The sequence below is a fragment of the Lactuca serriola genome, chromosome 5, assembly GCF_051521515.1.
Source record: "Lactuca serriola cultivar US96UC23 chromosome 5, Lser_US96UC23_V15, whole genome shotgun sequence".
NCBI classification, from domain to species: Eukaryota; Viridiplantae; Streptophyta; class Magnoliopsida; order Asterales; family Asteraceae; genus Lactuca; species Lactuca serriola.
This window is the reverse complement of record NC_136412.1, coordinates 192,714,906-192,786,994: the sequence shown is the minus strand read 5'-3', so window position 1 is coordinate 192,786,994 and position 72,089 is coordinate 192,714,906. Positions and strand designations below refer to the sequence as shown.

The 72,089-nt window shown below is 41.1% G+C and overlaps 2 non-coding genes across 2 annotated transcripts; both read left to right on the top strand.

Moving 5' to 3' along the window:
- Positions 1-52,405: 52,405 nt before the first annotated feature.
- Positions 52,406-52,478, top strand: TRNAA-AGC (transfer RNA alanine (anticodon AGC)). The gene has a single exon. It is a non-coding gene; the product is annotated as a tRNA-Ala (tRNA).
- A 653-nt stretch (positions 52,479-53,131) lies between these two features.
- Positions 53,132-53,213, top strand: TRNAS-GCU (transfer RNA serine (anticodon GCU)). Its single transcript has one exon. It is a non-coding gene; the product is annotated as a tRNA-Ser (tRNA).
- The last annotated feature ends 18,876 nt before the right edge of the window (positions 53,214-72,089 follow it).

The window sequence follows — 72,089 nt, the reverse complement described above, 5'->3', positions numbered from 1 at the left end:
TTTGTTTCGTACGTTTCACTTCTCTATCCATAATTTCAACCAGTTCTTTAACGAATAGGAGATTTTCATTCACCTCAATCTCATCGAGTGGAACAAAGAGGGTTTCTTCTGATAGGCATTTATTCAGGTTTGACACGTGAGAGACATGGTGTACGTTGCTAAGCTCCGATGGTAGTTGTAGCTTGTAGGCCACCGGATCGGTCCTGGCAAGGATCTTGAATGGTCCGATGTATCGTGGATTTAACTTTCCTCACCATCTGAATCTTTTCATCCTTTTCAAGGGAGAGACTTTTAGCAGTATGGGATCTCCTACTTGAAATTCCAGAGGCTTTTCCCTTTGGTCTGCGTAGCTCTTTTGTCGGTCTCGAGATGCTTGGAGCCGTGCTTTAATCTGGACGATTTTCTTAGTTGTTTCCCGAATGATCTCGAGTCCTGTGAGAGTGCTGTTTGGTACCTGTCCCTTTGCCAGTTGGGTATCTCCTACCTCAGCCCAATAGAGAGGTGATCAGAATTTTCGTCCATAAAGGGCCTCAAAAGGAGCAACTTTGATACTTGTGTGATAGCTATTGTTGTATGAGAATTTCACCAGTTGCAAGTGGGAATCTCAAGCCTTGCCAAAATCTATCACACATGCCCTTAACATGTCCTCCAATGTTTGGATGGTCCTCTCACTCTGTCCATCGGTCTGCGGATGGTAGGCTGTGCTGATATCGAGCTGAGTTCCTAACGACTTCTGTAGCGACTGCCAAAATCGAGAGGTAAACCTAATATCTTTGTCAAAGATAATAGATATTGGTACTCCATGTAGTCTCACCACCTCCTTTATGTAGATCTGTGTCAGTCTCTTTCCTTTATTGGTAGGAAATGGGCGGATTTAGTCAACCGATCGACAATCACCCAAATGGCATCCAGTCCATCTGCCAACTTAGGCAATTTGGTTATAAAATCCATTGTTATTCGTTCTCATTTCCACTCGGGTATTATTGGCTGTTGTAATAAACCCAAGGGCTTTTGATATTATACCTTAACCTTAGCACAAGTCAGGCACTTGCTCACATAGATAGCAATCTTTGCTTTCATATTCGGCCACTAATAATGTTGTTTGATATCCAGGTACATTTTATCGGAAACTGGATGGACGGAGTATCGTGTCTTGTGTGCTTCATTCATGACTATGTCTCTGAACCCTCCGAATTTTAGGGTCCAAATCCGGTCTAAGAGATAGTATTGTCCATTGTCTTTGATTGTGAGATTCTTGTCCATTCCACGCAATGCTTCATTTGCGACGTTCCCCGACTTCAAGGATTCTAGTTGAGCCTCCTTTATTTGTGGAGACAAGTGGGAATGGATGGTCATTGTTAGCGTTCTTACTCGGCGACTCGAGTATTCTTTTCAGCTTAGGGCATCGGCCACCATGTTAGCCTTGCTCAGATGGTACCAGATCTCGCATTCGTAGTCGTTCAGCAGTTCGACCCATCACCGTTTCCTCATGTTTAGTTTTTTCTAGTTCAAGATATGTTGGAGGCTTTTGTGTTCTGTGAAAATGGTGCAATTTGTCCCGTAGAGGTAGTGTGTCCAAATTATTAAAGCGAAGACCACAACTCCCAGCTCGAGATCATGAGTGGTGTAGTTTACTTCATGGTTCTTCAGTTGTCTGAATGCGTAAGCTATCACCTTCCCGCGCTGCATAAGTACGCAGCATAACCCTTGATTCAAAGCGTCTCAATACACCACGAAGTCTTCTGTTCCCTCTAGCAAAGACAACACCAGGGCACTACAGAGGGCTTGCTTCAAGGTCTGAAAAGAAGCTTCTTGTTTCGCACTCCAGGTGAAAGGTACACCTTTCTGGGTTAGAGTGGTGAGGGGCTTGGCGATCTTGGAGAAATTCTGAATGAACCTCCTGTAATAACCAGCAAGGCCCAAGAATTGTCTGATTTTCGTTGGTGTTCTCGGGGTTGCCCGACCCTCAATAGCTTTGATCTTGGAAGGGTCTACATGTATCCCTTCTTCACTGACTAAGTGTCCGAAGAAATCCACCCTGCGAATCCAGAACTCGCATTTGGAGAATTTTGTGTATAGCTTTTCCCCCCTTAGGGTCTCCAGGACCTATCGTAGATGTTGGTTGTGTTCCTCCTGATGGGTTTTACACAAAATAACTTTCCTATGTGCACATGCAAACCCTAATACTTGGATCTAGGTTGCTCTATTGTACATGCAATTCATCCAAGATTTATAGACCTAGATCTAGCATACGTATTACAAAACTAATGTAACTAATGAGATCTAGATGATTACCTCTTCAAGAACTCTTGATCTATCTTCTTCCTTGAGCTTAGAGTCACAAGTGTAACTCCTCTAATGGCTTACAAACACCATCGAGCAAGATGGTAGTATTTGAGGGAGGGAGGAGGCACAAAAAATCGGCTCTAGGGTTCTTATAGAAGCAGTGGTTGATTTATGTAGCCTAGGGGGTCTATTTATACTGTGAGCAGCTAGGGTTTCAGTCAAAACCCTAATGGACAGCTTAAACATTAAGCAGCCTATGGAACCTTCTGGAATAAGGCCATGGACGAAAATATGATGGGCTCCCATCATAATTTCGTTCACTCCTTTGTCCCTTTGGGTTTCCCAGCCCAAAATCCAACTATCACACATTTGACAGTTTAAGTCCCCTTTATTCAATTAATCTCTTTTAGTCACCAAATTAATTCCTAATTAATTTATGACTAATATTAATTAAATAATATGATTTCTCTTTTAATATATTATTCTTATAATATATTAATAAACCATAATATCTTCTATCTCTCTCTCTCTCTCTCTCCATAAATCACCCTGTCAAGTTGCTATGGTGAAGGCAACCCAAAAGGACCATTCAAGTACTAACCAAATATAGTTACGGGCTTAGATACTAATCCAACAGTCTCCCACTTGGATAAGTCTAGTAACTACAAATGTAAGCATAATCCGATTAGCAATCGTAGCTCTCAAAGATGCTTTCAAACTCTGATCTTATCAGTAACTTGTCCTTTAGATAAAGGATCGTATAGTCCTCTATTCTAGATATCGTGCAGACAATTACATGGAACATAGTCATACTTATTGTCCAACATTTTGTTTCTCGATCTCTGATTCATTTGAAATAGAACTTAATTGAACACATCAATTCAATCCTGACCGGGCCCGACACATAAGTCAAACCAAATCATCGAGGGGCCCTGATATCGCTTTTACCCTCTTAGGATAAAAGAAACAAACAAACTTCAACCTATATGCATTTTCCATTCACTAATCAAACCATACACAACAATGCGTATTATAACATCAATTTACTGATGCGTTTATGCATTATCAATGCATAACCAATTAGCAAACAATAAACCATATATCTAGGTTTTAAGACCATATGATATTATCATCTTGCGATCACTCGTGATAAATTCCATGAAGTGATTCCATCAAGCATGGGTTTATTCCAATGCTCAAATTAAACTCATAGGCACTCATGAACGTTGTAACAAACTTTTGGTATGTCTAATACATTTTAGACAATCTACACACCAATTCATGACAATCTTCATTCATACCTACTTCCAACATATGAACGACTGTGGACGGTTCGAATAATTCTTATTATTCAAGAAGTCAAAACATGCAAAATGAAACAATAGGTAAACAATTAACATAAGACAATAACATTACTAATAAATAATACTCTTTTAGTTAATCATCAAATGTTAATTACAGTTTATCTATTACACGTTTCTAAACTATCTAATCTAAACTAATATCGTCCTTCAGCCCGATGCTCCTAGCGTGCTGCATGTGCTTAACCCTTCTCAGTCCCTTCATAAGCGGATCTGTTGGGTTATCTTCTGACGATACCCTCTTTACTACGAGGAGTTCTTCTTCCACCCGATGTTGAATAAAGTGATATTTTCTATCGATATGTCGAGATCTACTGTGATCCCTCGGTTCCTTGGTTAAGGCAACTGCTACTTCATTATCACAGAAAATTTCCATGGACTCCTTTATGGCTGGCACAACTCCAAGGTCTCCAATGAAGCTCTTCAACCATATTGCCTCTTTTGACGCTTTGCTTGCTACAATGTACTCTGATTCGCATGTTGAATCAGCTACGGTCTCTTGCTTGGAACTCCTCCAAGTCACTGCTCCTCCATTAAGGGTAAAGACTAATCCCGACTGCGAACGGTAGTTGTCCCTGTCGGTCTAAAAACTGGCGTCACTGTACCCTCGCACCTTTAAGTCATCACTCCCACCGAGGACTAGAAACCATTCCTTGGTCCTCCGAAGGTACTTAAGAATGTTCTTGACTGCGGTCCAATGCGCTTTGCCAGGGTTCCCTTGATATCTGTTGACCATGCTCAAAGCGAAGGCCACATCAGGGCGAGTACAAGTATTATCATACATAACCGAGCTAACTGCGAAAGCGTATGGTACTTGGCTCATTTCTGCTATCTCGACTTCGGTACTCGGACTTTGAGTCTTACTCAACTTGGCATTACTTTGGATCGGTATCTCCCCCTTCTTTGAATTCTCCATACAAAAACGTTTTAGTACCTTGTCCAAGTAAGTATTCGGACTAAGTCCTATTAGTCTCTTACTTCTGTCTCTCACTATCCTTATTCCCAAAATATAGGAAGCCTCTCCGAGATCCTTCATATCGAAGAACTTCCCGAGCCAGGACTTAACCTCTTGCAGTGTTGGGATGTCATTTCCTATGAGTAGTATGTCATCGACATACAATACGAGGAAGCTAACTATACTCCCACTGGCTTTGACATATACAGATGATTCATCCTCGCTTCGTAAGAAACCAAACTCTTTAACTTTCTCATTGAAACAAAGGTTCCATCCACAAGACACTTGCTTAAGTCCATAAATGGACTTTTCAAGCTTGCACACTGTATTGGGATGATTTGCATTGAAAAAAGCCTTTGGCTGAACCATGTAAACATCCTCAGCCAACATCCCATTAAGGAAAGCAGTTTTGACATCCATCTGCCAAATTTCATAATCATGAAATGCAGCAATGGCCAGCATCACCCTAATAGATTTTATCTTGGCAACCGGTGAGAAGGTTTCATCATAGTCAACTCCAGGAGTTTGAGTGAAACCCTTCGTGACCAATTACGCCTTATATGTGTGCACATTCCCATCCATGTCAGTCTTCTTCTTGAAGATCCAATTGCACCCGAACGTCTTACGTCTGGGCACATGATCAACCAAATTCCAAACTTGGTTGTCATACATGGACTGAATCTCGTTGTCCATCGCCTCTTTCCACTTTGCAGACTCCGGGCCTGCCATGGCTTCCTTATAGCTGTTAGGTTCATCCAGATTCACTTGTGTACTATCACTAATGAACGCATCCCCTTCAGTAGTAATATGAAAACCATAAAAATGGGGTTGAATCCTAACTCTATCGGAACGTCTAAGAGGTAAACACTCGTTAATTGGTTCAACCAGAGTTTCCTCCTCGGGTTGAGTGCAAGCGTTAGAGGTTCCTTCATCGCTCGACTCTTGAATCTCTTCAAGATCGATTTGCCTCCCACTGTCCCCTTGGCTTATGAGTTCTCACTCTCAGAAAACCCCTCTCCTCGCAGCGAAGACAACATTGTTACTCAGTATATAGAAGATATATCCAAAGGACTTATGCGGGTAGCCGATGAATATACACCGCTCGCTACAAGGTTCAAGCTTGCCGTGAGTCTCTCGTCTTACGAAAGTCTCGCAATCCCAAACCTTGATATGTGCCAACGAGGGAGCCTTCCCTGTCCACATCTCATGAGGTGTTTTGACAACCTTCTTTATAGGGACTAAGTTAAGGATATGAGCGGCAGTCTCTAAGGCATACCCCCATAATGAGATAGGTAGTGAAGCACGAATCATCATGGAACGAACCATGTCCAAGATGGTTCGATTACGCCTCTCAACCACACCGTTCAACTGCGGTGTCCTAGGCGGCGTCAATTGCGAAACGATTTTGCGTTCCTAAAGATAGTCGTGGAATTCAAGACTTAGGTACTCTTGAAACGACCCAAAATACGACCCAAAAACTTTTGTTTTAATATTCCTAAAAATCAATCATCGAGTATCATACATAATAAAAACCATGGAATGAGTAACTCAAATGTCATAGTAACTGTGTCAAAACAAGACTGTATCAATCATAACAAAATCCGAAACAAACTCCCAGGATAAACTAAAGTTGTGGTGTGTGCGATGCCATCATCCCGAGCTCTTCCCTTTAATAGCGGAAGTACTTGAAACCAAAATTGAAACTGTAAGCATGAAGCTCAATGAGCTCCCCCAAACTACCACATACCATACCATAACACCTAAACAACTATTGGGCCTTGCCCACTGCATCAGACCGAAGTGCGGAAACTGCATCGGACTGAAGTTCGGAAACTGCATCGGACCGAAGTCTGGAACTAACCAGGGCCTTGCCCTCTGCATCAGACCGAAGTCCGGAAACTGCATCGGACCAAAGTCCGGAACTGACTGGGACCTTGTCCCCTACATCGAACCGAAGTCCGGAACTAACTGCATCGTACCGAAATCTGAAACTGACTCTCTTCTTATCCACTATTCGTTACTACTCGTCGAGTTTGGCAAAGACTCGACAAGTTCTTCTCTGATAATGGCATCCAGTCGAACTTCATCCGACTTACTGAGTTGTATGAACAACTCGTCAAGTCCATCCTTATCTTATGAACACGTCTAGTCTGTGACTCGCCGAGTAGTATGAATAATTCGTCGAGTCTGTTCTTGAGGCAAGAAGATTGCCTTGGACTTGCCGAGTCAGGGCGTAGACTCGCCGAGTCCCTCCATTACTGATTTATTGTCCCATCTCACTGAGTCCACGTCCTACTCACTGATTCCACTTGTAACCTCTCAAAAGGGATAAATTTGGGGACTCACGACTCGACTCGTCGAGTCTGATGAACAACTCGTCGAGTCGCTTGCATGGTACAACTATATAATTGATTTTTATCGATTCCAAGGCTTTCAATTCATAGATATGGGTTCCTAGAGTGGGTTTTACACATAAAGTTTCCAACTTTACGTGCATGCATGATCAAATGAGGATTAAAAGCCCTAAATAAGCCAAAAGTGTAGATCTAGGGCTTGCATGCGAGTTTGGCCTGATAAAGCTGGTGAATCTGAGCTTTTAGAGCTCAAACATAACTAGATCTGATGTTTTTCTACCCTTACATGCCCCACTCACTAATAGCTCTAGAAATGGCCCAAAAGTGACAAGATTAAGCTTTTATGGAGATTTAACTGAAGGAACAACAAGGGTTCGAGTTTTAATACCTCTATATGCTCTGAGTTGACCCCCAAAAGCCTGGATCTTCTTCTTCTTCTTCTTTGGATCCTCCTTCCTTCTCCTTCAAAAACTTCAAAAAGCACAAAACACTCAAAGTTGCTTAAAGAATTGTTAGGGTTTCATAAAGGACGCTCTAAGGGTGATGGAGGCAGGTTTGGAGCGCATACATGTGTTTAAATAGGGTGCAAACCCTTAAAGTTAGGGCTTCATCCAGATAGGCAAACTCGTTGAGTCCCAGCATATGGACTCGTCGAGTAGCCAACTTAAACTGCGTGATTATCCCGTCTCTACTTGACGAGTCGGGCTATAGACTCGTCGAATACCCCTTAAGAAAAGAAAATACTTTATTTAAATTACATACCAGAAATGGGGTGTTACAAGTCTCCCCCACTTATCTTAGACTTCGTCCTCGACGTCTGCTGCTGCTGAATCTAAAAAAAACTCTGGATAATGCTCCCTCATATCTCCCTCAGTCTCCCACGTCCAATATGAACCCTTTCGGTGTTGCCACTGCACTTTCACTAACTGAACCACCTTGTTCCTTAAGGTCTTCGTCTTCTGATCTAAGATTGCAACTGGTCTCTCGATATAATTCAGGCTGCTATCAACCTGAATATCCTCCAAGGGTACAACTGCTGACTCATCCACCAAACACTTCCTCAACTGAGAAACATGGAAAGTGTTGTGGATCTGGCTAAGCTTTGCCGGAAGATCCAATCGATAAGCGACCCGAACCAACCGGGCCAAAACCCTAAAAGGACCAATGAACCTGGGGCTTAGCTTGCCCCTCTTCCGAAACCTGATAACACCCTTCCAGGGTGATACTTTCAGGAGGACCATATCGCCCACCTGAAACTCCAAGTCCGAACGCCTCCTGTCGGCGTAAATCTTCTGCCTACTCTGCGCAGTCTGCAGTCTGCAACTAACCTGTTGGATCAACTTTGTGCTCTTGAGCACCACCTCGGTGCTCCCGATGACTCGCTGACCGACCTCGCCCCAAAAAATCGGGGTACTTCACTTCTTTCCGTAGAGCATCTCGAAAGGAGGGCGGTTAATACTAGCGTGGTAACTGTTGTTATATGAAAATTCTGCTAGTGGAAGATACATATCCCAACTACCACTAAAGTCTAGAACACATGCCCGAAGCATGTCCTCGAGAGTTTGAATCGTCCTCTCGCTCTGCCCGTCCGTCTGAGGGTGGAAAGCGGTGCTAAAATGAAGACGAGTCCCCATCTCGTCATGAAACCGCTTCCAAAACCTGGAAGTGAATCGGACGTCTCGATCTGATACTACAGATACAGGTACTCCATGCCGTGTTACTACCTCACGCTCATAAATATCAGCTAGCTTTTCAACCGATATACTCTCCTGGATCGGTATGAAATGCGCGCTCTTTGTTAGCCGATCCACTATGACCCAAATCGAATCAACTCCCCGTGCGGTCCTGGGAAGCTTAGTGATGAAATCCATGGTGATATCTCCCATTTCCATACAAAAATGTCTAACAACTGCATCTTGCCGTGGGGTCTCTGGTGCTCCGCCTTGACCTTCCTACAGGTCAGGCACCTCTCTACGTACATGTCACACCCCAAAACCGAGAACAGCGGAAACATTCTGGGGCGGAGGATGTCATGTAAAGTATCACAAAACAGTATAATAGCAAACGAGTAAACAACATCATCCGTTGCATTAAATATATAATTTTAATACAAGTGTGTTCTGTACAGTTATAGACACCAAAAATGTAAATCAAAATATACGATGAGTCTTGAATGCACTCCATCTTCTCAAAAGATGGCCTCGGTACTTGTCTACTGATGACCTGAGAATACAAGTTATTTTGAAAGAGTTTATCAGCCTTAAAGCTGGTGAGTTCATAAGTATTTAGTGTCGGTGTTTGTATCAAAACGTTTGAACGTGGTTTGAAGTACGAGTTTGTAAACGTTTGTAATAAAGGTATATGAATGTTTGTAAGTGTTTGTAACTCTTAGAAAATCCTATATTTCCTACTAAAAGTAGCCTTCTACCAAGGCACAACTGTTTTGTATGTTTGTTTCTTGTAAAGATGTGTAATTTTTCCAAGTGTAACTATCATTATCAAAATATAGTTTGTACATTAATGTGTAAGTGAAATGATCACTAAATATATGTAACGGGTAAATTAATGTAGTATTGTAGTGTTGTATTATAGGAACTACTGATGTACTAACTACCTTAAACCGGATTTATATTAAGGTATTATGTGATTAATTGTACCATACTATCGACTATGAAACACGACAATGTAAGTCGTAAAAAGGTATGACGTTTGGCATCCGCAGACCTGCAGGTCCGGCTATAGCTAGCAGCAAGGTGTAGGATAGTCAATCCAGTATAGATCTATACACAAAACTCACACTCTCCCTCCAAGAGACTCTGGCTACAACTCGGGCCATCACATTGAAGGCATGCTCCGATACAGTGGATCACATTTATGTTAACGTATTCATGTATATGTAATGTATTGTTACTCATCCTAGTATCATTGTATATGTTCTCTTTTTAGTATAGTTGTATATGTTCTCATTCTAGTATAGTTGTATATGTTCTCATAGTAATAAGTAATGACTCATGAATGAACTGACTCTTGTATGTTTCATTGAACTAAAAGTAGTAAGTAATGTAACCCTAAACTATACCTATTATAGCTTATAAGTAAACTGGACGAATGACTGAATGTACTGAACTGGGATAAAAATCTTTATATCTATACATATATACATAATATATAAGTAAGGAATCAACGACACTCGGACAAACAACCGGATACTTTAGGACCACAACCCAACGAGGACAGGAAGTAAAGTTGGTTATCTCTCCTAAGCCCTTCAAACCTTATTTATATAACTATATATGTAGTAGATATGGTTTTAACAATATAAAAGTTTAAAAACTGTAAAGGAAGAGTTTAGTATAAAAAGTAATTTGATAAAGAGTTTGTCATGTAAAAATGGTTTGATAAGCAATTTGAAGTCATTTGATCGTTAAAACAGTTTAAAGCATGAAAAATCCATTTGCATGTTAGCTATTAATCACATGTGATTGACCTAATAACTAACATGGTTCAACTTGTATTCCCCCCCCCCCCATAAATCGTTTGAAACATTTAAAATTATTTCAAAGGTTAATTTAAGGGGTATGAACTCACCTGCAGTGAGTGGAGTGTATTGAAGTGCCGGACACGGTGCTAGGTGACAAGTGGAGACTTGTACACACACAACGAGCCTAGTTATCATATAATAAACATATATATAACTAATTAGTCACTTTATAACTAATAAATTAAGTTAAGACACTCTAGAACATGGAAACACTTTGTTTCAAGTGTTAAAGATCACAAGGGTTGCAACCAAGTGTTGTAGGGCATGGCTAGTGAGTGTAGGGTTCAAGGAAAACTCCCTAATGGAGTTTATGGTTCTAAGGTCATCAACAAATGAGTTTACAACTGTAAACTCATGAGTTTACGGCCGTAAGCTCATACTTCCTTGACCATTTGATGTTTTGAGGTTTTACAAGACCCTTAGAAGCATTTCCACTTGATGGTTAAGTCTTTGGAAGAGATTAGGGCATTATTTCCCTCCTTTTAGGAGTTCACGGCCCTAAGACAATTTTCTTTTGGGTTTACTGCCGTAAACCCTTAAGGATTATGGTATCTTGATGTTTGCTAGTCCTAAACATAACAAGGAATGAGTCTAGGCTAGTTTCCAAGGCTTATGAAGGATTAAAGCACACTTTGGCACCTTTATGTGGGGTTTACCGTCCAAGAACTTCTTGGGCCGTAAACACATTGCTCTTTGTGTTCTTGGGACGTTTTCTTGATGTTTGGAAAGGTAACAAGCTTTACAATACACTAGGGTATAAGTACTTACTAGTTAGAAGCTTGAAAAGGTGCTAAGGGCCCAAGAACACTAGTGTGTGTTCTTGGTGTTTTAGAAATCTAATCAAAACACGAAAATGGATGGATGAAAAATGTATAATCACTAGTTGTTATGATATAACAACAAATCAAGCCAAGAAGTACTTACATTTTCAGGAAATCGGGCGAGAGACGGGATGATAGTTGAGAGAGTTTTGGAGTTGTTCTTGAGAATGGAAATGAGAATTGAAGAGTTTTAAGGAGTAAACTCATGCTTAAGGCGTGAGTTTATGGTTTTTGGAGGAATTTACGGCCCAAACACAAAAGTTTGGCCGTGATTTCTTAACTACGTGGTATTTGCGGTTTTGAATTTTCAAGACTCGAGACGACACTTCCTTTCACCCGTTCGTTTAAAGAATAATTATTATAATAATCAAACAAACTTTAAATTTGTTAAAAATAAATAACAATGAAATTGACTTATAAATGGAAGTGGTTGACTTTAGGGTTTGACCGAATGAAAATTCCGGATTGTCACATCATCCCCCCGTTAAAGGGAATTTCGTCCTGAAATTAAAGTCTAAGCAAGTAAGGTAGTTACAGATAATTAAGCGAATAGATGAGGATATTTCAATTTCATCTGATCCTCGCGCTCCCATGTGAATTCCGGTCCCCGCTTGGCGTTCCAGCGAACCTTCACAATCGGGATGCGGCTTTACTTCGTCTGCTTGACCTCACGGTCCATGATCTCTATAGGTTCTTCCACGAAGTTGAGGCTCTCGTTGATCTCGATCTCGTCGAGTGGGATTACAAGAATCTCGTCGGACAGACACTTTTTCAAGTTAGAGACGTGGAATGTAGAATGTACGTTACGAAGTTCGTTGGGTAGATTGAGTTTGTAAGCTACAGGGCCGATTCTTGCGAGAATCTTGAAAGGCCCTATATATCTCGGATTGAGCTTCCCACGTTTACCGAAGCGTATCAAGCCCTTCCAGGGTGAGACTTTCAACAGGACTCGGTCTCCCACCTGGAATTCCAAAGGTTTCCTTCGCTTGTCAGTGTAGCTTTTTTGTCGGTCTCTAGAGGCTTTCAATCGTTCACGGATTTGAATGATCTTCTCTGTCGTTTCCCGAATGATTTCCGAACCTGTGAGAGTGTTGTCAGGGATTTGTTCCTTAGCTAACTGGGTGTCACCCACTTCAGCCCACCACAGAGGGGATCTGCACTTCCGTCCATAGAGGGCTTCAAATGGAGCAGCCTTGATGCTCATATGATAACTGTTATTATAGGAAAATTCGACAAGAGGTAAATGAGTATCCCATGCCTTCCCAAAGTCAATCACACAGGATCTCATCATATCTTCCAGTGTTTGGATGGTCCTCTCACTTTGTCTGTCAGTTTGAGGATGGTAGGCTATGCTCATGTCTAGCCTTGTTCCTAGGGAATGTTGTAGCGATTGCCAGAATCTTGAAGTGAACCTACTATCTCTATCGGAGATAATGGATATAGGAACACCATGCAGTCGTACGATTTCCCTAATGTATGTCCTAGTAAGCTTCTCCATCTTGTCAGTTTCTTTGATAGGCAGGAAGTGTGCAGACTTGGTCAATCTATCGACGATGACCCATTTGATCTCAAGTCCACCCGTTGTCTTGGGCAACTTGGTTATGAAATCCATAGTGATCCGCTCCCACTTCCATTCTAGAATCTCTGGTTGTTGCAGTAAGCCGGAGGGCTTCTGGTACTCGACCTTAATCTTTGCATAAGTAAGGCATTTACTCACAAAGGTAGCAATTTCTGCCTTCATGTTAGGCCACCAGTATAACTTTGTAAGGTCCAGATACATCTTATCTGAACCTGGGTGGACGGAATACTGAGTGTTGTGCGCCTCGGTCATGACCAAGTCTCGGAAACCACCGTGCTTCGGTGTCCAGATCCAGTCCATGAAATATAAGGCTCCACCACCCTTGGCCTCTAAATTCTTATCCATTCCTCTAAGGGATTCACTCGTCACATTTTCAGGTTTCATGGCTTCAAGCTGAGCTGTCTGAATTTGCGTAGACAAGTGTGAATGGATAGTCATCGTCAATGATTTGACCCCTTGACCAGAATATTCCTTCCAACTTAGGGCGTCTGCTACTACGTTGTCTTTACCTGGATGATAACGAATATCGCATTCGTAGTCATTGAGTAGCTCGACCCACCGTCGTTGACGCATGTTGAGCTCCTTCTGATCGAATATGTGTTGTAAACTCTTGTGATCAGTAAAAATTGTGCTTTTCGTGCCATACAGGTAATGTCTCCAGATCTTAAGAGCAAACACAACTGCCCCCAGCTCAAGATCGTGTGTGGTGTAGTTGACTTCGTGTGTCTTCAGTTGTCTCGAGGCGTAGGCGATGAACTTACCCCGTTGCATCAGAACACAACCGAGCCCTTGATTTGACGCATCACAATAGACAACGTAGTCTTCTATCCCTTCGGGGAGGGATAGTATTGGCGCGGTGTACAAGGCTTGCTTGAGTGTTTGGAACGCTCTTTCTTGCTTCTCTTCCCAGTCAACGGCCACGCCTTTCTGGGTCAGTGTTGTCAGAGGTTTTGCGATGCAGGAGAAGTTCTGTATGAACCTGCGGTAGTAGCCCGCGAGACCTAGAAATTGACGAATTTCTGTAGGCGTCTTCGGTGCTGACCAGTTCTCAATGGCCTTAATTTTGGATGGGTCCACGTGGATTCCCTCTTTGCTTACCACGTGTCCAAAGAATTCGACTCTTCAGATCCAAAATTCACATTTAGAGAACTTCACGTAGAGCTTCTCCGTTCGTAAAGTTCCTAGAACTTGTCGCGGGTGATCGCCATGCTCTTCCTTACTTCGGGAGTAGATCAGGATGTCATCAATGAAGACGATGACGAACTGATCCAAGTAAGGTCAACATACTCTATTCTTCAAATCCATGAAAACTGCGGGCGCATTGGTCAATCCGAATGGCATCACCACGAACTCGTAGTGTCCGTAACAAGTTCGGAAGGCTGTCTTCGGAACATCCTCCTCTAGCACTCGTAACTAGTGATATCCGAATCTTAGATCAATTTTGGAAAAGTAGTTCGCCCCTTGCAGTTTGTCAAATAAATCGTGTATGCGAGGTAGAGGGTAACGATTTTTGACCGTCAGTTTGTTGATTTCTCTGTAGTCGATACACATACGGAATGATCCGTCTTTCTTCTTAACGAACAAGACCGGTGCTCCCCAAGGTGAGAAACTTGGTCTTATAAAGCCTTTGTTGAGTAGTTCGTTAAGTTGACCAGATAGTTCCTGCATCTCAGTTGGTGCTAATCGGTAGGGCGACTTGGCTACTGGGGTAGCTCCTGGGACTAAGTCGATCCTGAACTCGACCTATCGTTGCAGAGGTAATCCTGGTAGTTCTTCTGGAAAGATGTCGGGAAAGTCGCTCACTACTGGAATGTTCTTTAGTTCTTTCGTTTCTAGGCTCGTATCGACAACGTGAGCAAGGAACGCACGATATTCCTTACGTAGATACATTTGTGCTTGAATACTTGAGATAATACCGAGTTTGTCGCCGTAGATGACAAGAGTTTCGTTAGACGGGAGGTTTAGAGGGAGTGCTTTCTTGTAGCACATGATGTTGGCACGATGAAGACTCAACCAATCCATGTCGACGACGACGTCGAAGCTTTTAATCGAAACCGGCATGAGGTCGATTGGAAATGAATGGTTATCTAGAGTTAGGGTACATCCTAAGTATATGCTATTTGTGCGCTCAGTTTTCCCATTAGCCATTTCTACCGTGAATTGTTCTTTAAGTGCGTGTGGTTGTTGTTTAAGTATGCAAGCAAATTTATGGTTCACGAAGCTTCGCTCCGCTCCACTATCGAACAGTATGCATGCATAGGAGTTATCGAGGAGAAACGTACCAGTCACCATCGTCGGGTCAGCAACTGCTTCCCCGTGGCCTATAGCCAGAACTCTTCCCGCTCCACTAACATTCTTTGCTTTGGGACAGTCCCTCTTATAGTGGCCCACATCGCCACATCCATAGCAAGCCTGGCTCATGCCAGCGCCGGGAACTTGGGTAATCGGCCTCGCCGGAGATTTGCTGAAATGGACAGTGTGTCCTTTCTTGTTGCAGTTAGAGCACTGCATTTCGCGGCAGGGGCCGTTGTGGTGGAAGTTGCATTTATTGCACTTTGGCAAATTTCCAGTATACTACTTCACCGGAGCAGCAGTGGCAGCAACGGGGGTTGTCGCGGCATGAACTGCCACAATCTGCTGCTTTTTGGCAGCTCGCTGTTTCTTCTTTTCATCCCAGAACTTCCGCTTAGTGTCAGCGGGTTTTGAGGGTTCCGAGATGGCCAGGGTTGTTGTTGATGTGTGACATCCCCATTTTCACGACCAGAAAAGACCGATTTTGTTTATGCTTTATAAAAAATCAGAGTACTTCTTTTCATAAAAATATTGCGGAATTCATTCCTAGAAAAACACTATAAATATGTTATCAAAACATTTTGGAAGAAACATATTTTATTCATTTTAAAACGTTTGGGATGTCATCGTCAATACGGAAACATAAGCATAAACGGAACTTACATTTATTTACACTAGTGATCTACATCTCTTTAACCTCTTAGTGTAATGTGACTTCATATCAACACCTGTGATATAAATAAACTGAGAGGGTCAGGTTGGGAAACCTGGTGAGTACATAGGGTTTTCAACCCACAATAATATAATTATTATGTTTAAACAATCAAACAATCAACCCAATTACCCATCCACATTATCTTCTTTACTCTTAAGGGTTTAACTTAAGAGTCATCTATCCTGCATTCGTTTATTCCGAAGTCCCTTACTTTCAGGGTTATAGGACTGGCACTAAATCCATAGCTGCCAATGTTCGTTCGTAAAGCACTAATTCCATAGCTGCTATAGTCTACTCATCGGGTACTAAATCCATAGCTACCAGTGTTTATCTAATAGGTACTAACTCCATAGCTACCAATTCCTGACAGGTACTATATCCATAGCTACCGGTGTTTATCCAATAGGCACTAAGTCCATTATTGCCGATGTTTATTAGGCACTAAGTCCATAGCTGCCAATGTTTACTCACATCATCTTTTACCTCTCATCATTCATCTACCCATCTCATACCCAACATATTCGTATATATAAAATACGTATACAATTTAAATCCTTTAAAACATGTATAAAACGTTCATCTAGCATAGACAGCAAGTATTCAGATAATATGCACACATAGCACGTAGTTTATATAAAATACTTCATATCTATGTGTAAGATGAAAGGGACTATGCACTCACCTGAAAGGTGGTGACTCAGCACTCGAACAACGCTTCAATACTCTCAAAACAATTTCCTTCGATAAAACCTAGTACCAATACCACTAGGGTTTAGTCTAACGATAACCGCGACAAATTAATAGTCTGACTATTATTATTATTATTATTATTATTATATAAGCGTTAAATAACACTCAGTATAATTCATAATAATAGCTCAAATAATTATTTTAAGGACCTAATAACATTACTATAATTATTTGAAAGATATATTAAAAGTTACGTAAGCGTAGCTCACTTACAACGAATTTTATCGAAAACCGGAACTTTATTTGGAGCAGCGTTTCGAAACCGAAAGACTCTTTTTCTTAGGACTCCGGGAGCCTCGGGGCTTCCTTAGGGTGCTAGGGGATCACCTAGGCTTAGGGGAGGGTTAAAACCCTTAGAGAGAGAAAGAATTTTAGAGAGAGAAAGAAATTGGTGTGTTTCGCTCGGCAACCCTCGTAGCCTATTTATAGGCGCGAGCCTTCGGAGGTACGCTGGGCATACAGCAGCATTACGCTGCGCGTAGCTTCAGATAAGACTGAGGCGTGGCAAGCTTCGGATGGTGAGACGTGGAGGCTTGTGGACCGAAGAGGAGTTCTTCTACGCGAGGCGTTCCAAACCTCGTACGCGAGGCGTACTCGTACGCAGGGCGTCGGATGCTAACGCTGGGTGTATGCAAGGGGTTGCGTGTCATGCATCCGAGGCGTGTACCAAGGTCAGCGATAGAGGATCCAGATTGCGCGACGTCATGGACTCGCATCAGACTTCGCAAATTCGAGTATCGACTTTAAAAATTCGTATCTTCCTCATACGAGCTCCGTTTTTGACGTTCTTTATATCCACGCGAAGGCAGGAATGTACTATACAACTTTCGTTTAGACTCCGTCGGCTAATTTTGAATCAATTTTAAATTTTATATTATTAACAGGCCGGGACAGGATTGGTCTGTTAAATTCTCATAACTTCCTCATCCGACGTCCGTTTTCGCCCATCTTTTTCTCGTTACACTAATCTTAACGAGATCTTCGATTCTCGTTTAGGTCGTGTCGGCTAAAACCGCTCGGTCTATTATTCGAATTTCGGGTTGTACACTACTAATCTGAAACTTCGAAAAATCATAACTTTTTGATACGAAGTCAGATTTGGGCGTTCTTTTTATCAATGTTCTTAGTTTAACGTATTCTACGACTGTCGATTAGAGCGCTAAGGCTAAATCTCGCTCTATCGTAAATTCACTATTTACGCTTCCCGGTGTCGTGCCGGTTCCGACGCGAAACTTCGACGGGTCATAACTTCTTCGTTATAACTCGGATTTCGGCGTTCTTTATATGTTCGGAAACCTTGTGACATATTCTACAACTTGGTTAAGATTATTTATTCTATATAATCTTTTGTCGAAAAGTTGTTTTCGACCCCTATTGCCTCTAAATTGACTAACCCGGATCTGCGGGCGTTACATGATGGAGATTGGACTCCATGATCAATGAATCGTTGTGCCAGTCGCTTGGAACTGTCGAAGGTAGCAGGGTTTGATGATAGGACATTTCCCTGATACGGAGGCACCAGCCCCCAGATGTACCTCTCGATCTTTTTCCCTTCAGTGGGAACCATGTTGGGACAAAGGGCCACCAGTTCACTGAACCTGGCAGTATACGCGACTATGTTGGAGCCCCTCATGGTTAGGTTCCATAGCTCCTGTTCCAACTTCTGAATCTCGCCACTCGGGCAGTACTCCTCGATCATGAGGTCCTTCATAGTTTCCCAGCCCATGTCGTTTGCCACTACAAGAGTGAGTGATTTGACATGGTTGTTCCACCATGTCAAGGCTTTCCCTTCAAAAGTGCAAGAGGAAAACTTGACCTTACTCGCGGCAGGGCAGGAACAAATTTTGAAGACCGATTCCGTCTTCTCGAACCATTACGAGAGGGCAATGACTCCGCCTGTCCCAGTGAAGGAATTCGACTTGCAGTTAGTGAAGTCCTTGTAGAAGCACTCTCTCGAGCGCACAAGGAGTTCACCTGGAGTAGAGTTAACAGGGGTTCCACCTCTGCTGGCATCAGTGGAGTGATATTAAGCCATGGCAGTTGCCACTGTCGTAGCTACTGCAACATTCAGGGCTGCGGTATCGATTATTGGAGGAGGAGGCGGTGGTGGTGGAGGTGGAGGATTATGCCTTGGTGATTTGCGAGGATGCATCTTTCAGCTGTAAGTTTAAAGAAAGATGTGCATGGTAGTTAGAATCAGTTTTGAGCATAAAGAGAGTGTTCCATGGGCTAAATCACCATAGTCCAACGGTTGAATGAGTGCGTGATTTGAAATAGTAGTATAACAGAAGAGTAGGAAAAAGACGAGAGTACAGATTTTCCAACAGATTAGATAACTGCCAATAGTATTGGTATTACTGATGTAAACGAGTTCGGGCAAAACGACCTAACAGAAGATCTTACATCAAACCATAAGGGAAAAAGGTTGGCAGTTCATAGATCCTTAGTTAGAGTACTGAAAGACAGGAATATTTTACAGACAAGTGCTATATAGAGCACAGATACGAAAGGCTATTCCTTAAACAAAATAGAAAGATGTACTAGACATCTTCTAACTGCGATGGGAATTCCTCGGGCGAACCCTGAGATCTGCCACTTGACGAACCACCTCTTGAAGGTGTCGCTGCTGATCCCTCTGGCAAACTCGAAGTTCTAAGACTTCAGCTCAAGAGGCAGCCAGTTGTTGTTGCAGAGTCTCATTGGTTCTCCTGGTCCTTTCCATTTCTTTTTCGAGACGGCGGATGCGGACTGTGTTGACACCAGTGTTGGCATCAATCTCCATCACTCGGATGATAGCTGCTCGACCTTGTTCTACATTCTGAGTAATTCTACAGACCATGACAGGCAGAGCTCAATCCGCAGAGCCACCTTCGCTAAGGTTGTAAAACCTTTGGTCCCCAAAGTAAGGTAAGGGTTGACCCTGCTCGTCGCTCCAACGATTCAAGTTTGTTGCCCACAAGGGTGTGGGTCCCTGAAACGCTGGTCGGGGGGTTGTTAATTGGGGCTTGACCTTCTTGAGGTAGGTTGTTGACTTCGGGCTCGGAGTCAGATCCATCCGAGAAACCTTCTGCGTGGTGATCATCCAAAGGGATTTGGTGCTCATCTTCAGGCTCCTCTTCAAGCCATCCAGCATTGCCTTGGGGAGGAAAGTACGGGTCGCCATGATGATATCCAGCCATGATATCTATGCGAGAAAAGGGATATAAGAATCTTATAGAAATAGACGTACTAATTAAGATAATTATAAGATGATCTATATCAATTATGTCAATACTTGTGTAGTGCATACCATTTATATGAAAGTAGAGCAGGATAGACCCTCGAATAAGTGGCCCTAACTCCAAATCCACTACCCAACGAGGACAGGAGGTGAAGCAAAGGTCACAGATTCTTAGTCTATAACACCTAATTTCATACAACCTTGGCGTATCCACTTAACGACTATTGACCTACTTGATAGCGACCTTTTTAGTTCTCAGATAAGTGATTAAGTAACACAAAATACTCCTATAGTATTTTAAACTTATGTCCTGTTCTAATGTTCTCATTGTAGTAGTGTTGGTAAGTTTTTAGACTTGTTACCATATCACAACCATTATAGGGCATATGCTAATCACTCCTCGGACCAACATAGTTGATCAGGCTATGCCACTCCCAGGACTGGCCATACATCCCCGAGCTTACTTGTGATATTTAACAATCGTAATACTTTTGTTCTTGTCATTGTGACACTGATTTTAGTATGAATGCAGACTTGTATAATTAGTTAAATATTTTATTATTTAAAAGTATAGACTCTTGGTCAGAGTGTTTTAATCCTATTGGGTTTATAGTTAGAATATCTTTTATGGGTTGATATACTCACTTCACTATAAACAATGCTCTGATACCAATCTGTCACACCCCAAAACCGAGAACGGCGGAAACATTATGGGGCGGAGGACGTCATGTAAAGTATCACAAGACAGTATAATAGCAAACAAGTAAACAACATCATCCATTGCATTAAATATATAATTTTAATACAAGTGTGTTTTGTACAGTTATAAACACCAAAAATGAAAATCAAAATATACGATGAGTCTTGAATGCACTCCATCTTCTCAAAAGCTGGCCTTGGTACCTGTCTACTGATGACCTGAGAATACAAGTTATTTTGAAAGAGTTTATCAGCATTAAAACTGGTGAGTTCATAAGTATTTAGTGCCGGTGTTTGTATCAAAGCGTTTGAACGTGGTTTGAAGTACGAGTTTGTAAATGTTTGAAATAAAGGTATATGAATGTTTGTAAGTGTTTGTAAAAGTTTGTAACTCTTATAAAATCCTATATTTCCTACTAAAAGTAGCCTTCTACCAAGGCATAACTGCTTTGTATGTTTGTTTCTTGTAAAGATGTGTAATTTTCCCAAGTGTAACTATCATTATCAAAATATAGTTTGTACATTAATGTGTAAGTGAAATGATCACTAAATATATGTAATAGGTAAATTAATATAGTACTGTAGTGTTGTATTATAGGAAATACTGTTGTACTAACTACCTTAAACCGGATTTATATTAAGGTATTATGTGATTAATTGTACCATACTATCGACTATGAAACACGACAATGTAAGTCGTAAAAAGGTATGACGTTTGGCACTCGCAGACTTGCAGGTCCGGCTGTAGCTAGCAGCAAGGTGTAGGATAGTCAATCCAGTATAGATCTATACGCAAACTCACGCTCTCCCTCCAAGAGACTCTGGCTACAAATTGGGCCATGACATTGAAGGCATGCTCCGATACAGTGGATCACATTTATGTTAACGTATTCATGTATATGTAATGTATTGTTACTCATCCTAGTATCGTTGTATATGTTCTCATACTAGTATAGTTGTATATGTTCTCATAGTAATAAGTAATGACTCATGAATGAACTGACTCTTGTATGTTTCATTGAACTAAAAGTAGTAAGTAGTGTAACCCTAAACTATACCTATTATAGTTTATAAGTAAACTGGACGAATGATTGAATGTACTGAACTGAGATAAAAATCTTTATATCTATACATATATACATAATATATATAAGTAAGGAATCAACGAAACTCGGACAAACAACCGGGTACTTTTGGACCATAACCCAACGAGGACAGGAAGTGAAGTAGGTTATCTCTCCTAAGCCCTTCAAACCTTATTTATATAACTATATATGTAGTAGATATGGTTTTAACAATATAAAAGTTTAAAAACTGTAAAGGAAGGGTTTAGTATAAAAAGTAATTTGATAAAGAGTTTGTCATGTAAAAATGGTTTGATAAGCAATTTGAAGTCATTTGATCGTTAAAACAGTTTAAAGCATGAAAAATCGATTTGCATGTTAATTATTAATCACATGTGATTGACCTAATAACTAACATGGTTCAACTTGTATCCCCCCCATAAAGCATTTAAAACATTTAAAATTATTTCAAAGGTTAATTTAAGGGGTATGAACTCACCTGCAGTGAGTGGATTGTATTGAAGTGTCGGACACGGTGCTAGGTGATAAGTGGAGACTTGTACACACACAACGAGACTTAACTAATTAGTCACTTTATAACTAATAAATTAAGTTAAGACACTCTAGAACATGGAAACACTTTGTTTCAAGTGTTAAAGATCACAAGGGTTGCAACCAAGTGTTGTAGGGCATGGCTAGTGAGTGTAGGGTTCAAGGAAAACTCCCTAATGGAGTTTATGGTTCTAAGGTCATCAAAAAATGAGTTTACGGTCGTAAACTCATGAGTTTATGTCCGTAAGCTCATACTTCCTTGACCATTTGATGTTTTGAGGCTTTACAAGACCCTTAGAAGCATTTCCACTTGATGGTTAAGTCTTTGGAAGAGATTAGGGCATTATTTCCCTCCTTTGAGGAGTTCACGGCCCTAAGACCATTTTCTTTTGGGTTTACTGTCGTAAACCCTTAAGGATTATGGTATTTTGATGTTTGCTAGTCCTAAACATAACAAGGAATGAGTCTAGGCTAGTTGCCAAGGCTTATGAAGGATTCAAGCACACTTTGGTACCTTTATGTGGGGTTTACCGTCCAAGAACTTCTTGGGCCATAAACGCCTTGCTCATGGTGTTCTTGGGACGTTTTCTTGATGTTTCTAAAGGTAAAAAGCTTTACAATACACTAGGGTAGAAGTACTTACTAGTTAGAAGCTTGAAAAGGTGCTAAGGGCCCAAGAACACTGGTGTGTGTTCTTGGTGTTCTTGGTGTTTTGGAAATCTAATCAAAACACGAAAATGGATGGATGAAAAATGTATAATCACTAGTTGTTATGATATAACAACAAATCAAGCCAAGAAGTACTTACGTTCTCGGGAAATCGGGTGAGAGACGAGATGATAGTTGAGAGAGTTTTGGAGTTGTTCTTGAGAATGGAAATGAGAAGTGAAGAGTTTTGGGGAGTAAACTCATGCTTAAGGCATGAGTTTATGGTTTTTGGAGGAATTTACGGCCCAAACATAAAATTTTGGCCGTGAATTTCTTAACTACGTGGTATTTGCGGTTTTGAATTTTCAAGACTTGAGACAGCATTTCCTTTCACTCGTTCGTTTAAAGAATAATTATTATAATAATCAAACGAACTTTAAATTTGTTAAAAATAAATAACAATGAAATTGACTTATAAATTGAAGTGGTTGACTTTAGGGTTTGACCGAATGAAAATTCCGGGTTGTCACAGTACCAGGCCACGTCCTGCTTCATGCAGGGCCACCAATAATCGGGTTGAAGATCTCTATACATCTTCGTTGCCCCTGGATGGATGGAGAACCGGGACTTGTGGGCCTTATCCATCAACACCTGCCGTACTCCTCCCCAATACGGCATCCAGAATCTCCCATGAAGGGTCAACAATCCTTGACTGTCATAGTCGAAAGAAGCTACCCACAATCATCTCACACTTCTGCCTCTCCTCCTTCAGGCCCGCGACCTGTGCCTCTCTAATCTGCTCTAACAATGGAGTAATCACTGTCATCCTCATACATATATCTCTAATTGGTGCCGCCATCACCTTGCAGCTCAGGGCATCGGCCACAACGTTGGCCTTTCCTGGATGATAAAGGATCTCACAATCATAGTCCTTTACCACATCTAACCATCGACGATGCCACATGTTCAAATTCGGCTGGTCCATGAGGTACCTCAAACTCTTGTGATCCGTGTAAATGGTACAGCGGACCCCATAGAGGTAATGTCTCCAGATCTTGAGGGAAAACACCACTACCCCTAGATCTAAATCGTGTGTCAGATAGTTAGTCTCGTGAGGCTTCAACAGTCTAGAAGCATAAGCTATCACATGCCCTCGCTGCATCAACACTGCTCCCATCCCAGTGATCTAAGCATCACAGTAGACTACGAATTCATCCACTCCCTCTTGTAGGGTAAGAATCGGTGCCTCACACAATTGCTGTCTGAGGGTCTCAAATGTTGTCTGCTGCTCAGGCCCCCAGCAAAACATCACTGACTTCCTAGTCAGTCGGGTAAGTGGAACTTCTATCTTGGAGAAATCCTGGATGAACCTCCTGTAGTACCGTGCCAAACCTAGGAAGCTCCGAATCTCTGATGGATACCTAGGGACCTCCCACTGCATCACGGCCTCGATCTTGGCCGGATCCACTAGAATAACCTTCTAGTTGACGAGGTGACCAAGGAACTGCACCTCGCGCAACCAAAACTCGCACTTGGATAACTTCACAAAAAGTCTCTCCCTCCTCGGCGTCTCTAGCACCTCTCTCAGGTGCTCCTCATGTTGCTCGTGAGTCTTAGAGTAAACCAATATGTCGTCAATGAATATTATCATAGACCGATCCAACATCGGCCTGCATACGCGGTTCATGAGATCCATGAAGGCGAGCCCAAACGGCATCATCACAAACTCATAATGACCATAACGGGTCCTAAAAGTTGTCTTTTGAACATCCTCACCCTTGACCGGCATCTGATGATAACCAGAGCGCATATCAATCTTGGAAAACCAAGACGCTCCCTGAAGCTGATCAAACAAGTCATCTGTCCTCGGGAGTGGGTAACGGTTCTTCACCGTTACCTTGTTCAACTCCCGGTAATCTATGCACATACGGTGCGACCCATCCTTCTTCTTCACAAACAAGATCGGGGCTCCCCATGGTGAACTAATCGGTCGAATGAAATCCTTGTCTAGCAGCTCCTGCAGCTGCGTAGATAACTCCTGCATCTCTGGAGGAGCCAATCGATACGGTGCCTTGGCTTTATGAGCCGCACCAGGAACCAGATCAATCCTGAACTCAACCTGTCTCTTCGGAGGTATCCTAGGCAAATCCTCCAGGAATATGTTTGGGTAGTCTCACACTACCGGTACATCGTCAATTGTCGCCTTGACCTTCTCTCGGGCATCTAAAATGTAGGCGACAAATCCTGTGCAACCCTACTGGACGTAGCATCTCGCTCTCGCTGCTGAGCAAAGAATCGGTATGCGCTGTGGCCTCTTGCCCTATATCACTAACTCTCCCACACTGGGGGTGCGGACCCTCAATAATTGTAGCTCATAATCAATCACCGCCCCATTGGGGCTCATCCAATCCATACCTACTATCACCTTATTCCCTCGCAGGGGAATGGGAACCAAATCCACTGAAAACTGCTCTTCAAATAACTGCAGCGAACAAGCTCTATGTACTCTCGCGGCCCTAACGGTCCTGTCATCAGCTATCTCAACCTCAAGTCGACAATCTAGCTCCCCCGGAGCTCTGCTAAACCTCTTGCTAAGTGCAAGCGAAACAAATGATCAGGTAGCCTCCGATTTAAACTAGACTGTAGCTGATATGCCATTCACTAAGAACGACCCTATATAAAAACATATAACTATAAGAAACAATCAAAAATAATAAATAGATGAAGGGAAAATACATACCCGTCACCACATCAGGAGTTACTCGCGCCTCCTCTGTTGTCATCTTAAAATCTCTACTCTTCGCCACTGGCGCCTCACTTCGGCCTTGACGGTCGTCTGTAATCCTCAATGTTGCAGGGGCAGGTGCTACCACCTTCCCTGCGGCTGACAAACTCAGACACTGGTACTTTTTATGTCCCCTCTAATTGCATTGGAAGCAAATCAGATCAGATGTTGTGGTAACGGTGGGAGTAGCTGTACAATCTCTGCTCATATGCCCGGTCCGGCCGCACTTGTAGCAACCAGGACTCCCTGCCTTGCACGCCCAATCGTGCAATCTCCCACACTTGCCACACCGACTGTGGCTATGCTGTCCTCTAGATCTGTGATCTGATACCTTAGGCTTTTTGCCCGAACTCCCTGTGCCAGATACTGTCTCTAGCTTCCTCTTCTTCTCCATCTCTAAATCAATCTCTCTCTCACGAGCCCTAGCAATCATGTCAACCAACGTTTTATAGCTGGATCGACTCACAAAATGGCGGCTATCACTCCGCAACATCTCATGATAACGGGCCTTCTTCATTTCCTCATCAGTTGCGTACTGAGGAACGAGAAGAGCCCTCTCCTTGAACTTGGCGGTAATCTCCGCCACTGTCTCTGTAGTCTGGGTGAGATCCTGAAACTCCCTGGCTAACTATTGCACCTCAATGACCAGTGCAAACTCGACTCTGAACATGGTAGTAAAATCAGCCCAAGTCATAGAATCAAGTGCTACGTCATCCCCGATGACATGCCTAACCTCCTCCCACCAATCTCGTGCCCTGTCCTTCAGAAGACAGGATGCTAATCTGACATTGTCCCAATCGGGACATCTGCTGGTGCAGAATACGTTGGCGACATCTGCCAACCACCTAGTACTCGCTATGGGGTTCCGCGCCCCATGATAGTCTGGAGCTCCACAAGCTCTGAACTCCCTGAAAGTGAGTGTGTGCGACCCCATCATGGTCGTCACCTCAGCACGGAATGTGCTCAGCCTCTCATCCATCAACTGCAAAATTCCCTCCTTGATCGAACCAAAGATCACAGGAGTCTGCTCGAGTATGATACGAGTAACCTCTGGTCTGCTCATATAGATGCTCGGCCCCCGAGCCTAATCCCGATCCCTCATAGGCTCCTGAACTGTCGACTGCTGACCTATGGCATAAAACCACCATTCTGAAAACACATCATGATGAACCTCAGGAACACTGATATATATCTCAAGGGACCACTATTAATACGATTTCCCTGGTCTCATCTCATCCTTCCTTGGTTCAAGTACGGATCCTCTGCTTTCAATAGTACGGGCCCATACTACCTTCCACATCTATCCGTACTTTCCTCAAGAACTGCCTCGACTCCACTAAGTCACTACTATTGCTACTGTTCTCTACTACTCTCATCCTAGGATTGCCCTAGGGGAAATCTCTAACTTAACCAAAACCAGTCCTCAGCTGCTGAAGGCCTCTTTGTAATGTCAATTAGTCATCACCTTAATACCATCACATGTGACGAGGCTCAGATAATCCTTCGAGTAAAAGACTCGTTCCTCCAACGGTTAGACTCAAACAAGAGTTGCGCAGTAGGGCCAAATCCAGTACTCTGAGATTATTCAACCCTGATCACATGTGATGTGACGTATTCACCTAATGGCTAACTCCCACCACTCGAAGTCCCACAAAGCACAAAGCAAGCAACATTCGAACACGGGAAACTATTCAAGCAATTCTATGCTCATAACAAGAAACTGTACTAGCATACAATGCTAAGTTCATATTATCAGGCATAACCTAAACAGGCCATCCTACTGCTGTCTACTCAATACTAGCATCCAATTCTCATAAAGCCGAAACACATATAGCAGGCACATGTGACAACCCGATATTTAGAGACAATGTAAGGTAAAACCAGTCAAATTTAGGTTAAAATATAAGTTTCCTAAAATCTTATTTGGGTTAAATCAAGTGGTAGGAATCGTAACAAGGTTTTCATACATATAAAGAACACAAAAATCCGAGTTATAAAAAAGAAGTTATAACCATTCTAAAATTCCCGACAAAACCGGCAACACTGATTAAACGAAAAACGCGAAGTTTCAATACAATAGTTTTTAACCTTAAATATCTCATGAAATTTGTAGATAACATTAAACGACGAGCGTACATAAAAAGAACGTCCAAATCTGACTTCGTATGAAGAAGTTATGATTTTTCCAAGATCCAGATATAGTAGTAGACAGCTAAAAACTCGAAATAGAGATCGAGAGACTTTTGGCCAAAACAACCTAAATGAGAATCAAAGGTCTCAAAAGTATTAGTGCAACGATGAAAAGTCTGACGAAAACAGACATCGGATGAAGAAGTTATGGATTTTTAACGGAATTTTCGTGTCCCGGCCCGTTAAAAATAAATAATTAAAAATAAAGTCAAAATTAGCCGATAAAGTCTAAACGAGAGTTGTAGAGCATATTTTCAGCTACGCGTGCATATAAAGAACGTCGAAAACGGAGCTCGTATGCGAAAGTTATGGATTTTACAAGTTCGAGGCCCGAAATCCGAGGCTGTCAGGCTTGCCACGACGTGACACAGTTTTGCCGCGACCCGGCTGTTGGGTCAAAATATGGTTTATACTTTACTTTTCTAGGCGGTTGTATTTTTCTGTAATATTTGTGAATTTATGGTTTAGTTTACGGCTGAGTTTACGGCCGTAAACACCTTACGGCCGTAAACACATTTACGGCCCATGTGTTATCCGGCCCATATTCCAAGTATAAATAGAGGTGTTAGGGTGAGGAGTATAGATTGATGAACCCTAAGGAGTTTACAGCCAGAGAGAAAGGAACGTTTGTGTGGGTGAATCTTGTGTAAGGAACTTAATTCATATTATCAATACATTCAAGATTCATATTATTCTTCTTCTCCTTCTCTTTTATTGTGATTTGGCATCATTCGTTTGATTGGGATTCCGCACCATCAAACGGATCTGATTGATACACGGACAGATTAGGGACTTACAATTGGTATCAGAGCCAAGTTGTATCAGTCAATTTTGTTAGATTTGGGGCATTGTTTGATCTTATTTTCGAAATATTTTTGCGTTTTTGGATAGATCTCGCAAAAATAAGGGGGGTTTGTTCTTCGTGTTTTTTCATAAAAAAGGTTTTTGATCGAGTTTTGGAGCAAAAAAGTCGAAAAATCGGTGTTTTTTGCGAGGAGTTTGCGGCCGGCGGCTAGGGTTCCGAAGGTTCACGGTCCGAGCTTGCGGCTCGGAGTTTACGGCGTCGGACTCGGCCTCGGTGGTTTACGGCCTCGCACCTCGGTTTGCGGTCAGCGTCCTCGCATTAGCTTACTCGGCCTCGCAAGAACAACCCTCGCTTCGCATTCAATAAAAGCGTACGGAATTTTGGAGGTGCCGGTGATCGAACCCTGGTCTCCAGCCAACTAAACCAAGCGCCATACCAACTCGACCACATTGCTAGATGACATCCTACTTCCGAATTTAATTCATAAAGCGTCATTTTCGGTTCCAATTTCGCATTTTTTTCATTTTGAACCCAAAACTCAATTTCTTTTAATTTTAAATTTCTTTTTCATCCAAAATAAAAAATAATAATAATATTAATAAATAAATTAAATTAAAATTAATAAATAAATTATATTTTAATTTTTTACTTTTATTTTTATTTTTTATTTTTTATTTTTTTTAACTTCTTACTTAAAATTTTGATTTTGACTTTTAAAGTTTGACCTTTGACTTTAAACTTTGACTTTTTCGTTTAATTTTTTAAAAAAATTTCAAATTTAACTTTTCGGTTTGACTTTCAAGTTTGATTTTTTCAAGTTTGACTTTATCAAGGTTGACTTTTTCATGTTTGACTTTTGAGTTTGATTTTTTTTAATTTGACTTTTAAGTTTCATTTTAGCTTCTAGTTGTGTTTTTTAATCGATTTTAAGGTCTACGGGGGAGTTGAAAACATGAAAGAGAGTCGTCAGGATATGTTAAGACAAAATTTCAACATTTTCGATTCTATCCCTGGAGAAACCCTCGAAACTCAGTTGCAGCGATTTACTACACTTATTACTGAGATGAATATAGCTGGGATCTTCTTGTCTAAGTTTGAGATAAACAAAAAGCTACTGAATTCACTTCCGAAATCGTGAGATATGAACGTGGCTATCATCAAGAAGACAAAAGATCTAAATCATCTTAGTCTTGCTGATGTAATTGAAGAACTTGATGCTTTGAAGTGTAGAGAAACAATGAGCTCTAAAAACATTCCGGTCACTGAAGTTACATGTACTCCAGCTTGTGAAGTTACGATTAAATTTCTTCGGGAACAAATTGATTTATTTAAAAGAGAAGTTGAGGACCTGAGATATGAAGGATATCAACTCAGGAAAGGACAGAAACCCCTGAAGGCTGAATTAGAAGCAAAAACCAAGGACTTTAGGAAACTTCAGGAAGAGTATAGCAACAAGTGTGAAAACTATGACTATATTAAGAGACAACTTGCTGTCGTAACTGAAGAACTTGACGCTTTAAAAATTAAGTGTGGAAAAACAGACGTTAGTTTTAAAAATTATACTGCGTCAAGTCAGACAGTCGAGTCCTTGTTTGAAACCCAATTAAAATTCAAAGATAATCAAAACAAGGGTCTAGGGTATGATAGTGTTCCTCCTCCTTTCAATCATAACTACACATCCATCCCCATGACAAAGAAAGAAATTGACAGGAAGGCACATCTTCAATATGGAAAACGAGCTGGATTTGTGTCAGGAGGAGTTATTAATATTGAAGATACTAATGTTGCTATTTCTTGTGCAGGCAAAGTAAAAGAAGATGAGAACAAGGAGAAAACCATTGAACAATCTAACATCTCTTTGAACTCAGAATCTGTTGCTTCGAATTCTGTTACTCCTAACAAACCTGCCGTTGAGAAATATAGGCCTCCAATTCCAACGCAACAGAGTGCTTGTTGCAAGTGTGCATGTGGGAACAACAAGAAACGAGGCAAGGATACGCCACCAAGGGCAGGAAGAGATAACTTCACAGTGAAGAAAAAGACTTGTTTTCACTATGGAACACCTGGACACATTGCCAGAAATTGTCCTAATCGCGGATATGTTCCCTACTATGCACAAGGCTAGCAGAACACGCCAAGAGGGAGATTTTTCGAAAGAAACCCCTCAATGTCACGTTCAGACAATGGTCACTGAAACGCGCAAAAGGCCAAGAATTTGAATCCGAAGGGCAAGAAGGAAATGTAAGCCAACAAGCCCAGTTCAAGAGATGCTCCTGTGAAGCCAAGACCGGTTAGGTCAAAGTCATCTCGGCAGTCGGCTTCAAGTTCCAAATCAAGTACTGAGCCACCCATAGGATCGAAAAACAAAAATGGGTTAAACCCAACTACAAATGGGTTCCAATGGCTCACTCTCCCAAATCTCGTAATGCTTCTAACGTTTCTACATCTTTTGTTTGTGATAAGCAAGATATGTCATGGGAGAGAGTATCGTGTGTTGATGACAAAGGTCGACCCAGTTTCAAAATGGACTGGGTTCCAAAGACCAACTAATCCCGCTCTGTGTCGGAGCAGTTATGGAGGCATATCATCAGACTTTGGTTTGTTGGTAGTAGTTATTCCAGGCACATGATAGGAGGCATCTCTCAACTGTACAACACTCAAAACATTGTTTGGGAGAATGTGTCCTTTGCGGGAAGGGAAGAAAAGAAGTGATCACTCACGGGGTTTGTACCTTAATGACATGAAGAGTTTTCAGATCTGTTCTGAGTTTACACGTGCTGTTCTCAGATCTTCTGGATGCAAACTCAATCGGTGACTTACGGTTTGCGTTTTCTTCTCTATACTTCTGATTTTATCTTAAGCTGATTCGCTTTAAAGACTAATTTTTGTTTTAGGATAGTTTAAATTTTCACATTTACTTTCGTTTCTCTCCTATGCACAAATTTAGGGGGAGAACTAAAAACAAAACAAAAATTAGAAAATTTAAAAAAAAAAACAAAAACAAAAACAAAAACAAAAAAAACAAAACATTAGAAAATCAGAAAATCAAAAATATGTTGGTTATGAAATGTGCTTGAGGGAGATGTTTTGGGAAGTGATATTATTAAGTGATAACAGGCAATCTGAGTCTGCGTAACGTACTCGAAGTTGAAGGGTCTATGCTCTGGTTTGATGCGTCGGTAGGCACGAAAGATTCTAAATGGACTTGACTAGGCAGAGCTGAACTTAAGAAATTTATAGACTTGACAAATCTTGACCTAGTTAGATCCGTTTAGCCTGACAACACGACGCTTGGATAGGTTGAGCAGGGAGATATATATGGGAATCTACTCGTCACATTAATTGAACCCGTACTTAATTGGAACCATGGTTTAACTTTTCCTCGATGTGCGGATTCTGTCCTTAATTCCGGTTGGATGGGACGACTGGTAAATTCCAATAAATTAGGTCTGTAGAATATCATTTTCTTTCTTTCCGTCTGTTAGTCATATGTTGTCTCCTTTGTGTGACTTCCAATCCAACCTGGTACACAACATATGCAACTCTATTTCTCTGCATGTTATATATGTGAAATACTTATTATCTGTTCGCCATATGTTGTCTCCTTTGCGTGACTTCTAATCTGACCTGGTACACAGCATATGCAATCTTCTACTTCTTAACCCCTCTGAAGTAATAAGTTATAGAATTCTGAATCTATCTTCTCTCTGAATGGTTGTCTGCTCACCCGGTGTAAGGAGTACTCTGGAAGTTCTTGATGGCTAGGGCATATCAGGAAGCGGGAAACATGTTCTAGTACACTTAAAATTGAACACATACAGATTGTTTGTAGATCTCGCTGCTCAATTTAGGTGGACAACAATATCCCTGGTCGTCGTCAGCTGAATGGTCCTTAAGATATAGTATTGAGGAACTTAGGATCAGATATAATATCTAGGAACTTAAGTTCACCTTGTCTTGTAACAAATAGTATGTCCTAAATTTGTCACAAATTTTTCATGTTTAAGTGGACCACAATACCGACGATCGACCAGACAAAGATGTGAATATTGAAGGTACCGACAAGTGGATAAAGGCTGTCTAAAAACTTTGATCCCAAATCACTCTTAAAGTTAGATATCATTTTTATTTTTGTTAAATTTGACATAGTTTCTTCTAATTTAAATATTAGGGGAGAATTAAAAATTAAAAATAATGAAAATAAAAAAAATCAAAAAAATTCAAAAATCAAAGAAAAATCAGAAAAATTAAAAATCCAAAAATAGTGTTATTTCTGTTTTATTTCTTGTTCAGAAAAATCAAAAATCCCAAAATATTTTTGTTTCTATTTTAATTTGTGTGCTAAGTTTTCTTTTAGTTTTGTTTTTGTCTTGAATAGTGATTTCAGGTATAGATAAGACTCATGGAGTTTGTGTTGAAGATTTCTGAGCCAAAGCCTCGTCCGTGAGCATCGAAGAATTCGCATTCGAAGGAGCAAGAAATGAAGATTATTCTTTCAACATTCAATCCTTCAACCCCAGAAGCAAGGTGAAGCTGCAATTGAAGTTTATGTGACGGATTGCATTGAAGCCTCCTTAATCAGCCTGCTGCTATCTTAAACCTGCTGAAGTGATCCAGAAGATTTGTTCTCTCTGATGTTCTCTCTGAAGATTCTCAAGCTGAAAGCGTTATCTTTCAAGAATCAGTAGATCAATCATCCTCACCCAATGGGCGTTCAATGCCAAATTCAGAAGAAACGCCCAAATGCTCAAGATGAAGTCATTCATTGAAGATTCATCAAGTTCATCTTGAAGTCGTGAATAATTTGAAGATTAATGTTGAAGCTAAGTTCCCAATGAAGATTATCAAGAAAGCCAGCTACTTTTTAGGGGGAGCTTCTTTGGTCATTTAGAAAAGAAAGCTATAAACCAAGGGGGAGATTGTTGGGTCAAAATATGGTTTATACTTTACTTTTCTAGGCAGTTGTATTTTTCTGTAATATTTGTGAATTTATGGTATAGTTTACGGCTGAGTTTACGGCCGTAAACTCATTTACGGCCCATGTGTTATCCGGCCCATTTCCAAGTATAAATAGAGGTGTTAGGGTGAGGAGTATAGATTGATGAACCCTAAGGAGTTTACGGCCAGAGAGAAAGGAACGTTTGTGTGGGTGAATCTTGTGTAAGGAACTTAATTCATATTATCAATACATTCAAGATTCATATTATTCTTCTTCTACTTCTGTTTTATTGTGATCTGGCATCATCCGTTTGATTGGGATTCCGCACCATCAAACGGATCTGATTGATACATGGGCAGATTAGGGACTTACACCGACAAGTAACTGAGGACGTCCAATCAATGGAAGAGGATAAGACTTTCTCCCCACGACGTGGCCAGCCTTAGCCACGACGTGGCACACCAGAAATACCCCTATAAATAGATTTCAAGGGCTCCGGGTTTCATTGCTCAGTTCCCTTCTTTCTCGCGCCGAAACTCTGCGTTTAAGCCCCTGAGACCCTCCCAAAGCCCCGATTTTTCACCTTCAAGTCCCGAAGGAAGGTTTGGTGTTCCCGAGATTCCTGAGAATCCCGAGATTTTCCCGCGTTTTCAACTCTTCCTATCGAAGTTCTGCTCGATTCTTCTCTTGACAACTTCAAATCAACCACTTCAATCAAGTGAGTTCATACCCTTATAAACTACACTTTTAAATGTTTATCAATGCTTTTTATACACTTTTAGGGGGGTACAAGTAAACACACGGTTATCCCCGTGTGAAAGACATAAATCTTTGTTATACTTTTTGGTTATATAATCAATCACATGTGATTTATAACTAGCATACAATTGGACTTACTACACTTTTAGTCGTTTCACCAAACAGAGTACTTCAAATAGCTTTCTCAAACATTTTTACATGTTAAAATACTTTTAGAAACTATCTTACAAACTGTATGTTTCCTTTTTGAATCTATTATAGTTGTGCTTCAAACAAAGGTTTTCTTAAACTTAAACTGTCTTGTCAACTGTTTTCGAATCGTTTTATAAACTGACATCAAGTCACAAATTCTTATTCATTAAACTTTTCAAAGGTTTTACAAAACTTCTTTTATACTTTTATATTGTTAAATGCTTGCCTATATATGTATAGTTAAATAAGAAAGGTTTAAAAGACTTGGAACGACTAGGACGCCTTATTTCTTTTTATGTTCTCGTTGGGATGTGGCCTTAGGGTATCAGTTATTCGTCCGAATGTCGTCTAAATATCAGTTATATAGATCATGTATACCTATATAGACATAAAAGGTCCATCAGTTAGTTCAGTTCCAACACTCTTGGGTAGTAAGGGTGTATAAACCTACTTGGACACTCATCAATTACATTCCAGTAAACTATTATAGGAATAGTTTAGGGGATACAAAACATTATTTCTAATACAAGGAATCACGCAAGAGTTAGTTCATTCATGAGTCTATACCAACGTTTTATTTACAAGTATGCATTCTTCATAACAAGGATAATCTTTTCATACAAAAGGTATTTCAATATATTACTCGTGAACTTGTTGTTAGCAATCGTGTGAGACATATGGCTTTGTTAGTACCAAAACGAAACTCCCCATCTTTAACTAGAGTCTCCTGGAGGGAGAGCGCGAATTTGTGTATAGATCTATACGGGTTTGACGAACCCGCACCTAAACTGTAAGCTCCAGTTAAACCGGTAGGTTTGGGGTGACAAATGTCGACATTAGTACCATGTCTAGTATGGTTAAGAGAAACTTACAAACAGTGGAAACAACAACTCTTGTACGTAGTAATATACATTTAACTCAATCATGCTCAGGGGGTAATAACTATACCATGGGATATTATTAGCATGTTCACAATTCGGGATAAACACCCATTTAACCAGTTTTACTTAAACAAAAGACTCACAGGGAGTATTAAAAACATACTCGATATAGATAAACTAGTTTACTTATTACCTTTATATTGTGACTCATACACATAAACGACGAGGTAGACTATAACTTTTATAATAATAGTTAAACAAGGGAAAAACCGTCACATCTACAGTGATGCTTACTTTCAAACAGTCAGGTCTTGGTAGAAGACTACTTTCAAAACATTCAGGTCTTGGTAGAAGACTACTTTCAAAACGGTCAGGTCTTGGTAGAAAACTACTTTCAAAACATTCAGGTCTTGGTAGAAGACTACTTTTTATACTAGTAGGAAATATGGCATTTTCTAGGGTTTTCATACTTATACTAAATGTTTCATCAAACATTCTCCAGTCTTTCATAACAACTTTTCAAAGCAATAATAGTAAAATACTTATGAATTCACCAGCTTTATTGCTGATACTCGCTTTCAAAATAACTTGTATTGTCAGGTTACAAATAGGCAGGTACCGATGCAAGATTTAGAGAAGACGGAGCAATCAAAACTCGTCTTTTTATTTTGAGTATTCATTATGTTGTTTTATACTATGAAAGAACAAACTTGTAAACAGAATTATTCTATTAATGAAATGGATGATGTTGTTGCTTGTTTACTACTTTACATTGTTGTGATACATACATGATATCCTCCACCCCAGAACGTTTCCGCCATTCTCGGTTTCGGGGTGTGACAGATTGGTATCAGAGCATTGTTCATAGTGAATTGAGTATATCAACCCATAAAAGATATACTAACTATAAATACAATGGGATTAAAAAAATACTCTGACTTGGAGTTTATACTTTTAAATAATAAAATATTTAAGTAAGTATACGTGCCTGAATTCATACTAAAATCTGTGTCACAACGACAAGAACAAAAGTATTACGATTGTTGAATATCACAAGTAAGCTTGGGGATGTATAGTCAGTCTTGGGAGTGGCATAGCCTGATCAACTATGCTGGTCCGAGGAGTGATTAGCATATGCCCAAGAATGGTTGTGATATGGCAACAAGTCTAAAAACTTACCAACATTACCACAATGAAAACATTATAACTGAACCTAAGTCTAAAATACCATAGAGGTGTTTTGGGTTACCATAATTACTTACTTGAGAACTAAAAAGGATATGCATTCCTAATTTGATAGTTGCTAAGTGGATACACTAAGGCTATATGCAACTAGGATGTTATAGACTTAGAATCGGTGAAATTTTTGCTTTACCCCTATTCCTTGTGAATTTGGAGTTAAGGTCACTTATTCAAAAGCCTATCCGGTGTAGATTACATATGACTGGTATGCACTTTACAAATAGTGATGTAACTAATGAAGATTTTCTAATAATTATCTAGATAATTCGTCTAATAGTTATTTCCTTACCCTAATTCTCGTGTAGATAACATGGCTGGACTCCATCCCCACGGCAACCCGTACCTTCCGAACGAAGGTAATGTTGGATGGTTTGAAGAAGAACCCGAGAATGATCATCCAACCCCTTTGAATGATCACCATGCTGAAAACCTTTCGGATGTTGATAACTCCGAACCCGAGGTTGAGAACCTACCCCCGATAGCTCCATTTCTAAATCCTAACCCTCGTCCCGCTTTTCATGGCCCGACACCTCCTTGGGTAGAATGCTTGGAAACATGGAGCGAAGAGCAAGATCAACCTATGTCGTTTAATGGAGATCGAAGCTTCTACAACGTAAATGAAGGGAGCTCAGCAGACAGAGTTCTACCAATCCTAATCTGTAGAGTTGCCCGAAACGAAATTCAGGGCAGGACGGCTCTCCAACGTATCGAAGAGGCTAATACCAATGCAAGAATTCATACCATTCACACCAATCGCCTTGATCACAAGTGAGAGATCTGAGAGAAACCATGAGACCCTGCTACAAGCACTAGCTGAAACCCGATCCGAAGTCATAGAGCTCCAAGTACGCCAGAGGGTGTACGAGAGATACCTTCTTGATATGGAACGTCAACTAACCGAACTAAGGGTTCACCATAGGGGTGACCGTCGCCAGTAAGAGATACCTTACTTCCTTCTTTGTTTTAAAGAACCGTGTTCCTGTCTATGTTCTGTGTAGTACTTTCTATGTAGTTACCTTGTACTGTAAGTACTTTTATTTAAGTCTTTATGCTGTCGAAGACTTTTCTACTCCGAATATGATGTAAGACCTACAACAAGGTCAATTTCCCTAAACCTATTAAATCTTAAACATCAATGATATCGAAAGTCGGCTAACTTCCGTGCCAATATTTGTTCAAATGCTTTCATTGGAGTCTATATGAAATCCCATCTAGTCAAGTTATTGGACTATGGTAATTTAACTCCGGAATCATTTCCATGTCTCTTTCAAAGGTTGGATCATGTTATCCACCAACCAATAATACCCTGGTTTGGAAGATAAGCATTTTGAGACCATTCTATTAATTTACTTCTACTCCATACTAGGACTGCATCATAGGGATGTGGGTCACACCTTCGTGAACATACTCCTATTCCGTACTGGGACTGCATCATAGGGATGTAGGTCAAACCTTCGAGAACATACATCTATTCTTTACATGAACGATCGAACTACTTCTAGGTTCAACCATACTCGCTCACAAATTCATTTTCTTTCCGTGTAACAGAATCATGTCGCCGAAGAAAAACAATCAACCCATCAACCAAACACCAACTCTTCAGATTGATGCAGCTACCTTTCAAGTTGCAGTCTTGGTTGCCATGTCAGCTGTTCTGACCCACCTTAATGCTAACAACGCGAATGTTAGTGGGATTGTTAACAATAATTCCAATCCAAGTAACAATCAAGTACCTCAACGAGAAACAAACTACCACGACACCCCGAATCCCAAGCCCAAGAATAACAAACGAAAGTTCTGGGCTAAGGCTAAAGGCAAATCACCCTAAGGGGCGAGCAAAAGACAACAAACTGTGGCAGCCTTCGCGGCCACGACTTCTGTACCTCCTACTACCATCCCTTCTAGTATCCCAGTTATCCCTAACCCGGCTAGACAGTATGCTGGCAATCTCCCAAAGTTCAACAAATGCAACTATCACCATCATGGACCTTGTCGGAAAATGCAGTGCTTAAACTGCAATAAAAAGGGACACACCGTACGTTACTGCAAGACTCGGATCCAACACATTACTTTAACCACCAATGTCGAAATCTCTTGAATATGCCATCTATGTGGCATAATGGGACACTTCAAGAGGGACTTCCCAACAGAGGAGAATGACGGTGAATCCGAAGGAATTTGACCTCATAATGGAAAGAGGCAACGAAGGACCCTACTATAGTATAGGTTCACTTCCAATCATCAGTATTATGTATGTTTTAAAACATGTTTAAAACTAGTGCAACTCGAGTCTTATCTTTTGCGAGATCCCGTCAGTTAAGGGACCCTCGTGCTGCGTATACTTGCCTTTTGTAGTATAGTTTGTTCGCAACAGTATTCCTGTAGTTACTCTAAAGTACTGTAACTCTGTTAAAAAGTTACACTGTTGTGTCTTGTTTGTAACACCTTTATGATCAAATCTAGTGCCTTTATTTCCAAGTGATTCCGACTTCATCATACGATCAGAGTCTATTTGATCCTCACAATACCAGTTGCGTACGTAAATCTCTTTCTCCGAAATCATCTTTCTAACGAAACTATCACTTCAGAACTTCGAAGTACTCATGCATAGAGTACCTCATGTTTCTTATCCTTTCCAAAGAAACCTCAGCAAACCTCCCCGAAGTACCACTCGTGCAGTACGTCAAGTTCAATCCAAAGACCCATATTTTCAATCTTAATTATATACGACTCGTATACCCGAGACTATGATTGATGAACCAGGTATGAGTTCTACAATGAACTTCAGGACAGAGATTGCCCAAGACTGCGAGTGATTGTGCTTCCGTGAGAATAAACTTAGAAATACCTATCCTTTTCCCTAATTCATGAGTAGTCATACTTTCTTATAGATCTTCACGACATCTAATCCACCCCCAAGGTTTTGACATCATAATCAGTAGGAGTTGGCTAAGTCTACATCAAGCCGACATTAGGTGCTTTGATAAGGCAGTTCATCTTAACCTCCCTATCAAAGAACCTGCTGTTATTTACGGAGACAAATCAAGTACGAACCTTTGCATCATTTCGTGTATTTAAGCTCAAAAGCGCTTACGAAGGGAATATCACACATTCCTTGCACACATCGTCGATACGAGCCAAGAAGTGAAGGACATTCAGAACATCCCAAAAGTATGCGACTTTCCCAACACCTTTCCAGAAGAACTACCGTGATTACCACCACAACGTCAATTCGAGTTCAGAATCAACTTAGTTACAAGGGCTACCCCAGTAGCCAAGTCACCTTATCTTCTAACTCCAACTAAGATACTAGAACTTCCCAGACAGCTTCACGAACTCCTCAGAAGAGGATTCTTTAGGCCAAGTTTCTCACTTGGAGGAGCACCAGACTTGTCTGTAAACAAGAAAGAGCGTTCCAAACGCTAAAGTAAGCCTGGTGTACCGCACCGATATTATCCCTCTCAAAGGGGATAGAAGATTTCATGGTGAAAGGCGATGCATCCAACCAAGGGCTTGGTTGCATTCTTATACAAGAGGAAAGGCCACTGCATATACCTCAAGACAGCTTAAGATGCAAGAAGTTAACTATACAATACATGATCTTGAGTCAGGAGCAAAGGTAATTGATCTGAAGATTTGGAGACACTACCTGTAGGGTACAAGGTGTAATACTCTCACAGACCACAAAAACACTCAACATACATTTGACAAAGAGGAGTTATCATACCAGTGAAGTCAAACGAAAGAAGAAAAGTCGTATCCCGATAGTGAAAGGTTCGCTAGAATGCCAAGCGAGGACCTAAGTTCACTTAAGAACACGAGAGGCAAATAAAACTTCTATCCGTAGCATGATTATCAATTCTGCTTAAACTCTAATTTCAGGACGAAATTCTCTCTAACGGGGGGATGATGTGACAACCCGATATTTAGAGACAATGTAATGTAAAACCAGTCAAATTTAGGTCAAAATATAACTTTCCTAAAATCTTATTTGGGGTAAATCAAGTGGTAGGAATCGTAATAGGTTTTCATACATATAAAGAACACAAAAATCCGAGTTATAACGAAGAATTTATAACCATTCTAAAATCCCGACAAAACCGGCAACACCGATTAAACGAAAAACGCGAAGTTTCAATACAATAGTTTTTAGCCTTAAATATCTAAATGAAAGTTGTAGATAACATTAAACCACGAGCGTACATAAAAAGAACGTCCAAATCTGACTTCGTATGAAGAAGTTATGATTTTTCCAAGATCCGGATATAGCAGTAGACAGCTAAAAACTCGAAATAGAGATCGAGAGACTTTTGGCCAAAACAACCTAAATGAGAATCGAAGGTCTCAAAAATAGTAGTGCAACGATGAAAAGTCTGACGAAAACGGACATCGGATGAAGAAGTTATGGATTTTTAACGGAATTTTCGTGTCCCGGCCCGTTAAAAATAAATAATTGAAAATAAAGTCAAAACTAGCCGATGAGGTCTAAACGAGAGTTGTAGAGCATATTTTCAGCTACGCGTGCATATAAAGAACGTTGAAAATGGAGCTTTTATGCAAAAGTTATGAATTTTACAAGTTCGAGGCCCGAAATCCGAGGCTATCAGGCTTGCCACGACGTGGCACAGTTTTGCCGCGACCCGGAAAGTGACTGAGGGCGTCCAATCAATGGAAGAGGATAATACTTTCTCCCCACGACGTGGCTAGCCTTAGCCACGATGTGGCACACCAGAAATACCCCTATAAATATATTTCAAGGGCTCCGGGTTTCATTGCTCAGTTCCCTTCTTTCTCATGCCGAAACTCTGCATTTAAGCCCCCGAGACCCTCCCAAAGCCCTGGTTTTTCACCTTCAAGTCTCGAAGGAAGGTTTGGTGTTCCCGAGATTCCCGAGAATCCCGAGATTTTCCCGCGTTTTCAACTCTTCCTGTCGCAGTTCTGCTCGATTCTTCTCTTGACTACTTCAAATCAACCACTTCAATCAAGTGAGTTCATACCCTACAAACTTCACTTTTAAATATTTATCAATTCTTTTTATACACTTTTAGGGGGGGTGGGGGAATACAAGTAAACACACGGTTATCCCCGTGTGAAAGACATAAATCTTTGTTATACTTTTTGGTTATATAATCAATCACATGTGATTTATAACTAACATACAATTGGACTTACTACACTTTAAGTCGTTTCACCAAACAGAGTACTTCAAATAGCTTTCTCAAACGTTTTTACATGTTAAAACACTTTTAGAAACTGTCTTACAAACTGTATGTTTCCTTTTTGAATCTATTATAGTTGTGCTTCAAACAAAGGTTTTCTTACACTTAAACTGTCTTGTCAACTGTTTTCGAATCGTTTTATAAACTGACATCAAGTCACAAATTCTTATTCATTAAACTTTTCAAAGGTTTTACAAAACTTCTTTTATACTTTTATATTGTTAAATGCTTGCCTATATATGTATAGTTAAATAAGAAAGGTTTAAAAGACTTGGAACGACTAGGACGCCTTATTTCTTTTTATGTTCTCGTTGGGATGTGGCCTTAGGGTATCAGTTATTCGTCCGAATGTCGTCTAAATATCAGTTATATAGATCATGTATACCTATATAGACATAAAAGGTCCATCAGTTAGTTCAGTTCCAACACTCTTGGGTAGTAAGGGTGTATAAACCTACTTGGACACTCATCAATTACATTCCAGTAAACTATTATAGGAATAGTTTAGGGGATACAAAACATTATTTCTAATACAAGGAATCACGCAAGAGTTAGTTCATTCATGAGTCTATACCAACGTTTTATTTACAAGTATGCATTCTTCATAACAAGGATAATCTTTTCATACAAAAGGTATTTCAATATATTACTCGTGAACTTGTTGTTAGCAATCGTGTGAGACATATGGCTTTGTTAGTACCAAAACGAAAGTCCCCATCTTTAACCAAAGTCTCCTGTAGGGAGAGCATGAATTTGTGTATAGATCTATACGGGTTTGACGAACCCGCACCTAAACTGTATGCTCCAGTTAGACCGGTTGGTCTGGGGTGACAAATGTCGACATTAGTACCACGTCTAGTATGGTTAAGAGAAACTTACAAACAACGGAAACAACAACTCTTGTACGTAGTAATATACATTTAACTCAATCATGCTCAGGGGGTAATAAGTATACCATGGGATATTATTAGCATGTTCACAATTCGGGATAAACACCCATTTAACCAGTTTTACTTAAACAAAAGACTCACAGGGAGTATTAAAAACATATTCGATATAGATAAACTATTTTCCTTATTACCTTTATATTGTGACTCATACACATAAACGACGAGGTAGACTATAACTTTTATAATAATAGTTAAACAAGGGAAAAAACGTCACATCTACAGTGATGCTTACTTTCAAAACAGTCAGGTCTTGGTAGAAGACTACTTTCAAAACATTCAGGTATTGGTAGAAGACTACTTTCAAAACATTCGGGTCTTGGTAGAAGACTACTTTTTATACTAGTAGGAAATATGGCATTTTCTAGGGTTTTCATACTTATACTAAATGTTTCATCAAACATTCTCCAATCTTTCGTAACAACTTTTCGAAGCAATAACATTAAAATACTTATGAATTCACCAGCTTTATTGCTGATACTCGCTTTCAAAATAACTTGTATTCTCAGGTTACAAATAGGCAGGTACCGATGCAAGATTTAGAAAAGACGGAGCAGTCAAAACTCGTCTTTTATTTTGAGTATTCATTATGTTGTTTTATACTATGAAAGAACACACTTGTAAACAGAATTATTCTATTAATGAAATGGATGATTTTGTTGCTTGTTTACTACTTTACATTGTTGTGATACATACATGACGTCCTCCACCCCAGAACGTTTCCGCCATTCTCGGTTTTGGGGTGTGACAGCACATAAGACATCCTCCTAGATCCTTAGTCCTATTCTAGCATGTTGTCCTACTGAAACTGTAACTGATAATCATAACATAAACTTGTATGGGTAATTTGGGAGTACTTACTTGAGCTCGGCTGATCGCATGCACCACACCCTTTTCTTGTTTTCAAAAACTCTTTTCTTTTTATGTCTCTTTTTCAAAAATTCTTTCGAAAAACATTTTTCGTTTGAAAATCTTTTTAATATTTCCTTAGTTTGAGTCCAGTCACACCCACAAGTGTGCCTGAATCCCTCAAACCAAAGCTTTGATACCAACTTGAAACAACCCAAAATACGACCCAAATTTTTTTGTTTTAATATTCCTAAAAATCAATCATCAAGTATCATACATAATAAAAACCATGGAATGAGTAACTCAAATGTCATAGTAATTGTGGAAAAACAAGACTGTATCAATCATAACAAAATCCGAAACAAACTCCCAGAATAAACTGAAGTTGTGGTGTGTGCGATGCCATCATCCCGAGCTCTTCCCTTTACTAGCGGAAGTACCTGAAACCAAAACTGAAACTGTAAGCACGAAGCTTAGTGAGCTCCCCCAAACTACCACATACCATACCATAACACATAAACAACTATTGGGCCTTGCCCACTGCATCATACCGAAGTCCAGAAACTGCATCGGACTGAAATCCGGAAACTGCATCGGACCGAATTCCGGAACTAACCTGGGCATTTCCCTCTGCATCGGATCGAAGTCTGGAAACTGCATCGGACCGAAGTCCGGAACAGACTGGGACCTTGTCCCCTACATTGGACCGAAGTCCGGAACTAACTGCATCAGACCGAAATCCGAAACTGACTGGGACCTTGTCCCCTGCATCGGACCGAAGTCCGGAAACTGACTGAGCATAACATAGCATAGCAAAAACATATAACCTAGCGTAAACACATATACTGCATACTGCATCGGACCGAAGTCCGGAACACATAACACAAGGACATGCTTGAATCACAAAGACATCAAGCACACTGAGCTACTGCATCGGACCAAATTCCGGAACTACTGCTAACTAGACGGACCAGCATTGTGGTCGTAGACCCGTTCCTACTAGAAGGAAAACTCACCTCGTAACGTTGGCTGCTGAGATGCTAACTCTAAAACTGGCTGACTGCTGCTCCGGAACTGTCTGGCTACAAATCCCAAAACACTAGATCAGGTACTGATAAATGCCCTTAGGGTAAAATGACTATTTTACCCCTGGTCAAAGTCAACCCCTTGGTCAAAGTCAACATTTAGTTGACCAGACTCGCCGAGTTGGGCCGCCAACTCGTCGAGTCCCTACACTCTCTTCTTATCCACTATTCTCTATTACTCGTCAAGTTTGGCAAAGAATCGACGAGTTCTTCTCTGATAATGGCATCTAGTTTAACTTCATCCGACTCGCCGAGTTGTATGAACAACTCGTCGAGTCCATCCTTATCTTATGAACGCGTCTAGTCTGTAACTCACCGAGTAGATGAACAACTCGTCGAGGCTGTTCTTGAAGCAAGAAGATTGCCTTGGACTCGCCGAGTCAGGGCGTAGACTCGCCGAGTCCCTCCATTACTGAGTTCGTGTCCCATCTCACTGAGTCCACGTCCTACTCACTGATTCCACTCGTAATCTCTCAAAAGGGATAAATTTGGGGACTCGCGACTCGACTCGTCGAGTCTCATGAACAACTCGTCGAGGCGCTTGCATGGCACAACTATATCTTTGATTTTTATCGATTCCAAGGCTTTCAATTCATAGATCTGGGTTCCTAGAGTGGGTTTTACACGTAAAGTTTCCAACTTTACGTGCATGCATGATCAAATGAGGATTAAAAGCCCTAAATAAGCCAAAAGTGTAGATCTAGGGCTTGCATGCGTGTTTGGCCTGATAAAGCTGGTGAATCTGAGCTTTTAGAGCTCAAAAATAACTAGATTTGATGTTCTTCTATCCCTACATGCTCCCACTCACTAATAGCTCTAGAAATGTCCCAAAAGTGACTAGATTAAGCTTTTATGGAGATTCAACTGAAGGCACAACAAGAGTTTGAGTTTTAATACCTCTATATGCTCTGAATTGACCCCCAAAAGCCTGGATCTTCTTCTTCTTCTTTGGATCCTCCTTCCAAAACTTCAAAAAGCACAAAACACTCAAAGTTGCTTAAAGAATTGCTAGGGTTTCGTAAAGGACGCTCTAAGGGTGATGGAGGCAGGTTTGGGGCACATACATGTCAAAAGAGAGTTTTCGGCCCAAAAGGACCAATTTTAGAGATTATCGGCACATTAGGGCCCAATAAGAGAGTCTTGGCCCAAATATAGGGGCTTGGGCCGAGAAGGCTTGGGCCAAGGCCCAAAGTTGAGTGGACTTAGCTTATTGGGTTAGGTTTTTAGGCTACACGAGGTGGTTTCGATTTGAATCACCATTCTTAGCTGTATAAACTTAAATAGCATTAAAATTTGATTTATACCAAACGTAGGGTTACAAGGTTACACAAAGAAGTTATCTTGTACAATGATATAAATCTAAACCCTAATTTTCTGGTTGTGACATAATCCTTACTGAAATGACCCATAAATTCGCAACTGAAACATCCCCTCCCTATCTCCCGACAGCCTCCCACATGGGTTCTCCCACACTTGGCACAACGGCCTCGACCCTGTTGGCCTCCTAAACGTGAATCCTGAGTCTTGGGCCTTTTCGCCTGGCCTATTGTGGTCTAAATCTGATCTACCTTCATCTTCTCGAGGTGCTCCAAATCAATCTCCCGCTCTCGGGCTCTAACAAACATATCATTCAGGGTCTTTCACCCTGACAAGCTTATCAAATCACTGATTTCATCTCGCATCATATCATGATACCTCTCCTTCTTCATTTCCTCGCCTATTGCATGCTACAAAACCAACAAAACCCTCTCCCAAAGTAAGGGAGTCCGCACTCACAACTGTCCAGCTGCAATCTCAGCCTAAAAGGCCACGGGTCACTCATCCAACAACTCCATAATCCTAGTGTTGTACGTGCCTAGACGATCATCCAAAATCTCCATGATCCTATCCTTGATCGTACCAAAAATCACAGCAGTCTGCTCAAAAATACCGAGGGTGATCTCCGATGAGACGAACTCCCGCATGCGCTCCTCCATCAACTCGGTACCAGCACCTGAGCCCAAACTAGAACCTGAACCTCCTTCACATGTGCTCATTACCATTCTGAAAAGCAGCCGCATAATGATCAAAACATGCTTAAAGAATCCTCATCCCACATACTTCTTAGATTCTTCGTGACTGTCCTCGAGTCGAGTATGGATCATGTGCTTTCAGCAGTACGAGCCCAATACTACCTTCCACACCTATCCATACTTCTCTCAAGAATCATCCTGAATCCTCCAAGTTACTTTCCTAAAGTGGTACTCCAGATACCCGTTAGGTAGCACAGCCAACCCACTAAAGCACTTCCTAGGCTTTCTTAGGCTCCCAACCTTACCCTGTCATCAGCTGCTGTAGAACTCCCAATAATGTCAATTAACTACTTCATGAATATAATTACATGCAATAAATCTTAGATAATACTTTGAGTAAAAGACTCATCCCTACAACGGTTGGACTCAGACAAGAGTTGTGCAACAAGGTCAAGTCAATAACTCTGAGATTAATTAACATGTGCAGCATGCAACTTAACATATTCACTTAATAGTTAATTCACATCATCAAGAATCAAATAAAGCACAAAACAAGTAGCATTTGGGCAATAACACTCTAAACCACCAGCCGAACAGAGGATATCACAAGCTCACTTACTACAAAAAAAAAAGATTTTGAATCTAAAACATCATTCAATTCCTCTTAGGCTACCAGGCATCACATATCAGGAAAATCCATACAATCATCTGAAATCCATACTAGCATGCAACTCAAAAGCTCAAACAAAAGGCATACAAAGGCATATCTCCTAACAGAAAATCCTGAGCAGATCCCTAAACCTAATCTAGCATGCAATTCTCATAACATATATCATAACAAACATGTATGGGTATTCCAGAAATCACTTACTTGAGCTCGGATGATTGCACGTACCACCCCTTTTTTTTTTATTAGAAAGTCCTTTTTATAAAACATTTTTTATGAAAAATCTACCAAACCCTCAATTTCAGTTCAGACACACCCGAAGGTATGCCCAAATCCCTTAAACCAATGCTCTAATACCAACTTTTAACGTCCCAAAAATTATAAGGTATTATTATTTTTTAAATCAACCATAAACACCATTTAATCACTTTAATCATTCAAAGGTATATCAGGGTAAAAATAGTTATCAGAGTACAATTCTCAAAATCATAAAGTACGAAAACATAGGTGGGTGCGTTGTAATCACGATGGGCCCTTCCCTCTCCAACCGAAAGTACCTAAAAACATTTTAAACGTAAACCATAAGCACAAAGCTTAGTGAGTTCGCCAAAATACCGCATACCATACATATCTGCCAGCTCAACGCTGTGTCAGGTCTATTTAAACCCCGAGTCTATTTCAAATCATGTGTCGGCCCAAGTCGTACCGAGTCTATTTCACAACTGAGTCTATTTCAACTAATATGTTAGCACAAGGTTGTACCAGGTTTGTTTCACCCCACATACATATAGCAAACAATCACACAGGCATATAACACATATAGCAGGAGTCACAAAGACTACAAAGCACATAACATATCTTAGTGTCTTGTAGTATAGTGAGCAAACTCACATCAGTCTATTGTCAGTCAAACAGATGCTCGGGCTGCTAAACCGGAGAATCCCCGTGATAACCAATCAAATAAAATCCCATTTAATAATTGGTCCATAAACCATAACCGGGGATCTAGTTTATTTGTCCAACACCCAGGGTAAAAGACCATTTTACCCTTCCCTCACTTGGCCCAGTAACTGAGGCCCAAACTCAATGGCACTAAAATCCCAATAGTGGCACAATTTTTAAAGGAAACCCAAAGTGCAATATGGGACCAAATCCAAGAAGGACCAAAGCCTCAAAATAGCCCAAAGTCAGAAAGGCTAGTGGCCCAACAAAGCCCAAGACCCTAATAGTCCAAATATGGCCCAAATCACAAAAAGTCAACGAAAGTCAACAATTGGTGAGTACACCCATCTTACCCAAACTTACACCCGACGTACGCATGTTTAGCCCAGTACGCACAACGTACTCTAAAGTGCGCCCAACTTACTGGTCAGTCTATATTTCTCAATCCGAATGACTTAATCCATTAAGCCCACAACACCTAAACCTTAGATCTACTGCTAAATAAAGTCTTAATACATAAAGTTGGCAACTTTACACCTTTGCACATCTTAATGGGATCCAATGCCTGTTTTTATTCATCTAAGTCCATAATATGGATACCAACTCTTGCATGGTTCATCAAAACCCATCAAGATGACATTTTTATGCCCTAACAACATCAAAAATGCTAAGATCTAACATTCTAAGCATCCAAGAGTAGCTCATACTTACAAGGATTACTCAAGGCACCATATTAAGCTTAAAACAAGCCCTAAAATAGATCTACCACTTGGAATCATCAAGATAAGAGCTTTATACCTTCAAATGCTAGCAAAGTTGATGAAGACTCTGGATCTTTAAGCTCTAATCCAACCAAAGCTTCACCACCAAGATCTTCCTTCTTCAAAGAGTATCAAAATACCAAAAAATCACCATCAAGGCTCAAAACACACAAGAGCAAGCTAGGGTTTCATAGGGAGTCTCTAAAGGGAAAGAGGTTGATGATAAGAAGGTCCAAGAGAAAGATAAAGTGTTTAAATAGGGTCCAAACCCTAAAAATTAAGGTTTGTCTCAAATGTTCGAACGCCCAGCGTTCGGCACGTTCTGCGATCAAACTCGAACCTTGTACACCCAAAGTACTCCCTGTACGCCCAACGTACACAACTTAGCCTAAAATCCTCGTAACTTCAAACGGTCATAACTTCTTCATCTCAACTCCGTTTTCGACGATCCTTATATCCACATAAATGTGTTGAGGAGCTTTACAACCCTATATATTTACTTTTGACTTAAAACACATCAAACTAAAATCCTTAAATTCAAGAAAAGGTCGACACCACCACTTTACTAATATACCATTGGGATCCAAAACACAAACCGAACACTTGGTACAAACAACCCACATTGTCCACCAACAAATGGGTCTAAACCTCTAAACCTTACATCATCGGTTCACGGTCCCGAATTATGCAACGACCCGAAACAAGGTGTTACAGTTGCATTGCATATATTGATATATGCATTATGATGTATAGCTGGTGCATTAAGATGTTGATCATGTTTTTTTAATTCATTACATGGTATTTATATATCATGAATTATCATTATCATGTAGGGGTTGGGAATGTAATGGTCCAAACAAATGTGACTTGTTATAGTACAAAGCTTTCATATTATAGATGGTTTTAGATATGCGACGAGTACATATTGATCTTAAGTGATCATCGTTAGGATATCTTGAATTCTTAATGGTGGTTGTAGTCAAAATTGTTCAAATTGATAAAAGTAATATGTAACGTAACATTTATAAATTATATTTTTTTTATCAAAGTTAAATTACTATTTTATCATTTATCCTTATTAATTTAAATCATATCTCTATTCTAATAAATCTCTATTCTAATAAATGAATAGTTTTAATCTCCATTTGACATGTGTCACTCTAATATAATTCCTCATTAATATCATGTCGCATGTTAAAGAAATATATTAGGCAACCCTTCAAAATTCAAATTTACTTTTTCTAATTATATTTTAAATTTGAAGTTATAATAACTTTAAGATTTTTATATATCTTATAATTAATAATTTATTTAAAGTAATTTATAAATAATTTATGAATTTTTACTATGCAAATTTATTTATTGTAACCGTGGTTCCCACGGGTTATAAACTAGTAAAATATATTCACCTAGAAAGTTTTCGACATATTAGAGATTGGTTATGGAATTGGAATTGTATAAAATATAATGATTGGAAAATAAGTATGGAAAAGATTACCTCCTTAATTTTGTGAGATATTCTAATCAAGACAACAATTTCGATAATTAGTTGCTGATTTCTTATAATTGTATTTAGAGTGTTTATCCTTTCCATACGTTATATGATTGATAAAAAGGATTTTTCTAATATGTGTCATAAGACACATATAAGAAACATTAATTAATGACAAATATTATCATTAATTAAATGTAAAATACATTAATTATAATATTACCATAATTAAATATGAAACGCATTAATAGTCTCCATAATAAATGTATTTTGAATTTAATTGTGGTAATATTTTTTATAATTAATATTTATTATACGTGTCTTTATGGCGCACGTTAAAAAATCCATTGATAAAAAGGTTCAAGTAAAGTATGCCATGTTATTATGTTTTTATATACATGTAGTACAATTTCAAAACACCATACTACGACTTTGAAATTCCTTTATCTTTAGTTTCTATACTACTAAATGTTAGTTTGTTTGGACATTGAGAAAGAAAATGTTTCATTTGTGCCAAATATGGTTTTTGCCAAACACATTCTAACCTAAGCTATTATATAAATTTTTGGTAAAAGTAGTAGCTTGCCTATTGGAAATGATTTTTTTTAGTTTAGACTTTAGAGTGTAGGTAAACGATTTACCTTTTAATGTTTTAATAGCCAAATTACATAAATAACTATTACATTTTGAATAACTTTTCATATTAAATATCATGATTTTATTTATTTTAACTAAATTATATAAAGTTTAGATATTCTAAATTTATCCTTTTAACATGTTTATAACAAGTATTTCAATCAATTTTACTATGTGATACTTTAAAAAACTAAAAGAATATGACATGTCAAGTATTGAGTATATTACAAAAAATTGTATTTTAGAAATCGTATAACCATTATATTTTTATATAATTTGAGAGTTTTACTTTACTGTCTGAACAAGTTCACTAATTAAGTTCACTAATTAGCATATTTTGTTATTTAGTCAAGGACAATCTAATCGATTCAAAAAACAAGATTTACTATAATTTATATTGTGTTCATATATGTCTTTTTTTCATTACCTTACTTTGATATTTTAAATAAAACAATGATATTATCAAGTATGATGATGATTTTTTTCACTAACATTTGAGTTAATGAATATTGTAGATGGTTTAAAACCATTTTAGATATAAAATGAAAATAACAATGATATATATGATATATGAACAAAACATCATATATTATATAAATATAACTGTTTGCAAATTTATGATTAATGATTGCATTTTTATAGATTTTATGTTATATTTATGTATTCATGTATATTTCTTACAATACCTTAATTTCTAACTTGTGATATAACAATTGTATTTCTGATTGTGTTTGTTTTTTTAGTATATTCAATTTTATATTTCATTATACAATATCATAGTTTTTTTCATTAATCTACACATAAAGAGCATCGCACGTGACACGTATCTATCACTGCTATCACATTAATAATCATTTTTATAGACAAAAAAACATGTGCGTTGATGGCTATTGTTTCTTTTAAATCGCAATGTCTTTTTAAATAAAATGAATAACGAGTTTGATAATTATGTTAGACTTACTTATGAAATATGATAATATACAAAATGATACTTAGTTATTCTTAACATACTGCACTCGTCGTTTTTCAGTTTTTTTTATGTTATGTTATCTAATAAAGTGGTTTTAACTGATACAGTTTTAAAAACATCCCAAACAAAATTATATAGTGTTACTTGAATACGTTAATACATTATATACCTGTATATTAATTAAAAATAGCAAAAGGGGATGTAGCTCAGATGGTAGAGCGCTCGCTTAGCATGCGAGAGGTACGGGGATCGATACCCCGCATCTCCATTTTGTTTTTTTTCTTTTCTTTCAAGTTGTAACCCTGGAGTTCTGGAAAGTTACATTTCAAGTCCTTAAACAATTCTTCATTATTCTTTTACCCGCCCAGAACTTCATAAACATGCCGTCTCAACTCTCAAAATACGTATTCAAAAAAAGAAATCGTATAGCAGTTATGACAACTTAGTTTAACTTTAATAAAATGACAACATTAATAAATAATCATAAACCAACGAGATAAAATAACGAGGAAAAAAGACCTTAAATGAAAATAACTAATTTGATATAATTATGAGAATACAACTATATAGTTTATTTACCCATGATTTGTCTTACTATAAAGGTAAAAAGAAGTCCATCTCTCCTTAATTTATTTTTGTTGTAAACTAGTGTTTGCAGAAAACTGTAATATATATATATATATATATATATATATATATATATATATATATATATATATATATATATATATATATATATATTCAGGTCTATTAATTAGCTGTAAAATTTCAGAATAAGGTTCCAATTTGGTTTGAGTTTAGAGAGCAAGAGAATTACAGAGCAACAAAGTCAGAAGTCACAATTGTTAAAATCAATAAAAGGATAATCATTGAGATATACTTCTCAGTTAATATATTTAGCTTTGAATTACCGACAACAAAGTCGCTTTGGCCGAGTGGTTAAGGCGTGTGCCTGCTAAGTACATGGGGTTTCCCCGCGAGAGTTCGAATCTCTCAGGCGACGTTTTAATATTTACTTTTATCTTCTTTTTTAATAATGAATTAAGATTAAGAGTAAATTACATGAATGGACCCTATGGTTAGGGGTTATTTGCATGTTTTATCCATAGACTTTTTTTTTTTTTTTTTTTTTTTTTTTTTTTTTTTTTTTTTAATCTTTATGTTTTTGTTATGCCCTTGATCTTTTATGAGACTTAAAAAGACTATTTTTCCTTCAAAATTTTCATTTTTAATTTATTATTTATAATTTACTAATATTAACATAGGCAACAAGTATTTTAATTTTGATTTTATGAAATTGGAGAATTCATCTCTTCCCTTCCTCGAGCACCATCTGGCAAATACCACCGGCCACCATCTTACGTCAAAATTTTCGGCCAACAAGAAATACCTTATCCCCACCAGGAAAAAAAATACTCCAAGTATTTGCTAGTAACATTGATACCAAATCTAGAAAGGGAAAAAAAGCAAAATAATAAAATCTACAGAAATCCTAGAAATACATTCAAATCCATACATCAAATATATTCAAACCCATAAATAAAATACATTCAAATCCAATAGGTGATCGTTTTATTTCTGGGTCAAAAACAAATCAAAACAACAAAATTCATACAATTTATTTCAAGGTCAAATCCACAAATAAAAAAACATAAAATATATACATTGAGACCACTATATATTTGCAGAAATAATATACATTAAAAAACAGAAGAGATGGAAGACGAGATGGCTCCTATGAATCTCATCCCCCATAGATCTAAGAAAGGTTGCTACATGGTTTCAAAACTTGAATCCCAAAAAGTCACCGGAGTCCTTGAATCCATATTTTTTTTATTGTTGCTAATCTTGTATTCGAAACCAAAATCTAGATCTGAACTTCAATGACGATGAGTTGCAGGTGGCCGAAGGTGCAGTGGTGACGGGTGGAGGAGGGTCATCGAGGAAAGGGAAGGGCAAAGGAAAGGGATAAGGGTTCTTGTTGGTGGGTTCCCTTTCGTTTCTTGCTGTAACACCAAAAAATTACAAGCCAAATTTGAACTTTTAAAAAAACATTTCAAACCATTTAAATCATTACAACTTTGTTTTCAAAATGTAAAACATCAGAGTTTTCCCAGAAACATAAAGAAACATGAGGATATGTACGATGATGCCTTCGCCTTGCCACGATCCCCTGATGTACCTGAAACAATAAACTGAAATTATAAGCCCGAAAGCTTAGTGAGTTCCCCCAAAATACCGATACACTGCACATAAAACAAATACCAATAACAACATGTACTAGGTCTACAGTTTTACAGACTAGATTACCCTTTGGGCCCATAATGTGAGTCTGGATTGCCTTACGGGCCCATAACTCACATCTGACTTGCCATCGAGCTCATAATACGAGTCTACTTTCAGCTCGTATCTGGAATGCTCCCGGGTTTGTTGGTTACCACATGGAGCAGTATCACCTCAAGCCATCTCACATAATATGTCGATATATAACAGATAAGTACACATACAGATAAACAAATAATATCACAGGTAGTCCTACAGACCTACCCTCTAGCCTATCAAACTAGCATGCATAACTAACTTATACTCAACATAATACCAACTACTAGGATATCATATCCAATGGGCCGGCTGTAACGCCCGGGTTTCGGGGCTAAGCGTTTTTAACAATGTAATAGTCTAGTTCAACTATTGTAACTCTTTTTGAAGTAATAAAGATGAAATATTTGAGTATTATGTGAATTATGTGTATTTTTGCGCTTATTATTTAATTATAAATGTATAATTAATAAAGAATAAAAATAAGCGTCAAAATTAAAGTGTGAGATAAGCCTGATATCTCTACATAAAGTTATAGTGGTCGAAACAAGGATTCTGGGGATATAAAGAACACCGAAATCCGAGTTATAACGAAGAAGTTATGACCCGTCGAAGTTTCGCGACGGAATCGACACGATACCGGGAAGCGTAAATAGTAAATTTACGATAGCGAGAGATTTAGCCTTAGCGCTCTAAACGAAAGTCGTAAAATAGGTTAAACTAAGAACATCGATAAAAAGAACGCCCAAATCTGACTTCGTATGAAGAAGTTATGATTTTTCGAAGTTTGGGATTAGCAGTGTACAGCCCGAAATTCGAATATTAGAACGACCGGTTTTTAGCCGACACGACCTGAATGAGAATCGAAGATCTCATTAAGAGTAGTGTAACAAGAAAAAGATGGGCGAAAACGGACGTCGGATGAAGAAGTTACGAAAATTTAACGGACCAATCCTGTCCTGGCCTGTTAATAATATAACTTTTAAAATAGAGTCAAAATTAGCCGACGGAGTCTAAAGAAAAGTTGTAGATTATGTTCCCACCTTCGCGTGGATATAAAGAATGTCGAAAACGGAGCTCGTATGCGAAAGTTATGATTTTTAGAAGTCGAGAATGCAATTTGCGAAATCTGTTGCTCGATCGATGACGTGGCTCAATCCTGACCGTCGCTTGCTGATCACGGCTCGCTTCGGATGAAGGACACGTCGCCTCGCATTACGCCCAGCGTCCAAAGTCTGTACACCCCGCGTACCCTCGCTCTGATCTGCTCCGAGTGTAAGACAGCTGGAGGCTCGCTGGCAACCTTATCCGATAACTACGCTCCGCGTAGGTCCGAGGTACGCCCAGCGTCCTCGCAGGCTATAAAAGGGGGCCGAAGGCAGCCTCATTTTTCACTCCAAATTCCACTCTCTCTCTAAGAACTTTCTCTCTCTAGCCCCTTTTGAGTCCCCTAAACCCTAGATAAACCCCCTAGCTCCCGAAGGAAGCCCCGAGGCTCCCGGAGTCCCGATAAAAAGTGTCTTTTGGTTTCGAAATGCTGCTCCAAATAAAGCCCGATTTTCTTTAAAATCCGTTGTAAGTGAGCTACGCTTACGCAATTTTTAATATAGCTTTCAAATAATTATAGGAATGTTATTAGGTCCTTGAAATAATTATTTGGGCTATTACTATTAGTTATATTGAGTGTTATTTAACACTTATATGATAATAATAATAGTCAAACTATTAATTTGTCGCGGTTATCGTTAGTGTAACATCCCGAGTTCAGGAGTACAAGTTCAGGGTTCAAAGTGAAAATGTGAATGGGCAACTCGGCGAGTCCATGGGTGGACTCGGCGAGTAAGGTCGCGATTCTGGTCGCGTGTTAAGTGGACAACACGACGAGTCGGCGGCTGGACTCGGCGAGTTGGTGCTGTGTGGAGAAAACCCTAATTTCGGAGGATGAGCCCTTTATAAAGGACATTATACCCTCTCCCCAGCCTCTTTACCCTCTCTTGAAGTCCAGAAAGCCCTAATGCGCGTTTGTGAGTGTTTTGAGAACATCTGAACCTTGGAGAAGAGATTTTGGAAGAGATCTTGGAGAGTTAGAGGCTTGGAGCAAGGGGCTTTGCAAGGATTTGGATTTCTCTTCTGTTGGAGCTTTCTTTTGAGGTATTATTTCGTTGCTTGGGCTGATATTCATAAGATTCATCATTTTGGAGTATTTGGAAAGAATAGCTTGTGATATTTTGAGTTTGGAGGTTAGATCTGAGGTTGCTACCTCAGATCTGGAATGGAGAAGGTCTAGAGTGCATTAAAGTCCCTGTTCTTGAGTGGTTGGTGAAGCCATCTTGTCCCAAACCCTAACCCTAGAGTGTTATTTGCTTAGATCTCTTTGGATTCACGTAAAGTTTGCCACTTTACGTGATGGATGGGTTGTAGAAGGGTAGATCTATGGTTTGGATCATCTGCATGGCCTGGAAAGCTTCTATATGGATTAAGATCTAGGGGTACTCGACGAGTCACAAGGGTGTACTCGGCGAGTTGCTTGAAGATGGGTAGGAACTCGACGAGTTGGAAGAACAACTCAGCGAGTTGGTTGAAGATAGCCTTGGACTCGGCAAGTCTGTTCTTGGACTCGGCGAGTCTGGTCGTGAGGTCCTAACCTTCTTTTGGTTGAGCCGTGAATCGGTGAGTCAAGGGAGGACTCGGTGAGTTGAGTGCAAGGGGACTCAGAGTTGTGGGACTCGGCGAGTCTCGGGGTGACTTGGTGAGTTGAGTCGCGGATTGGGGAAGTTCTGAGCATGGGGACTCGACGAGTCATCGGGTTGACTCGACGAGTAGAGTCAGTCAGGAGGTTGACTTTGACTTTGACTTTGACTTTGACCAAAGGTTGACCAGTTGACTTCCAGGGGCATTTTGGTAATTGTTGGCATTTGTTTTGAGTTCAGTATTGGTGTTGGCTAGTGGTGGAGATCTTGTCAATGGTCGGAGCAGTTCGGTCTTATCTTTTCAGTCGGCAGTTGCGAGGTGAGTTATCCTCACTATATCGATAGGGTCTACGGCACCAAGGTCGGCCCTATATCGGATTGTGATCCGGGTATCGTTGTTATGTTATTGTTTTGCTATGTTTGCATCCTGGTAGTTAGGATGGTATATGCTAGTGACCGGTTAGGTCGGTATCCTGGTTAGGATGATGTTATGCTATCCGATCTACTAGATCGGTTTGATTGGATGTGAATTGTTATATGATTGAATGTTTATGTGCACATGGTTGTTGGACTGGGGTTGGGTTGAGGCGGGTCCTGCTTTGTGCTGTAGGCCAACATACCCAGGGCGGACCGGTTATCCCGAAGACCCAGCGAGCGGTCCGGATAAGCTGTAGGCCCCAAGAGGGCGGACCAGACGTGCCGAGGCTCGGAGAGTGGACCAGGCCGACTGAAGGCCCAGTGCGGGCGGACCAGTCATACTGTAGACTCAGAGAGTGGACCAGGTGGATTGAAGGCCCGGTACGGGCGGACCAATCACACTGTAGACTCGATGTATATGGCTAGACTCGGAGGGTGGACTAGGTGGACTGAAGGCCGGTGCGGCAGACCAATCACACAGTAGACCCGAAGTGCATGGTTGTTCTGTGTTCTGTTATGATATGGCATGTTGTACGTGTATGGTATATGTGGTTGGTATTTTGGGGGTATCTCACTAAGCTTTCGGGCTTATAGTTGTGGTTTAATGTTTTTCAGGTTCTTCAGGAGACCGTGGCAAGGCAAAGGCGTGATCGTATCGCTCCTCATGATTATGTTTTTTGATGTGGTTCTGGGAAGACTCTGATAATAATTGTATTGAAAACCTTTTTGTAATAACTTTATGAAACCTGGTTGTTTTTGAAAAGTTTAAATTGTTTGAAATTTTTAGAGTGTTACAAGTTGGTATCAGAGCCAAATCACTCAAAAAGTGAATTGGAGGAACATTCGTGTGAATCCAGTCTCAAATCAAGGAGAGTTTTCAAAATAGAATTTAAAATGGTTTTCAAAATGAGTAAAAGAGGACGCGGGGGTACGATCAGCCGGAGCCAGTAAGTAACCCCAAAATACCATACATGATATTTGTTTTTGAGCTATGATAGAACAGCATGCTAGTACTAGGCTAGGGATCTTCAGGATTTCATGATAATGTTGTCTGATTCATGATGCCTTCTAGCCTAGGGTTTCTTCCGTGGGAGATTTCCAGTGTTCCTCTAGGAGTGAGGGTTGAGTGCTTGTTATGTATGTTTTTCACTAGGGTGTTGTGGGATACTTGATATAAATATGGGTAGGTGTGGAAGGTAGTATGGGCCCGTACTACTGAAAGCACAGGACCCATACGCGTATCAAAGAAGCCACAACCTCTAGGGTTGGGTTGGGGGTTGGTTCCCGGGTTAGTGGGAAGTATCTGATATCTTGCGGTGTTTTTCAGTATAGTGGTTACGAGGCATGCTGGGAGTGGATCCAGATTGGGATCGGGAGCAGCAGAGGGTGGGTTAGTACCGCCCGAGGTTATTGGTCAGATGAGCACAGGCGAGTTGGATGCTAGGTTTCGTGAGATCCTGCATGATGAGGTTGTTGCGTTGTTCCGGGTCGAGTTGCCGAAACTGTTTGGGTCGATCAAGACCGCCATGGTTGAGTATTTTGATGAGCGCTATGCGGCTCTCACAGAGACGGCTGCCGCGGCAGCTACAGTGGCTGTAGCAGCGGAAGGGGGATGAGCCGGTAGAGGTTTTCAGTATCGGGACTTCGATAATACGAAGCCCCCTACCTTCGATGGAGTTCAGGACCTGATTGTTGCTATGAGATGGTTGTCGGACGTGGAGGGGTGTTTCTTCACGTGTTCATGCCCTGCTGATCAGAGGGTGAGGTGTGCTCTGAACCTGTTGAGGCTCGGGGCGAAGGATTGGTGGAGATTGACCACGGGGTCATATTCGGATGCGCAGAGGGCTGCAGTTTCTTGGGATCAGTTCCGGGAGATGTTTAGCACTCGTTATGTTCCGCAGGTTGAGAGGGAGAGATTGGCTCAGGAGTTCCTGGAGCTGAAGCAAGATTCGGAGTCGGTGACGGAGATCACCAGGACGTTCACTGAGAGGGCGATGTTTTGCCCTGAGTTTGCTTCGGAGCAGGCTCAGATGGCTCGATATCTGAGTATGCTCAAGAGGGATATCAGACAGTTTGTGTCTATGCAGAGGTGCGAGACCTTGTTAGAGCTGCAGGAGGCCGCCAGGCGGCGTGAGTTGGAGATTGAGTTGCAGTTGAGAGAGCAGAGGCAGGCCCCGGCACAGTCGCAGCCGGCGCCGAAACGGTTCAAGACCGTTGATTCTAGATTGGGAGATCAGAGCAGCCACGCTTGTGGGAAGTGTGGGAAGGGTCACACCGGGGTTTGTAGGTCCGGTGGTGCATGCCACAAGTGCGGAAAAGGAGGGGCACTATGCGCGGGATTGTCGGCAGACAGCCCCGATTCAGGATTTGAGGATTTGTTATCACTGCCATCAGATTGGACACTTGAGGGTCAACTGTCCACAGCTTGCTGCAGGACCGGTGCAGGCTCCAACACCGGCCACTTTGAGGATTTCGGGTGGAGGTCAGGGTGGAGCGGAGCCCAAAAGGGCTCAGGGTCGTGCTTTTCAGCTTACAGCAGAGGATGTCAGGGTAGTGCCGGATGCATCTGCGGGTATGTTTCTTTCTTGATATCTTGTTATCTTGCGATTATTATGGAGTAATGTTTATCTGCTAGTCTCGTTGTGTGATTTTTGGTATGGTTGAGGGTTTTGGTATTGGGAATTTCGTTGGTTATCATTCATGAGGATTTTTAGTAGGAAATCCGTCTTTTGGTCTGAATGTCGGGTAACATCTGCAGTCTGAGGAGTGGTTTGCTGAGTGTCGGGTTTCTTTCGATGTCCGAGATGATCTGTGTTGATATGTAATTTTGTGAAGGTTGCTCGTTCTGGTGGGAATCAGTTCGTGTGTAAGGGATTGTGTTGTGTAGGGTTGTTAAGGGAGGTCGGTGATGGCGACCGGTGATTGATAGTTAGTGCTCTAAGTGGGGAGAATTGGAAAATTCTCCGGAAGATCGATAAGAATGAGTAGTCGATTAGCGGTTTGGGGATTTAGCAGCAGTTCGGTCAGCCAAGAGCGTAGGCTGGTATGAGCAAGTGACAGGCAGACGGGGCGAGATTTAGACCAAGGGTTTTGTGAGAAAGGGGTGATTGATTGTGGAAGGCCTAGGATCAGGCCGGGTTTGAGTATGTAGGTTGGAGTCAGAGTTTGGAGCCCCTAGAGGGCTAGAACAGTATGCATGGGAGAGTTTTTCCTGGAGGCATAATTTGGGATGTTGGATGCTAGTTGAGCGGACCGGATAGACTGAAGGCCGGTGGGCGTACCAATCAGGTCGAAGGCTCGGAGGACGGTCCAGACAGGCTGAAGGCCCTGGAGGGCGGTCCATACCTATTGAAGGTTCTGAGAGTGGTCCAGATTGGCTGAAGGCCTGGTAAGGCGGTCCAGTCATGCTGAAGACTTTGCATGTGCTGATAGATCTGTATGAGGAAATGGATTGAGTATGTCACGATGTGACAGCATCAGAAAGCCTGGCCCCGGGTATTGATCATGATTAGTGGAAGATAGCGCATGGACTCGAGAGTCCTTGCGAGCGGATTCAGAGCATGTGTAGTGCATGAGATAGCGGTTATGCTATAAGGGAATGGTATAGTATTGGGTGAGCACCGTGGCACTTGTGGTAGTGTCAAGGCAGCCAAGTGGATTTCCTTGGTAAGGAAAGGGAAAGGAATGTAGCTCCGAGCGGGAGTGTAAGTTCACGAAAGTGAAAGCAGTAGTGCGAGTTATGATTGGGGTGTTCCAATTATGGTTATTGAGTAGTGTGTTGCGGCGGTGGTATGAAATCACATCTGGGTTGAATGTCTACTGAGGTCACATAAGGGATTCCGAGGGTGTAGAGCCAAGAGGCTCGGAAGGGATGCAGGAATGGAGTCTTGGATTCCCAGATTAATTTGATCAAGGAATTTCGTATGTAGTGGTAACTCATCCTGGTGGATGTTTGGAAGTGTCGACAATGTGTCGGTTCTTCCCAACTCGAGGTTGCTAGAACCACTTCAGCATGTGAATGTAATTGTGGAGGAGAACTCATGGGAGTTGCTCTGAAGCTGAAGGATGTGTCAGCATGGAAGGGGTAGAGTTGGACTCAGGAAGGGAGCAGGTTAAGCCTCAGCCGTGAATTCGGTGAAAGATATGTCTGTCAAGGAGGAATGATAGCAGTGTGGTGCCGGGTCGGGATCCCGGTGGTTCGGGGCTATCTCCAGCTCGTATGAGTCAAGTGATTGTTGTGATATGGAACGAGTGAAGTATCATTGAGTGGTACTTGGCTGTTAAGTGTGGTTATCTGAGAATGAGGCTGGTGGCCGGATTGAAGCGGTGGTCAGGACGCCGCAAGGGGGGAAAGTTGGGTTTTGGGTTTCGGTGGTTGTGTTTTGAGGAACCTGGTCTGGTTAATGCCAGGTGGTGCATTGTGAGAGTAGTTCTGGAGTTGTGTTTCCGCAGGCTTCGAGGACGAAGCCTAATTTAAGCGGGGGAGAATTATAACATCCCGAGTTCAGGAGTTGAAGTTCAGGGTTCAAAGTGAAAATGTGAATGGGCAACTCGGCGAGTCTATGGGTGGACTCGGCGAGTAGGGTCGCGATTCTGGTCGCGTGTTAAGTGGCCAACTCGGCAAGTCGGCGGCTGGACTCGGCGAGTTGGTGTTGTGTGGATAAAACCCTAATTTCGGAGGATGAGCCCTCTATAAAGGACATTATACCTTCTCCCCAGCCTCTTTACCCTCTCTTGAAGTCCAGAAAACCCTAATGCGCGTTTGTGAGTGTTTTGAGAGCGTTTGAACCTTAGAGAAGAGATTTTGGAGAGTTAGAGGCTTGGAGCAAGGGGCTTGCAAGGTTTTTGATTTCTCTTCTGTTGGAGCTTTCTTTTGAGGTATTATTTCATTGCTTGGGCTGATATTCATCTAGATTCATCATTTTGGAGTATTTGGAAAGAATAGCTTGTGATATTTTGAGTTTGGAGGTTAGATCTGAGGTTGCTACCTCAGATCTGGAATGGAGAAGGTCTAGAGTGCATTAAAGTCCCTGTTCTTGAGTGGTTGGTGAAGCCATCTTGTCCCAAACCCTAACCCTAGAGTGTTATATGCCTAGATCTCTTTGGATTCACGTAAAGTTTGCCACTTTACGTGATGGATGGGTTGTAGAAGGGTAGATCTATGGTTTGGATCATCTGCATGGCCTGGAAACCTTCTGTATGGATTAAGATCTAGGGGTACTTGGCGAGTCACAAGGGTGTACTCGGCGATTTGCTTGAAGATGGGCAGGAACTCGACGAGTTGGAAGAACAACTCGGCGAGTTGGTTGAAGATAGCCTTGGACTCGACGAGTCTGTTCTTGGACTCGGCGAGTCTGGTCGTGAGGTCCTAACCTTCTTCTGGTTGAGCCGTGAATCGGTGAATCAAGGGAGGAATCGGTGAGTTGAGTGCGAGGGGACTCAGAGTTGTAGGACTCGGCAAGTCTCGGGGTGACTCGGCGAGTTGAGTCGCGGATTGGGGAAGTTCTGAGCATGGGGACTCGACGAGTCATCAGGTTGACTCGGCGAGTAGAGTCAGTCAGGAGGTTGACTTTGACTTTGACTTTGACCAAGCGTTGACCAGTTGACTTCCAGGGGCATTTTTGTAATTGTTGGCATTTGTTTTGAGTTCAGTATTAGTGTTGGCTAGTGGTGGACCAGTCATACTGTAGACTCAAAGAGTGGACCAGATGGATTGAAGGCTGGGTACGGGCAGACCAATCACACTGTAGACTCGATGTATATGGCTAGACTCGGAGGGTGGACTAGGTGGACTGAAGGCCGGTGCGGCAGACTAGTCACACAGTAGACCCGAAGTGCATGGTTGTTCTGTGTTCTGTTATGATATGGCATGTTGTGCGTGTATGGTATATGTGGTTGGTATTTTGGGGGTATCTCACTAAGCTTTTGGGCTTACAGTTGTGGTTTAATGTTTTTCAGGAGACCGTGGCAAGGCAAAGGCGTGATCGTACCGCTCCTCATGATTATGTTTTATGATGTGGTTCTGGGAAGACTCTTATAATAATTGTATTGAAAACCTTTTTGTAATAACTTTATGAAACTAGTTTGTTTTTGAAAAGTTTAAATTGTTTGAAATATTTAGAGTGTTACAGTTAGACTAAACCCTAGTGGTATTGAAACTAGGTTTTATCGAAGGAAAATTGTTTTGAGAGTATCGAAGCGCTGTCCAAGTGCTGAGTCACCACCTTTCAGGTGAGTGCATAGTTACTTTCAACTTACACATAGATATGAAGTATTTTATATAAATTACATGCTATGTGTGCATATTATATGAATTCTTGCTATCTATGTTGGATGAACGTTTTTATACATGTTTTCAATGATTTAAATTGTATATGTTACCCCATGGGTAGATGTAATAGGTGATGTGTGATAAAATGATGAGAGGCCTCGATGTTGATGTTGTTGATTCTGTCATCTAGCGGGGTATGGATGACGACCACGGACTCTTCTAGACAGTCCAGTGGAACGCTAGTAGGCTCGCAACCTGTAGGTGTTTGTGAACGATGTGTTCACCGGTGTACTCCATCCCCCACATGGTTGCCTTTAGGACATTTATTGCTATGGAATCCCCTTAGGAGTAGTGTCCATCCCGATGATGTTTCTTAGGCTAGGTCCCTTATGATAGGTGTTTAGGGACGTAAAGTGAGGATAACGGGAATGGGTAATCGGGTTATTGTTTTTTGATGGAATTAATAAACTTATTTATTGTGGGTTGAAAACCCTATGTGCTCACCAGGCTCCCCAGCCTGACCCACTCAGTTTCATGTATTACAGGTAGTGGCGCATGAGCATAGATGTGATGTTTTGGATGAGGGAATACGGATATAGGCCTGTAGATACGAAATAATGTAGTAAGGCTTATATTGTATTGTTTATGCTTTTGATCTGTATCGAACATGACATCCCAAGTCTTTTAATGAAATACATTTACTTGGAAATGCTTTTGATAAATCTTTATCATATTTTGTTTTGGGACAAATTCCGGAACACTTTTATTTAAAATGTTACTCTGATTTTCAAACACATAAACAAAATCGGTCTTTTCTGGCCGTGAAAATGGGGATGTCACAGTTGGTATCAGAGCATTAGTTTAAGCGAACTAGGAATTTGTAGGATTTCTAGACTTAAACTTAGAATGCTAAGCGATGATTGTGAGGTGTGAGCACTAGCTTATTTTGCGAATTATGCCTAAAATGCTTTTATGTGCTAAATGCTTTGTGCCTGGTATGCTGTTAATTGTTCGGATCTATGGTCTGTTGCCGACCGGATTTGGAAACCTTATGTGTTTAGGATTCTAAACGTACAACTACGATATTAGAACTAGCATGTAAACGTTTCGGAGTGATAAGGACGACTTAAACGTCTATCCTAAATAAAGATCTAAATTCACCTTATTCGATGTATAGATCAAGATGGCAAGGACCCGTAGCGGAAACGTGAATGCAAATGGGAACATAAACCAACCCCCAGTGATTGAGCAAATACCGGTTGTGGAAGCCGCTGCTGAGCCAATAACGATGGCCGAAGTACAAGCGATGATCCAAGCAATGTTGGATCGTCAAATGGAGGAAACTAGACGTTTGCTCCAGCAAAATCGAGAGGAAGCGACTATTCATATCGAACAACCCGAATTGAACGAAGGGCAGACTGAGGAGGGAAAGTACAGTGGGATTGTTGGTCAAGCCAACCCACCGATAGTTAGGCAAAACCACCAGGATGGAGGAAATGACGGACGTGGATGCAAATACAAGGATTTCATGGCATCCAAGCCACCGAGTCTATCTGGAAGCCCGACACTGGTGGAAGGTATGAACTGGATATCTGAAATGGAGATGATGTTTGAGAGTTGCGAGTGTAGCAACAGGCAGAAGACCGCTCTTGCGGTTCCTCTGTTGAAATCTGGAGTACTAAGCTGGTAGAAGCTGCTAGCTGATTCAATGCCCAAGGGTGAAGCAAGCAAGATGTCGTGGGAGGATTTTCTGGTACAGTTGAAGATGCAATACTGCTCTGAGCAGGATCTTCTAGAGATCAACAACGAATTCCAGAATCTGAAGAAGGGAAGAATGAGTGTTACCGAATACGCTGCAAGCTTTACTGAGAAAATGAAGCTTGTTCCTCACCTCGTCCCAACTGAACTCTCCAAGGTTAACAAATTTGCCCTCGGATTACCAGCGGACTTTGGTCCAATGGTCAAGCAAAATACCACTCTGAAAGCCGCCATCTGGGCTGCTAAAAATGTGGAGACCCAGATACGAGAGAAGGGTCTGGAGAGAGCGGAGGTGGGAGAGAAAAGGAAATTTGACGGATCCTCGAGGTCCGGTAAGAAGGGTAAATTCTCGAAGTCTGGTTCAAAAGGAGGAGGAACCGAAGCAAAATGGTGCGACAAATGCAAGAAGAAGCACCAGGGGAAATGTGATGGAGGAGTCACTTGTTTCAAGTTTGGAAAGCCTGGGCACTATGCCAACAAATGCACGTTCACTAAGAAGGTATGTTATGAGTGCAACGAGGAGGGGCACATTTCAAAGGATTGCCCGAAGAAGAAGGAGGCAGGAAGACCCAACATACCACCGAAGTTGAAGGCGAGAGCCTTCCAGATGACGCTCGAGGCTGCAAAGGAGGCAGCAGACGTCGCTTCAGGTACCTTTCTTGTAAATGGTTTGCCTGCAAATATACTATTTGATTCCGGAGCCAAATACTCCTTTGTGTTGCATAAATTTGGTGGGAAATTAGCATTGCCTGTAGAAAAACTTGATAATGCCCTAATTGTAGAGGTTGCCAGTGGCAAATTCGTACCTATTAGTAATCGTATTAGGAACATCGTCATCGACCTAAACGGAAACGAATTCCACGAAGAGCTATTACCCATAGAGTTAAACGGTTTTGACATCGTTTTGGGTATGGATTGGCTTAGCGCCAACGATGCCGAGATATTATGCCGAAAGAAGATAGTAAGGGTAAACCCACCCGGAGAGGAATCATTTATGGTGTACGGGGACAAACGCAGAGTGAATTCTGGAATCATCTCCCTGATGAAAGCCAGGAAATGTTTGTCCAAAGGATGTTCATCATACTTGGCATTCGTAATCGATGCTAAGAAAGAGAAGAAAGAGGTGCAAAATATACCAGTGGTGTGTAATTATCTGGAAGTCTTTCCCGAAGATCTTCCCGGATTAGTACCTGATAGGCAAGTGGAGTTTCGTATAGACTTGCTACCAGGTACAACACCAATAGAAAAAGCACCTTACCGATTAGCACCGACGAAGATGAAGGAGCTTATGACGCAACTTCAGGAGCTATTGGACAACGGTTTCATTTGACCTAGTTCATCACCCTGGGGAGCTTCGGTGTTATTCGTAAAGAAGAAGGACGGAAGTATGAGAATGTGTATAGACTACCGAGAGCTGAATAAGGCAACGGTGGCAAACAAGTATCCATTGCCGAGGATTGATGACCTATTCGATCAGCTGCAAGGTTCGAGCTACTTCTCAAAGATCGATCTTAGGTCAGGATATCATCAGCTAAAGGTAAGAGAATAGGATATTGAGAAAACTGCATTCAGAACGAGATATGGACACTACGAGTTCTTGGTTATGTCATTCGGACTAACCAATGCTCCAGCAGCATTCATGGATTTGATGAACAAGGTTTGTAAACCATTCCTCAATAAATTCGTGATAGTGTTCATCGACGACATTCTCATCTACTCGAAAAGCCAGGAGGGGCATGGCAAGAATCTACGAGAAGTGTTGGAAGTATTGAAGAAGGAGAAGCTTTACGCTAAGTTATCCAAATGCGACTTTTGGATACGAGAAGTCTAGTTCTTGGGTCACGTGGTTAACCAAGAAGGGATAATGGCTGACCCCGCAAAGATCAAGGCTGTGAGGAAGTGGGAACGTCCAAAGAGTCCCACGGAGACTCGAAGCTTTCTAGGATTATCCGGATATTATCGACGATTTATCCAAGGCTTTTCTTCGATAGCTGCTCCATTAACAACTTTGACCCATAAAGGAGCTATGTATATGTGGAGTGAGAAACACGATGAGGCATTCGAGAAGCTAAAGAAGAAGTTATGTGAAGCACCGATACTTTCTCTACCCGATGGAGTTGAAGACTTCGCAGTTTACAGTGACGCATATGGAGTCGGTTTGGGTTGTGTTCTGACCCAAAGAGAAAAGGTGATAGCATACGCATCTCGACAATTGAAAGAGCCCGAAAAGAACTACCTCACTCATGATTTGGAGTTGGCGGCGGTAGTATTTGCTCAAAGGATATGGAGGCATTACCTCTACGGCACAAAGTGCAAGTTATTCACAGATCATAAGAGTCTCCAGTATCTCTTTAATCAGAAGGAATTAAACATGAGGCAACGGCGCTGAGGCAAGTTATTCACTGATCATAAGAGTCTCTAGTATCTCTTTAATCATTGGTATCTTTCAATAGGTAACCTTCATCGGTATCTTTCAACCGGTAACCTTCATCGGTATCTTTCAATCGGTAACCATCATCGGTATCTTTCAACCGGTAATCAACATCGGTATCTTTCAACCGATAACTGGGGACTATTTCACCCCCTACTACTAGCATACAATCAACAGATATAAGCATACAGTCAGCCATATCCGGGTACTAACCTACCCTTGGGTCCTAAGGACCACTGTCAGGGAAACTAATCCCTACCATACACATAAAATACTACCCAGATAATGTAACGCCCGTAGATCAGGGCTAGTCAATTAGAGAAAATAAACATCAAAATGACTTTTTGATGGAAGATTATTTAGAAGGATTAATCTTAAATAGTTAAAGTGTATGTCACAAGGTTTCCGTGCATATAAAGAACGCCGAAATCCGAGTTATAACGAAGAAGTTATGACATGTCAAAGTTTCGCGACAGAACCGGCACGACACAACGCGACATAAATAGTGAATTTACGTTAGAGTGATATTTGGCCTTAGCGATCCAAATGAAAGTCGTAGAATACGTTAAACCGAAAGCGTGTATAAAAAGAATGCCCAAATCTGACTTCGTATGAGGAAGTTATGATTTTTCCAAGTTTCGTGTAACATCCCAAAATTCAAGACTAAAAATTTTCTTTTAATAAATATTACTTAAGGTAAAATCATCGATTCAAAACATAATCAAAGTAATAGTTTCCAAAACATATGTTCGTTATCAGAGTAAAACATTCCCAGGCTGACAAATCTATGGTGTGTGCCATGCGATCACCCCGAGCTCCATCATCCACTACCGGAAGTACCTGAAACCAAAACTGAAAATCATAAGCACGAAGCTTAGCGAGTTCCCCACCCTACCACATACCATGCATAACCACATATTGCACATACTGGGCCACGCCCGCTATCCTGGGCCTCACCCCCTACCTCGGGCCTCGCCCGCTACAACGGCCCCGCCGCTCCAGGCCCCGCCTGGCTTCGAGCCCCGCTCGGATACAAATCTGTTTCACTTAGGCCTCGCCTGTCACAGGGCCTCGCCCACTAACATATAATAGCACGTAAACATATCACATCACATCACATAATCTAAACACATACTAACGGATCTTGTCCTAAGGCCTCGTCTATCTCTGGGCCCCGCCCTTGTCCTGCTACTGATGAGTCATGGAACCCCGTCCATACTCCTGCTGATAGTGAGGTACGGGCCCAGCCCACCCTCACTCCTTCCCTAACTTGGGTCTCGCCCCTGATCTGCTGCTACTGAGATGTGGAACACCATCCACACTCTGCTATTGGTAAGATACGGGACCTCACCCACACTCACCTCCCTACCAGGCACATATAAGTATCACACAGACAACAAGTATAAACTATCACATAAACCATTCCTTGGGCACCCGCCCTCTATCATTGGACCTCGTCCCGAATATCATACTAGCATACTGTGCCTAGGGCTAACCCCTGGGTCTTCTACTCATAACTACATGGGCCGGCATTGTGGCCGTAGACCCATTCATACAAAGGGAAACTCACCTGCACTGGCTGAAATCGCTGATGATCCCACTAGCTATTGCCCGACAATTCACTGAACTCCTGCCCTGCTAGCTCTCCGAGTTATCAATATCAATGCAACACTTAGCCTAACTGACCCCCGACAGCCAACCAAGTCAATTCTGGTCTAATCCAAAGTCCTGGTCAAAGTCAACCTTCCAGGTCAACCCTACTCGCCGAGTCCACCTACTGACTCGCCGAGTTCATATGCTCCGGGTCCTTCCATTCGCGACACGACTCGCCGAGTCAGTCCATGACTCGCCGAGTCCAATGATTTCTGAGTCCTGACCTGTCCAACTCGCTGAGTCTCCACCCGACTCACTGATTCGAGTTTCAACTCGAAGGGTTTGGGGTTCCTCGACCTGACTCGCCGAGTCCAAGAGCAGACTCGCCGAGTACAAGGCAATCTTCATCCAACTCGCCGATTCGTTCTTCCAACTCTCCGAGTTCATGCACAACTTCATCCGACTCGACGAATTGTTCATCCCACTCGTCGAGTTCCTCCTCATCTTCATGATACTCGCCGAGTCCACTCGAAGGACTCGCCAAGTCTATTCAAATCTATATACATGCAGAGGACTTTGGAGTCATGCATGGACTCCAAACTGTAGATTTATCCTTCCCAAGCCCATTCCTCACGTAAAGTTGCAAACTTTACGTATAGAGAAGGAGATCTAGGCAAAATACACCACAAACTAGGGTTTAAGGCAAGGAGGCTCCATAATCAACTCAAGGGCTGCTACTTTATGCTTCTCAAGACCATAATATGCTTAGATCTGAAGTAACAACTTCAGATCTGGCTTCTAACTCAAAATAATAACATTATGGCTAAAAAGACCCAACAATCACACATAGATCTAGGTGCAAAAAGGGTCCAGGAACTAGTTTATTACCTCCAAATGCTCAGAATGAACTCACAATCCCAGATCTATAGTCCCTTCTTGCTCCTCCAAGTTTCCTTCTTCCTTCTCCAAGCTTTAATGCACCTTCCAAGGCAACAAATAGCTCAAATAGAGGATATGGCGGCTAGGGTTTAATGTTCTGGGTGAAAGAGGCAGTAAAGGAACCCTAGGGGAGAGAATGAGGCGCTTAAATAGGCTCCAAGTCCCGAATTTAGGGTTTTCCTCGCACATACTAGACTCGACGAGTCCACTTAGCCGACTCGTCGAGTTGGTCACTTACACCTCGAACCGGATCCCGCTCGGACTCGCCGAGTTCCTCCTTGGACTCACCGAGTTGCCCCTAAAAATTAGGGTTTTCTTTCCTTTCTTGGCCTTCAAAACTTTGGGTGTTACAACTCTCCCCCACTTAAACTAAACTTCGTCCTCGAAGTTTGCCATGGTCCACCGCCTGCGATCGGCTTCCAAAACCCACTAATTGTCCCAACACCAGCTGCCTACCTTCGTTGGTCTTCCACCTGGTCATTCTGACTAACATAAACCTCGCGGATAAAACCTTGGGTCAAACCTGACCTTGAACAACTTAGAAACACAACTTACTCCACCGACCATCCTTTTGGTATTCTCCGAGTACTGCACTTGAACTCATAGGGGTTGACCCCTTCTTTCCTTACGCGATTCCCTTACCTTCCTAAGGTGATGCTCCATATCCAACTATTCATTCTGTCATTGTGAAGGCCCTATCCTTCACCAACTCCATCACCCCCGCTATTCCCAGTACGGGTCATCACCATCAGCAACCACTGACACTCCTCTCTGCCAAAACTTGGTGTCGAGCACCACTCGATTCAACTAACTGAATTCCAGCATAAACTGCTTACCCGCAGTACTACTGACTGAAAATTCTGCTATTCCTTGTCTAGCTTCCAGATGAACTGAGACCACCTTGGTCCCTACCAACCTATCAATGTCTGGATTACTAGCTCCCACCGGTAGCTAGTCCCAACACCACCACTAGTCGCTCACAGCGACTTCCAAAGAAATTTCGACCACCTATAACTGCTCAATCAATTCTGCCATTCAGGCACTACAAACCTGGGATCCCCGATCCCCTAACTTGACACTAAGGTCCCTACCAGGTCCCACCTGTGCTGCTAAAACTCACGGGCCTCACCCATGGGTCCCACCCGCCTCTATCCTTCTAGTCCCACTAGTCTAATCACTCTCGCTCGGGCCTCGCCCACGGGTCTCACCCAACCATACTACTGAGCAACCCTGCTCCCAGGTCTCATCCTCACTGCTACTCTCATACGGGCCTTGCCCACGGGTCTTACCCAACTATATCCTGGAGCGGCCTCTCCCAAGGTCTCACCTCTCTAGGGCTATACAGGTAACTCCCTATCATTCCCATCCACTACCCATTCCTGATCCCTATCTGATCACTAGGAAATAAGGGCCTCGCCCCAATTCCGCTAACGAAGCTACTAAGGAATGCTACGGCTTACC